General features: G+C 44.7%; 1 protein-coding gene across 6 annotated transcripts; it reads left to right on the forward strand.

The window, feature by feature from the left end:
• The first annotated feature begins 24,654 nt into the window (after positions 1-24,654).
• Positions 24,655-52,410, forward strand: METTL22 (methyltransferase 22, Kin17 lysine). Of its 6 annotated transcripts, none has more exons than XM_044980540.1 (12): positions 32,192-32,258; positions 34,442-34,469; positions 35,479-35,627; positions 36,154-36,525; positions 38,542-38,582; positions 38,668-38,812; positions 39,906-39,977; positions 40,686-40,739; positions 44,880-44,960; positions 46,551-46,653; positions 47,407-47,575; positions 49,177-52,410. In XM_044980540.1, exons 1-12 carry the CDS (start codon positions 32,198-32,200, stop codon positions 49,210-49,212), a joined length of 1,311 nt encoding a protein of 436 aa, XP_044836475.1. In that variant the 5' UTR covers positions 32,192-32,197; the 3' UTR covers positions 49,213-52,410. The 6 variants fall into 6 exon arrangements, with proteins under 6 accessions (XP_044836476.1, XP_044836479.1, XP_044836477.1 ...); XM_044980538.1 differs by lacking the exon at positions 32,192-32,258 and adding an exon at positions 32,323-32,748; XM_044980541.1 differs by lacking the exons at positions 32,192-32,258; positions 34,442-34,469 and adding an exon at positions 24,655-24,825.
• The last annotated feature ends 9,170 nt before the right edge of the window (positions 52,411-61,580 follow it).

Here is a 61,580-nt window from a genome sequence, read left to right on the forward strand (position 1 = left end):
TAGCTTGCTTCTTGCTTGCATATACAAACCTGCCCCTGGAAATTTCCACCACTTGCATCCGAAGAAGTGGGTATTCACCCACAAAAGCTCATGCTGCAAAACATCTGTTAGTCTATAAGGTGCCACAGGATTCTGTGCTGCTTTTACAGATCCAGACTAACACGGCTACCCCTCTGATACTTAAATTGTATTGATGAAATAGACATCTCAAAACAGAGTCTAGTTTGAGGCAATGTCAAAAAAGAAAATCCCTGTTCAATCATTCCAAAGCTTCCTTTGTTGAAGCTAAAGCAATATGACCATCATAGCCCATGTGTTCCCATTGGCTCTGAACACTGAAAAAGGATAGTAATGTGCTACAAACAGTGCCTCAGAATCCAGGCATGAGCCAAAAAAATCTATTTGCCATCATATCTTACATCACAAAAATGGTTTCATGTGGAAAATTCTCTAATGATGCGCATAAGGCACAAATATGGGGTGTGGATGAAGTCTCGAACAGCCCCACTAGTTGTTATGATAGCCTAGAAATATTATGTAAGTCATTACACAAGACAGGGTTGCTATGGGCAGTGATCACTTACGACTGACAGATGTTTGCAGCAGGAGATTAAATGACAAGAAATGCTTCAGTGGACTCTTGAGTGTATATAGGAGGTCACCTGCAAATGCTGAGACTGTTTGGGCTTTATCAGTCTGCAAAAAGCTCTGATCATTTTGCCTCTTAGTTACAACCCCCTGCCCACCTCTTCTATAAACATTGCAGCATGTGCTGCTCTCTGCCCTGCATCTTCCCTTACAAAGTGTCCTTACGCAATTGGTTGCATTATCCTCATAGATAATAATATTTGGCACTCGTGTAGCACCTTCCACTAGGGGATCTCAAAGTACTTTAAGTTAGTAATAAATTGGACCTCTCAATGCTCCAGTATTATCCCTGTTATACAGGAAACTGTGACCCAGAATAGTAAAGTAACTTGCTCAGCATTTGCTGGGAAATATGTGGCAGAGTTGGGAATTTAACCTAGAACTCATGATGCTTAATTTTGTGCTTTAGCCACAAGAAAATCATGGCTGAGGTTCCCAGCCAATGGGAGCTGCAGAGCTAGTGGTCTGGGCGGAAGCAGCATGCAGAGCTGTCTGACCGCACCTCCGTCTATGAGCTGAGTGAGGGGGATATCGCCGCTTCTGGGGAGGCATTTAATTCACTTTAAAAATACAATAGCTATAATAAAAAAGGGCCACTGGTGGCCATTTTATTTTTATTTGTTTATTTTTGCACCAGTTACCCAGGAAAGTGGCTTATTTAATCTGAAATTTCTGACCTGCAAAGTTTGGAATGTCCCTTTCCCATTAGCCTCCCCAACCACTAGGTACAGCGTGTTAGGAAGTATTCATCAAAGTGCAAAGAAAGGAAGAGAGACTTACCTAAATTAAATATGTTTAGTGATTTAAGGCCCCAGTTCAACAAACTTAAGCCGATGCTTAACTCTAGGCATGAGAGTGATCCCCATCCCTGTCCAACGCTGGTCAATGCACTCTAAGCGTGTGCTTATTGCTTTGCTGAATTGTGGTCTAACTGCTCTAGCTTTAGTCCTGTGAGCTGCATATAAACATGCCAGGAAATCAATTGGTACAGATTGTTCAGAATTTTTCAACAAAACATGTTTTTGTTAAATGCAGATTCATCAAAACTGAAAGTTTTCGTGGGAATGGCTCAATTTTGCTGAATTTCTTGACTTGAAGTATTTTTGGAAAAAGTAGTTTTGAGATTTTTTTGAAACCTCGTGTTTTGACATTTTCGAAACAAAAAAAATTCTGTCTTTCTGGTTTGAAATGATTTTTCATTTTGAAATGTAAGCTAATCACTACTTATAAAAAATGAAATGTTTTAATCGACTGGAACAGAAACATTTTTGGCTTTTTAGTTTGTGAAACATTTTGAGATTTCGACTTTTTGTCCTGGTTTGGGATGGGAAACACTAGAAATCTCAAAATCTTTGCAGGGTGGGAAAAATGTTTCCCATCCAGGTTAGCTCCAAAACAGGCTAAAGAAAACTTTCTTGCACTATTCCTTGCTACTTTATTCAGTTAAGTGCACTTATTACTTGTACCTGTATTTCGGAGAGAACCAGGACTGGGCCTAGATACCATTTAACTCCTGCTTTTATCCTATTTGACAAGGAACATGTGAGACATAAGCAAATGTGGGAAAACTTTACCTTAGTTTTCTGTGGCTTGCAGGTGGTTAGCACTTTTCACATACAATAGTTTGTATTAGGAGAGAAACTGACTAAAGCAGCTGGTTTAGATACTTTCTATTTTTAAGATTCTCAAAATTCTTTTGTAGGAGAGGGAAAGTTCATTGAAGTAATTATACTATATATTCTTGTGAGTGCTTGACTAGAGCCAAAAAATCCTATATTTTTACCTACCTCTCTTTGAAAGGAGGGGTGTAGCTGATAAACAATATAACACATAGCTGGTAAACAATATAACACATAGCTGGTAAAATCTGTCTCATCTGTACAATAGGGATGATCCTTACTTATCTCCTAGGGGTGTTGTGAGGGCTAGTAAATGTCTGCACAGTGCTTTGAATATGTAAAGTGCCACCATAGCATAAGCATCATTAATGTGAAATATAAGATCCCCCTTCCCCACCCCACCCAACTGCTTTCAGCTCCGATAGCTTTATGCTACTCCTCTCCACTCTGATACTTCCCATTGCCATCTAATCATGATCATAGAGAGAGATGTATATAACAGATCTTTATCTCATGATTAAGGCTATGTTTTATTTTTAATAAAAGTCATGGACGGGTCACGGGCAGTAAACAAAAATTCATGGCCTGTGACCTGTCCAGGACTTGTACTATATACCCCTGATTAAATCTTGGGTGGGGGGGCAGCCAGGGAGGTGCCACAGGTGCTGGGGGGAGCAGGGGGCACCATGGGTGCTGGGAGGGTGGGCAGCAGCCCAGGAGGTGGCATGCAGCCAGGGGGTGCCGTGGGTGTTGGGGGGGGGGGTTGGCAGGGCCAGCAGGCTCCATGCCTCCCCAGAAGCGGCGATATCCCCCTCACTCAGCTCATAGACGGAGATGCGGTCAGACAGCTCTGCATGCTACTTCCGCCCAGAGCACTAGCTCCGCAGCTCCCATTAGCTGGGAACCTCAGGCAATGGGAGCTGTAGGGGTGGTGCCTGCAGGCAGACGCAGCACGTAGAGCTCCCTGGCGGCACCTCTGCCTAGGAGCCGAGGGATGTTGCCACTTCCAGGGAGCACCCCCCAAGGTAAGTGCTGCACAGAGCCCTCACCCCCTCTTGCGCACCAACCCCTTGCTGTGAGCCCTCCACCCAAACTCCTGCTGCTGCTGGGGGAGGGGGACATGAGACTGCCTCAGCAGCGGCCAGGGAAGCTGGCCTAGGGGCTGCCTGAGTAACTCGAACAGCCTTGGGCCAGCCGCACCAGCTGCTGCAGAAGTTACCGAGGTCCTGGAAAGTCACAGAATCCGTGTCTTCCGTTACCTCTGTGACAAACTCACAGCCTTACTCATGATCTCACTAAAAGAAAATTAGATAGTAATTATTATATAAAAATAAGCAGGGCCGGCTCTACAGTTTTCGCCGCCACAAGCAGCGCGCGGAATTGCCGCCGCAGACGGCGGGGGCCGTCTGTGTGCCCTTAGGGCGGCAGGAGCGTTTCCACGGCGGCGGCAATTTGGTGGCAGCTTCTATGTTTAGCTGAAGCCGCCGCGGACAGCTAAACATAGAAGCTGCCGCCGAATTGCCGCTGCCGCGGAAACGCGCCTGCCACGCTAAGGGCACACGGACTGCTCTCGCCACCTGCGGCGGCAATTCCGCGCACTGCTTGGGGGCAAAACAACAGGGACTGCCGCCCCTTGCAGAATGCCGCCCCAAGCACCAGCTTGGAATGCTGGTGCCTGGAGCCGGCCCTGAAAATAAGCTCTCCTAATATCATTGTTCCCTTTCCTCTGGTTTGAGCCTCACTTTTCCCTTCCCACAAGCACATTCTGATGTATGTCCTTGTGTGTTAACTTTCTAATTTAGGACTCAATCATGCAAGTCTCCCATAAGTAAGAAGGTGTCTTGTCTTTCATACCTTTGTCAAGTGCCATGCACATCTCAAGTGCTATATTAATAATCACAATAAAACAAGGAAAACTAACCTCCACTTCAAACCCCTCAGAAACACTGGAAAAATCCCAGAGAGTAAGAGAAATGAGTGTTGAAGGTAAAAAGCAATCACCTTCCCTGCCTAGTTCCTTCTCTGGCAGGTTGTGTGCTCTTGAAATCAATTTGCAGACAGAGCTAAATTCTGTCCTCAGATGCATACATGGGATTCCAGCTAACAAGCTCTGAGGGGCAGAATTTGGTCCATTGATAGCAATCAGAGGAAGCACAGAGTAGTACAATCTAGACTCAAGTGAGTTTTTTAACAGAACCCTTTAAGAGAGAGATTCACAGCCAAGAAGAGTAAACAGACCAGGTGGAACAGATGCTGATAACCTACAGCACTAAAAGGTGACAGCTCTGACAATGGAGGTGGAAGCAATTCAGGAGGGAAAAAAATAAAGCCCAGTGAATCCAAGGTGTAAAAGCCCTGCAGATAAAATGGGAAGGAATCGATGCTGCTGTCAACATGACCAAACAATTTTTCACCTGCAGATAGATATGGAGCAAAAGACCCTGGAGTCATGTCCCTTAGAAAATGCACTTGACCTTGCGGTGTTTCATTATCCTTCTGTGGCAGTGGATGAATTCATCAGCACAACCTCCAGGATCACGATGTTTTACTTTTGGTTGGGTCTGCTGAAGAGGTTGTGTCCTTTGGTCAGCAAACAATGGTGTGTGCTCCATCAGGCCTGGCTGCCAGCCAGATTCACACAGGAGAAAGAAAGCATGCACCTTGCAATGCTAAATTGCTAACATTCATTTTAAAAATGCTTCTTAGAGACGATGAGAACCTAAAGAACTTGGTGCATGGGTTAAGCATAATACCAATTGTAGGAGTAGGGACCATGCAGGACCTGGATTACATATCCAGCTGCATACACTGAGCCACTCTTGTATTCACAATCCTAATGTAAAATAGAGAGATCCTGGGAGGAAATAAAAGGAATGTGCCAAGGAATCTCCTAAAAGGGCCAAGTTTAGCAGTGAGGTGTAAGGTGGTGGTTAGTTCAACAAAGGGGCCTGATTCTCTGTTGCTCTGCACCTTGTGCAGTCATTTACACCAGGGTGGGTATAAAATGCTATCAAATCAGAATGGTAGCACTGAACAGCCACTCAACATGGATGTGAATGACTATAACCTTGGCTCTGTGGCCTTCATTTGCACCCTTGCAACCTAGCTGAAAGAATAAGGGTTGCACAGATGTAGACAAGGGCAGAATTTAGTTCAGACTCCACTAGCCCCATTTGCAAATCGGTTAGGAAGCCTAAAGTGGTGTATGCTTACATGTCAAGCAACCAGAAAAAATTGTATGTTCTTCTTCAAGTGCTTGCTCATATTGATTCCAATTAGGTGTGCGCATGCCGTGTGTACGGCCGTCAGAACGTTTTACCCTAGCAACACCCGGTGGGTCAGCTGTGGAGCCCCCTGGAGTGGCGCCCTCATGGCACTGGATATATACCCCAGCCGACCCAGTGCCTTCTCAGTTCCTTCTAATTGCCTGTGACGGTTGCTGGAACTGTGGAGTCCTACTTCACTTGTTCTCCACTCTCCCTAGGGTATATCTAATAGTTAATAGTTATTTGTCAGTCAGTTATAGTTGGTTTTACTTAGTGTTAGTGGGGTTGGGGGGGTTTCCTCTCCTCCCCGATTTTTTTTTCTCTTGGGCTTATGCCCAAAGCTCCGGGATTCAAGCCCTACGGTTCCTGTTCTAAGCCCATGCCAATGGGCAACCCCCTTGCCTAAAGTGTCTGAGGGCAGTGCCGTAACAAGAGCGAGGGGTGCAACTCTATCATGATTGGCGGCGCTTCGGCGGCAGCTCTACTGCCACCACTTCTTCGATGGCAATTTGGCAGCAGGTCCCTGAGTCCCTCTTGGAGGGAAGGACCTGCTGCCAAATTGTTGCCGCAGCTTCATTCATTCTTCAGCAGCCTGCTGCTGAATTGCTACCAAAGAGCCTGGAGCCGGCCCTTGCCTCGGGCGCAAAAATTCCTTGTTACGGCTCTGGGTGGCACAGAGCAGCAGGCCCTGGCACTGTAGGGGGCCCTGGATGACTCTCTCCCTCCCGTGGCCTACTCCTCACCTGACGAGGCATTGGCAGGCATTGTGGTCGTGGGTCCACCTTCAATAGATCTCCGTACACACCAGGACCTCCTGTGCAGGGTAGCACAGAATATGAAGCTGCAGGCGGAGGAGGTAGTCGAAGTGGAGGATGCCGTGGTAGACATTCTGACCACGGAAGCCCCATGAAGGGTGGCCCTGCCCCTTATTCAGACCATCCAAACTAACGCCAGGACAATCTGGCAAACCCCCACATCTATCCCCCCAATGGCCAAGGGGGTGGAGCGGAAGTACTTTGTTCCCTCGAAGGGGTATGATTATTTGTTCACCCACCCACAGCCCTGTTCACTTGTGGTTGCGTCCATGAATGAAAAGGAGCAGCATGGCCAGCTGGCCCCAGCGCCCAAATCAAAGGACTCTAAGTGCCTTGATTTGTTTGGACACAAAGTTTACTCTACGTGGGGATTTCAGCTCAGGATCGCTAATCAGCAGGTGCTCCTGAGTCGTTACAATTATAACTCCTGGAACTCCATGCTGAAGTTTGAGCTGAGTCCAGGGAGGAGTTTGGTTGATGAGGGCAAAACAGTAGCACAGACCTCTTTGCAGACCTCACTGGATGCTGCAGACTCGGCCGTGATCACTTTGTCCACAGGGATTGCGATGAGGCATATTTCCTGGCTGCAGGCCTCCAGCCAGCCTGCCCCCGGAGCTTCAGCAGACACTTCAGGACCTTCCCTTTGATGGAGAGGGCCTGTTTTTGGATAAGACCGACTCAAGGCTTCATAGCCTTAAGGATTCAAGGGCGACTATGAAGTCCCTGGGTGTGCGCACACCAGCTACCCACTGGAAACCCTTCAAGCCTCAGCTGCCACAACAGCGCTCGTATCCTCCTCAGCTGAGGCAGGATTTCTGTAGGTGGCGGGGGCGTAATGGCAGAAGGAAGTCCTCCAATCCCCCGTCAGGACAAGGCCAGGGCCCGACAAAGTCTTAGTCAGGCTCAAAACAGGCCTTTTGAAGGGACGCCCGAGGACGGCACACCGGACCTCATTCAGGATCCTAGCCCACTGTTCTTGAATCGTTTATCCCATTTCCACCGTGCTTGGTCACAGATAACCGTGGACCGCTGGGTCCTCCGCACGGTGGAAGCGGGATACTCTGCTTTGTGGTCAACCATGAACATTATCAGTTCACGGCCCTTCCCTTTGGACTCTCCGTGGCCCCCCGAGTCACCAAATATATGTCGGTCATGGCGGCCTTCCCTCGTCGATGGTGGTTGCAGGTATACCCTTACCTCGACGACTGGCTAATCCAGAGAACAGGTGCAATCCCATTTCCGCTTGGTCACAGACACGTTTCTTCTGCTAGGCCTCCTCCTCAACATGGCAAAGCTGACCTTAGAACCCAGAGAATAGAATTCATCAGGGCAGTTCTGGACTCTGTGCAGGCGCGAGCCCTCCTGCCGGATGCTCATTTCCAGGCTATAGTGGGCTTTGTCTGGAGCCTTCAGAGTTTCCCAACCTCATTGGCGAGAAGTTGCTCGAGTCTTATGTACGTACATAACCAGGCATGCCAGACTTTGACTCCACCCGTTGCGAGCCTGGCTCACATCAGTCTATCACCCAGGTCGGTACAGCGTGAACTTGGTGATCACCGTCCCAGAGCAGGTCCTGGCCTCCCTCCACTGGTGGCTAGATCCCTGGCTGTTATGCGAAGGAGTCCCCTTTCATAGTCCACTACCCTCCTTGTCCCTGGTCACAGATGCATCAGCGCTAGGATGAGGCGCCCACCTTGGAGACCTTCAAACACAGGGCCTCTCCCTTCATATCAACGTCCATGATCTCCCTTCATATCAATGTCCAGGAGCTGATGGCGGTGCACCTTGCCTCTCAAGTTTTCCAGGAGCGGCTGCAAGGTCGTTGTGTGGTGGTCCTCACAGAAAACACCATGGCCATTTACATCAACAAGCAGGGGGGGCTCGCTCCTCTCCCCTCTGTCAGGAGGCTGTTCGACTGTGGGAATTCTGCTTAGCTCACTCCATTCACCTAATGGCATCCTTTCTGCCCGGGGTCCAGAACACTTTGGCGGACCACCTCAGCAGGTCCTTCCACTCCCACGAGTGGTCGCTTCGACCAGATGTCATCCACCCCATCTGCCAAAGGTGGGGGTTTCCCCAGGTCGACCTGTTTGCCTCCCACAGCAATTGGAAGTGCCCAGCATTCTGCTCCTTCCATTGTCGCTCCCCGGACTCTCTCACAGATGCCTTCTTGCTCTCATGGACGGGTTGACTATTTTACTCTTTTACCCTGTTCCCCCTTGTGCACAAGGTCCTACTCAAGGTATGCAGGGACAGGGTGGGAGTGATTCTGGTGGCTCCTGTATGGCCCAGGCAGCATTGGTACACCACGCTGTTGGAACTGTCCATGGACAACCCAGTCCCATTGCCTCTTCTTCCTGACCTGCTCACTCAGGATCACAGTCACCTCTGCCATCCCGACCTGCAGTCTCTCCACCTCATGCCATGGATGCTGCATGGCTGAACCCTTCAGAGCTTCTGTGTTCGGAATTCATACAACAAGTACTGATGGGTAGCAGGAAGCCCTCCACTCGAGCCACATATATGGCTAAGTGGAAGTGGTTTTCATGCTGGTATGCCCAGCGCAGCATGCCCCCTCTCCAAGCACCCATGCTTCTCATTTCAGAGTACCTCTTGGACCTGAAGCAGCAAGGCCTGGCAGTGTCCTCTGTCAGGGTTCACCTTGGGCCATTTCAGTTTTTCACCTGGGCGTGTCTGGCCGCTCTGTCTTCACCAGTCCCATGGTTGGTAGGTTTCTCAAGGGTTTGGACCGCCTCTACCCTCAGGTCCGGCAGCCGGTCCCCATGTGGGACCTTAACCTGGTCCTTTCCAAACTCATGGGGCCCCCGTTCAAGCCGCTAGCCACCTGCTCCCTCCTCTACCTCTCCTTGAAGACGGCTTTCCTTGTCATTATGATGTCGGCGTGGCGTGTCGCCGAGCTGAGAGCCCTTACCTCGGAACCGCCTTACACGGTCTTCCATAAAGATAAGGTGCAGCTTCGACCTCACCCAGCCTTTCTTCCCATGGTGGTGCTGGCCTTCCATACTAGCCAGGACATTTTCCTCCGTTTTTTTTTACCCGAAGCCGCATGCCGATCTCCGGGAACAGCGGCTGCATTCCCTCGATGTCCCTAGGGCCCTTGCCTTCTACGTTGAGCGCACAAAGCCATTCAGGAAAACGACCCAGCTCTTCATTGCAGTGGCAGACCAGGCGAAAGGCCTCCCGGTCGCCTCTCAATTCATCTCTTCATGGATCACATCCTGCATCCGTGCTTGCTATGAACCTGCTGGTGTAGCGACCCTGGCCCTCACCACTCACTCCACAAGGGCCCAGGCCTCATCTGCGGCTTTTCTGGCCCAGATGCCAATCCAGGAGATCTGCAGGGCAGTGACTTGGTCCTCGGTGCACACTTTTGCCTTGCACTAAGCCATGGTCTGGCACACCAGAGATGACACGGCATTTGGTAGAGTGGTACTGCAGTCCACGTTGCTTCACTCTGACTCCACCGCCTAGGTAAGGCTTGGGAGTCACCTAATTGGAATCAATATAAGCAAACACTCGAAAAAGAAAAAACGGTTACTCAGCTTTGTAACTGTTCTTAGAGATGTGTTGCTCATGTCCATTCCAAACCCGCTCCCTTTCTCCTCTGTCGGAGTAACCAGCAAGAAGGAACTGAGGAGGCACTGGGTCAGCTGGGGTATATCTCCAGTGCCATGAGGGCGCCACTCCAGGGGACTTCACAGCCAACCCACTGGGTGTTGCTTGGGTAAAGCTTTCTAATGGCTGTGCATGCAGTGCACGCGCACCTAATTGGAATGGATATGAGCAACACATCTCGAAGAACAACAGTTACAAAGGTGAGTAACCATTTTTTAAAGTAGGGAATGGTCTACTTTAATTATATACATTCTTACACCCCTTTGTTAGTTGCTTTTCTTGCTGCACTCTTCTCCTGGGGCCCCTGGGTGTGTGAATTACAACAGTTTACACGCAGTGGGCCAAATTAGAGGCGATGCATGGGAGAGGTGTGAGTTACCCGCTAATAAGTTGGTTCAAGACTTCAGAGACTAAAATGGTGTAAAATACATGGGTGGAGAAGGCTGGAAGAAGGCGAAGTTATGCCAACTTAGGCTAGAGTCTGCTCTGAATTTGGCCCAATCTTTAAACAAAGAGTAGAAAAATAAATATCAAATGAAAGGGGAATTGCTGATGGTCATATCTAGGTATTCTCCACCACAAAAATGCCATTTACTAAAGGTAGTGGCAAGATACCCGAGGACCCAGTCTTACAAAGTCCTGAGAACCTGTGACTCCCATTGAAGGCACTCAGCCCTTCAGTGGATCAGTCTATGACACATGAATAGTAGCATCTGATAGGTGGCACGTTTTTCAGCTATCTCAGCAAATGTGTGCACGGTGATTAGTTGTAAATAACGAGCTATGACCACACAGAAATCAATCCAGACACCTCTGCTCTCAGGTACTATGTGTGACATCACATCCACGCTATCAACGTGGCAGGGTTCCAGATGGAGCGAAGCAGTTCTGTGTTACACATGCTGATTTGCTGAAGGGAGAACATTCATTAAATGAGAGTGAGAGAGACTCAAGATAAGGAGTAAAAATGTTCTGGAGAAACTAGAAGTATACTGCACTGGAGACAAGAGAAGACTCCCATGGAAATTATTAAATGCACAAAGAGACTCCAGATATGAATTGAAGAAATGAGGCTAATAGCAACCCCAGCCTGTATATTTAAAATATGACCCTCATCTTCCTCAGATCAACAGCTTAAATATATTGTAATAGGGGAAAAAACAGCATATTTGCCCTGGAATAAGCTGAACTATGTAGACCTTTCTCAGGAATGACTTTAACAGGAGGCTTTTTCCTGAACTAGAACTGAGAGTCAACAATTCCCCTCCAGTTTTCTGTGGATCAAGTTCACTCCTGTGCAGAGGGCCAATGTACCACTTCAGCTCTGTTTTGGCTGGTTTTGCACATGGCTTTGTTCTTGGTTTCTGCACTGAGAGATCCCTGGCTGTGCCCGAAGATCTTGGCTGAAGCAGGAAAGAAGTGCCATCTCTGTGGCACATTTTCACTCCTACCTCTCTTCTCTCAGTCAACCTCATGGTCTGCCCTATGGGGCAGCCAGAGTCACAAATACAACATTCCAGCAAGATGTGTACATCCCAGCTCAGAAGTGATGTTCAATGGGAAGCTCAGAAGGCCAGTTATGACTGGAGGCTGGAACCTTCCCACCAACACCAGCATATTGCAGATCTTGTCCACATATCCAAGCATGGTGGAAATTTGAGAACTGATCAAGTTACTTACAGAATGTTAGCTGGCCCAGATACTGTTCTTTGGATGTCCAATAGAAAATTATTCTAAAGGGCAGCTAGATGCTTAGCTGCCAACCCTTAGGAAAGGAAAGCTACTCTAAGCAGTTGAGCACTGGATAGTAAGTTTCAGGAATCCTCCATAGTAGAAAATCTTCTGCATCTGATTAAAATCTGGCAACAGAGAGCTACTGTTTAGAAAGGAGCCTCTCCAGTAAGCTCATTGCCAAGAGTGTGTGCCAATGTAAACAAGAACACCAACCTGTGCAAATCTTTTGAGTATTTTGTTCTGCCTAATCTGAGAATGCAAATTTTCAAACGAACGTGGAAGGAAGGGGAGAAAAAGTCAAGGACTTTTCCAAGACTGTGGAAATCAGGGCCTGATCTTTCTATGTGAAATGGAAAATTAAAGTCTGATTAGACAAGGTTGAAGTCAGACTAAATGATCTAATGGTCCCTTCTGATCTTAAAATCTGCAAACAACTGTAATTTCTATCAGTGGCACTGATGTGTATTGCCTGTACTAAATGGCTCTATTGCACCAAATGCATCCCTGGTATAACTTCATTTACTTCCCTGAGGTTATGTTAGGGGTGAATTTGACCTATTCTAGCTGTAGGATTGGACAATCCTTTAACCTCTATAACACACCATTATGTTTGCTGGAAGATATGTTTAGATTGTACCTTCTTTTTAAATGAAACTTTACACAATATTTTTGAAATATGTTGCACAACTTTTTCCTGCTGAGAACTGCATTGATTGGCTAACCTTTCAGTCTGAAGTGTTTCAAAATAAATTGGATCGCAGAGCTGAGCAGAATGATGGAGTCGTCTCTTACATTTTTAGAGCATGACTCTATATTAGAGAGAGTCTGCTAAAATCCTGAGACTTCTCTCGTTTGCAGAGCAGGTACACTCCAGATTAGTCCAAAGAAACATGTCTCTGCACTCCCTCATCATCATCTAGCCTAGAGGGATCAGTTTATTTAGGGTCAAGAACCAATTAATTCTCTCTGGTTGCAGAAGGATATGAAACCTCTATTAGCAAGTATTAGGCTATGATAAATTGCTTAGTGTTTTACTGACATAGTGTAGTGGAAATGAAAGAAGCTGAAGACAAGATTTTACTCTTTGACGTGACTTTTTTCTTACTGCAGAAATATTCATTTGTTGTTTCCTATCCCAAATCCTGGGACTCCTGTTGTTCTAAATATCACTTAAGATATTTCAAATCAGCTTGGACAAGAGCACTGGAAAATAACCTGTGAGAACCCACATAGACTGGGCCCTGAGAGTATGGATAAGATGACCTAAGATGTCTTCTCCATCTTTTGTCTTGAACGATTCAATGGTAGGAAGATGCTGTAAAGCAAGTAGAGTAAATCCATGTGTTAAATAGCCATATCATATTTAATGAAGAAAAGAAATGCATTGTGGGTTATTTGCTCTGAGATACAGGATATTTTGTTGCCTGTATACATGGACTGTAAGTCACCTTTTAAGACACTAACACGGGGCAGAATTGCAGCTCAGGCTGGGAAGGAGAAGGAGAAAAGAAACCACTGTGTACCGTTTTCCTGGAGGCTTGGAAAATTAGATGTCTGCTGCAGAGAGACCCTGTTTGTCTACTGGATTTTAGATTCCCCCCTCACCCCACCCTATGCTGTGCACCCACCTGTTTTGCAAGTATTTTATTTTAGAGGCAAATTCTCATCAGCTACCTAGGAACTCCACCTGGGAGAATCTGAACATCTGAGATCAATACCGTTCTGGCACTGTTTACTGTGGGGAGGGGGGAGCGCTGGCCGAAAAGCCAGTTGCTAGCTATGCTGCCTGCTGCTCCTCCATACCATTTTGACAAGAACATGATGCAAGGAGTTTAATTTTATGGATTCCGCACACCAGCTGGTGTATCAAGGCTCTTGTGGCTCTCGCTCACGCAATGAAATACAGAGTTTATGCCACACAGAGCCACACATTTCATCTGATGTTTTACCCTAAATTACTGGCGTGTACTCTCGGCTTTAGTTCCACTTTAATGTAATTCTTGTCTGGAAATAGTAAAATAATCTGGACACTCAGAGGGTGCTTTGAGCTTGAATCTGAACTACACTATCTTGCACATACACCCAAACCCCCAGTGCTGCCTCAAGTGAAAATCAAAATCTGAATTTACACACTCAAGGAGGCCAATAAGATAAAGGGAGAGAAATTGTTACTTTTTCCCTCATGTGAAAACACAGTTGTTAAGTGATCCCATCAAGCTAATTCTAATATCTCCTCTTGATTGTGTTAGGTGCTACTTTGTATGAAGTAAAAACAAATATGATATTTATAAAAATAAAAATCTGGCTTTGTGTCAAAATTGTAATGACACTGAACCAGAAAAAGGCTTCTTTAAACTGTCATTTCCACACATGCTAACAAATTGGTGTTTATATTTTGGAGGTTGGGGGTAGCAGGCCACGGTTAAGAACTGTATGATGTGGCAGTACTAAATATCCTGCCCCTGGATGAAATTGACATTAATGGGAGTTTTGTCATTGATTCCAATAATGTTATTGCAATAATCATAATGGGACAAATCCTGCAGTCTTTGCAAGTTTCCACAGTTATTAATTTAAAACAGGAAGATCAGAAGGTCAGTGTCCATGCTGGATTAAATACAATTTGAAATGAGAGCTCTGAACTTACTTTCAGCTATTTGTTTCTTAAACTTTAAAATATTTTCAGTGTTTGGGCTCATGACAATGGCATATCTATGGAAAAATGCAATTCACTTTGTCAGTATGCCTTGGGAAATTAGAGATGCACTCAATCCTGAACAAAAATATTAGGTATATTAATATCAATTTATTTGGGATTTTTCTCCTTTTATTTTTTTGGTGTCAGCTTCATCCTACCACTCAGATTGCTTGATCAAAGCAGATCTTTAGAGGAGCAAGTGTCAGGCAGTGTGTCATACTTCCCCCTCAGATGCTGGCAGGTAGGAAGTTGAATTCAGACACCAGAGTATTGTTATCTGGCAGTGGAGAGGTGTGACTAGAAAAATAATACACTTATGAAAGAGAGAGATTGTACCTGTTATGGCAACAGCTTCCCTGGCATCCTCTATCTGCATTATCTATAGCATCTGCTTACATAATTGGGAGCAGAGATTGCAATGTTGTTGCATTGCAGCACAAACATGGGTGAAGGCTACTCCATGGAAGTAAGGATAAGAGCTAGTGGGACCAGAACTTCACCACGGGTTCTTATTTTGATCACACTAAACAGAGTATGTCTCAGGCTACCTACATGCCCACTTCCTTACTCTCGAGAGTACAGAGGGTTTTGTTGAGGGGAGGGAAAGCAAGGAGCAAAGGATGGCAGCAGAGAATGAGTGTTTCTGAGGAATCATGGGCTTAAGCCATCATTCTTGATGGGGGTCTTAGCCAAACATTCCCTTCTTTGGTTTTACTCCTGCAGTGGGCAGTGTGATGCTTTCACTCAAGCAGAATCGAGTTCCTGTGTGCTCCCTACCCTGCTCATCATGGTTTTTACCTTGCACTAAAATGTAATTCTTTAAGCCTACACTGTGCACAGGATCAAGTCCCATATGCACTCCGAGGTTAGAGGCCTTCTATGTAACCCACTGACTTGTCTGACATAAAATAGAATGAGCTCTGCAGTAGGCGAGCTTTGGCTATGTATACACTGTAACATTCCACTCTATAAGAGTCTGAGAAATTGTGGGCCTGTTTCTCAGAATACTGATTTTTTTACAGTCTGCTTGTGTTCCTCAATGTGAGCTGAAAGATGGCATCCCCTCTCCCACATTCAGTAGCTCTTTGGGATGACACACTGTACCAGAGCAAACTGAGCTCTGCCTTGTATTAAAGGCCCCATCTGTATAGCTTAACAGAGAGGAAAGTTGAGTTGAATTGGTCTCATCTATCAAATATTTGTTCCCCATGTAGATACTTATAATGGGCTCTTCAGTCTAGCAGATACAGGTATAACAAGAGCCAAAGGCTGGAACTTGAAGTTAGACAAATTCAGACTAGAAATAATGTGTAAATTTTTAACAGAGAGGGCAACTAACCATTGGAACAATTTTCCAAGGGTCGTAGTGGATTCTCCATCACTGGCAATTTTTAAATGAAGATTGGATGGGGCCTTTTTAAAGGTAGGGTCTAGTTCAAGAAGGAATTGTTTTGGGGGAACTCTATAGCCTGTATTACACAGGAAGTCAGACTACATGATCATAATGGTCCCTTCTGGCCTTGGTATCTAGGAACACCTGACAATGAGAGCCTAGTTCAAGGGTTCTCCAACTTCATTGCACTGCAACCCCCTTCTGACAAAAAAAATTGCTACATGACCCCAGGACGGGGGGACTGAAGCCTGAGCCCGCCCGAGCCCTGCCACCCCCAGCAGGGGGGCAAAGCCAGAGCCTCACTGCTCTTGGCAGTGGGGGAGCCAGACACACACTCAGGGCTCAAGCCCTTGGGCTTCGGCCCCAGGCAGTGGGGCTCAGGCTTCAGTCCTGGGCCCCAGCAAGGCAAATGCCAGGTCCTGGCGACCCCATTAAAATGGGGTCGCGACTCACTTTACTTATTCTCCAGCCACCTGGCAAGCTGTCCTGTAGGATCCCTGAATCTAAGGAGCCACTGCAGGGAAGTATGGTGGTAGATCTTGACCATAAACTTCCCCCATACAGATACTGTAGTGATGAAAAAGTTCTATAGATTTAACAACTGCAAGGAAATTCTTTCAGGTGGTGCAATAATTTCTCGCAGGAGAACTTAGACTTTTGATATAATAAACTACCCCACAAGTCCTTTGCACTTGCATAAGCACTAGCATCTCTGTAAGGAGTTTTGAAACATGGGTAGGCCAAGATAGGAGCAATCATTAGAGTCTCTTTCAACTCTGAAAATGCTACATCACGCTCTGCTGACCACTGGAATGGTTTCCCTTTCTCACCCAACCTATGCAGTGGTGTTGCAATATAGGCAGACCCACAAATGAACCTTCTGTAATAGGATCAGACCCCTATAAAACTCTGCACATCTGTGAGTGTCTGGGGAGTTGGCCAGTTCTATACATCCTCAATTTTCCTTTTGTCAGTGGAGATTCCCTCCTCACTAATTGTATGCTGAAGGTAGATTACCTCCTTTTGGAACAACTCACATTTCTTTGGGTTCAGTTTCATATTGGCCATCTTCAGATTATCACAGACCATTTGTAAATGTTTTAGTTCTTGCTCAAAGACTGTAGCATGTAAAAGGATAGCATCTATGGACAATAGACAGGCTGAGAGGGGCATGTCATGTAATTCCCTCCCCGTTAGCCTCTCAAATGTGGCTGGTGCATTGCACAAGCCAAAAGCCATCACTTTAAATTGCCACAGGCTTTGTCCTGCTGTGAAAGCAGTTTTTTTCCTTGTCTTTTGGATCAACTTCCACTTGCCAATACCCACTGGTTCCTATTTTACAACTGCATTTTCCATTTTTTTACTATTTTCCGCTTGTCAGAAATATTCAGTAAACGAATAGGGATCAGTTCAGATCCACAAGAACTTTAGCAGCTAAGATTCCACTGAGACCCTAAGTCTCAAAACAGCTTTCAACTACTTACCATCTGTCCCCTGGAGGAAAGCTACCACAGAATATAGTTGTTATAATGGCTACTGTCCCTAAGGGCAGGGCAATTTATTCACTGCAAACTAAGTGTCTACAAAACATTTGTCTGCCTGGGCCATATCTTTCAAAGGGATTTCCACTGAGTGAATTTTCAAGACACCTCTGCTGATTATACAGCTATTAGAGCACAATAAAATCCAAGCCAATTATTAGCTCATCCACTATTTCAGCTACCCAGACTTCTTGCTCAAATTGTAGAGGTCCAGTCTTCAAACCCAATTTTCCAGTCTTTGGACTGGTGCCTTTGCTCCAGTCACTGTCTCCATTGGAGACCAATTAGGTGGTTCAGTTTTGGATCCCCTATTCCTGTGCCTTTTTAGTGTTTCTGGTCTAATAACTGTTATGTTTGAGCCTGTGTCAATTAGCCCTATACACATCACAGACTCTATTATACACTCAGTAGCCAAACTTCTGTTATTGTTGTTTAACTGCCAAGATCTAAACTAAAACTGTGGAGCTGATCCTTCGATCTCCAAGCTTTGCCCCTTCAGCTTGGTGTCCCCCAGTTTCCCAAACTGGGAGAGAGGCACCTAGACACCTGCGGCAGTCTGTCTTGGCCCACTTTAAATTTTGTGGCCAATTTTGTCACACTACCTGCATTTTTATTTGAACTGTTTCCTATGATTTTTACATTGTTGCCCAATTTCCCTTTTTATTTTCAAACCACATTTATTGTCTGTTCTAACCATTGAATATGGTCCTGAACCAGATTAGAAGCCCCTCTTTCATCATACATATTAGACAAAGACCTGTACTTAGAGGGCTCATGGCAATCAGTTCCCATATTCCTGACTCGCAGCTGCTTCTCCTTCTGGGGAACTGCTTCAAGAAAAGATTCAAGTTCTATCTGTGGCATATTCCTCAGCCTGCTGGAGTGTCTTTGGCTTCCTTTCTCTGATCTGGATCTGCAAGTCCAGCTGAGCATCTATACATCTGTGGCATCCGGATATGCCAGGAGCACAAGCCATCACAGGTCCTCTGCCACTTCAGGTGGGGTTTCTTCTTTCCCTCTTCAAGCCCTTAGCTGTGCCCAAGCCAACTCAGATTAATGGATAGGCCCAAGGCTTGTACCAGGTCTGGTTAGTTCAGTCTCTTTTATGTGGGTAAGTTCGGCAGCACAATCAGAGCTGGGCCACACAAGCTGGCTGCTAAAAACCCACCATTCTGTCCCCTTTCACAGCCATTCATTTGAGCTATAATGTTTAATTGAGCCAAATAAGCCCATCCAGAGAGTTTTCCCCTCAAAAATCGTGGGCTTTTACACTGAGCTGCTATAGCCTGCCCTCTTCCTTCTGGGTCTCTGTGGGTTACAAGCAGGGTAGAAAACTGTTGTAAATGTCTGGTTTTACCCTAGTCCTCTGGCTGACTCAATTCTTCATCCTGATGGCTGTATTCCACTGTGGTCTATGACCCTTGGATTTCCTCCTCTCACTGAATTTTTAGCTCCAAAATCCTTGCTGCAGCTCATCTCTATAGGCAAATTCCAGATTGACTAAAACTTGCTTGGTCTCCACTGTTTCATGGAAGAACTTCTTGTCTATGGCAGCTAGGGTGACCAGATCACCCAGGTCAAATATCGGGACGCGGGGGGGAGGGGCGGGGGCAGAGGGGGAAAAAATAGCGGCAGAGCAAAAAAAAAAAAAAATCCCCCACCCCCGATTCCTCCTCCCTCCGCAAGCGCTGGAGGGAGGCCCGGGAGACTCAGGGGAGCACGGGGCCGGGGTGAGTGTGAGTCCAGCCTGGCCCCGAGCAGGCAGGACTCAGGCGCGGTATCTGGAGGGAGAGTACGGGGTGGCCTGCGGGGCCAGGCAGCAGCTGTTCTCCCCACCTGGGCAGCAGGACTCGGGAGCAGCCGCTGCTGCAGCTCCCACTGCCGCGGGGGGAGGAAGCGGCCACTGGCCAAGCTTGGCAGCTGCGGCTCTGGCGCCCACGAAGCCCCCGAGCCCGGGCCTGCTGCGGGGACCCAGCGCGCACGCTGCGCATACCCAGCCCCTGGCCACTCGCGTCTGGGCTGGCTGCCCAGCTGGTGCAATCCTGCGGGCGGCCTCGGAGTGGGGGCAGCAGGCCCCAGCCCCCCGCATCCCGCTCGGGTCCTGCAGGGGAACGAACGGGACTGGGCTGCCGATGCCTCCGCCACAGGATTGCACCAGCTGGGCAGCCAGCCCAGACGCGACTGGCCAGGGGCTGAGCGCAGTGTGCGCGCTGCCCCGCAGCAGGCCCGGGCTCGGGGGGTTCGGGCCCGGGCACCAAAGCCGCAGCCACCGAGCGCCATGTGCTTGGCCACTTCCTCCCACCGCGGCAGTGGGAGCTGCAGCAGCAGCTGCTCCCGAGTCCCCTGCCCAGGTGGGGAGAACAGCCGCCACCTAGCCCCACGGGCCGCCCCCCTACTCTCCCTCCAGGTACCGCGCCCGAGTCCTGCCTGCTCGGGGCCAGGCCAGACTCACACTCACCCCGGTCCCACACTCCCCTGAGTCTCCTGGGCATGGCATGCTTGGAAAGAGGCAGGGATTTGGGGAGGGAGACAATGGGGCAGTGAGGGGGCAGGGATGGGGGCGAGGATTTGGGGAAGGATCCAATGGGGGAAGGAGGGGGTGGAGTCGGGGCAGGGGAGGGCGTGAGCCCTTCGGGCTCCGGAGCCTTTGCTTGTTTGTCCAGTGTCCTGACCTAACATTGGTCGGGACGCGGGACAAACAAGCAAATATCGGGACAGTCCCGATAAAATCGGGACGTCTGGTCACCCTAATGGCAGCCAGATTATTGGTCACCTCATCATTCCATTTTACCATTCTAGACTAGGAGTTTGGGAAGCTGAAGATCTGCCCCGATGTTTTGTAGTTGTTGCTCCAACAGAGATTTCACATCTGGCTGCAAGTCCTGTGTGACCCCTTTCTGGCAAACCTCCAGATACTCCTTGAATTCCATTCATGAAGCCTCCAGCTCCTGTTTTAGGTCTTATCCTGCTGGCCATTTTTTATTTCTGCAGGTACCTCCATCATTTGTTCCATCTTGGTTCCCCAGGAATATCGAGTAGCTTTAATCTAATCTGATTTACATACTAATAACAGTGAAGCCATAGCAGCATAAACTTCAGCACAGACTAGCTATCTAAGGAATTGCCAGGGTCTCAGGTGAGCTTGTACACCCATGTTGCCGTGGCTTCACTTCTATCAGTAGGCAAGCGAGCACCATTAAAGCTAGCTCAGGTATGTCCATGTGTCCTGCAATCACATGCTTTGACTGCAGCGCAGACATATTGTTAATTGCTCTAAAGGGCTAGGATTGGTCCCAAACTACATGGTTGTCCTAGGGTCATCTGCATGGATATTCTCTTCTCTATACCTACTGCACCAACTCCTGTGCCCTGACAGCACAGTTCCCTTGGAGCCACCGTGCAAGGACGTTTCCTGTCAACAGCCCTGGTAGTAATGTCCCTTTTTAAGGGCAGTTTCCTAGCATGGAAGAAATGGGCAAAAGTTAATGCAGCTTCAGGTAGAAGTTATTACTGCTGCTATTCCAGTGTTGCCAAATCTCATGATTTTATTGCAATTCTTATGAGATTTGTTTTTTTCTCTTAAAGCCCTAGCTTCAGGAATCATGTGATTACAGGAAACCCTCTGCTTTTATTTTTTCAAACAAAGCAAGTTTCTAGCCCTTATGGCTGTGGAGAAAAGCTTGGAAACATGGTCATAGTGCACCCTAAGGCTCAGAAACCAGAAGGCAAATTTAAAAAATCCTAAAATATACTTATGTATTTTTAAAAATCTCGTAGGGTTTTTTTTAAGCCAGTGTCATGATTTTTTGTCTATGTGTCTGTCTCATGAGTTTTTAACAGATGAGGCTGGCAGTGCTGACATTCTGAATCGCAATGTGGATAGTTGGCATAGAAAGCAATAAAAGTTTTGTAAGGCTCAGACAAGAGGCGGCGATTTATTGATACATGGGACTGTGTAAGAAATAAGCACTGACATTTAATAGGGTTTTAGTTCTATGCTTTTGTATTGAATAAGGAAAGCTAGCATCAAATCTATTGCTGACAAGAGATTGCTCTGCCTTGTAATGTTTCAAGATCTAAAGCGAGCTTTGTTATTAGATGCTATCATCAAAATGCTGAGGGGAAAAATACACAGTTGTTAAGAACTGCTCAGAAAAAGATAATGCTTTTCATTTCAAGATAAAAAAGAGAAAATTGTTTAATCTATAGGGAAACATAAGGGAAAATGTGTGTAGCTTGTATTATGCTTGTAGCAAAGGGCCTAAAGAGAATAGTGACCATAATAGTCTATTAGTAGGAAGAGAAGCAGACCAGAGTGAAGCAATTTAATAAAATATAAAATATGGACAAGCAAGAATGTCAGCTTGAAAACCCTAATGTGATTACTGTGCTCAAATGTCTCATCAGACTCAACACTGCTATAACAGAGGGGAAGGTTGGCCACTGACTGAAGTGCAAGAGCAGGAAGTAGAGGGGTTTTTGCAGCAATTGTCTAAGGAAAATTCTCCATCTAAGCATCAGACACAAAAGAGTGCAGTAAGAATATAAAGGTTTATAAACATACTTTGTTTTATTTGTAGCGCTATCTCTAAAAGCATCTGAAGCTCTTTACAACATGCAAACACATTAAAGACTAGAAGCAGAAAGCAGTGAAATAAGCATATCATATGATCATATGATGACCATTCTGTTTCCATTTCAATAGGCGCTTGGGAGGACGTTAACCAGCAGCTACTAATTTAAAAAATGAACACTAGAATATTTAATGGATTAACAGTTGGCTAACTGACAGGTCTCAAACTGTGATCGTGAATGGGGAATCATCATCAAGCAGGTATGATGCTTGATATCATGCATCCGATGAAGTGGGTATTCACCCACGAAAGCTCTTGCTACAATAGGTCTGTTAGTCTATAAGGTGCCACAGGACTCTTTGCTGCTTTTACAGATCCAGACTAACACGGCCACCCCTCTGATACTTGACAAGCAGGTATGTTTCCAGTGGAGTCCTATATAGGATCAGTTCTCAGCCTTACGTAATTTAACACTGTTTTATCAATGACCTGGAAGAAAACATAAAGTCATCACTGATAAAGTTTGCAGATGGCAGAAAAATTGAGGGAATAGTAAATAATGAACAGGACAGGAAACTGATACAGAGCAATCTTGATAGCTTGGTAAGAGGGGTGCAAGCAAACAATATGGGTTTTAATATAGCTAAAGGTATATACATCTAGGCGCAAAGTATGTTGGCCATACTTACAGGATGGGGGACACTATCGTGGGAAGCAGTAACTCTGAAAATGATTTGGGAGTCACGGTGGATAATCAGCTGACCATGAGCTCCTAGTATGACACTGTGTGGCCAAAACAACTACGGCAATCCATGGCTGCATAATGTGTAGCAGATAAAGGTATAACTCGATCCACTTGCTGGAAGATGAAGCTAGAAAAATTCAGACTGGAAATAAGGCATAACATTTTAGTAGTGAGAGTAATTAACCATAAGAAAAATGTACTACTCCTGAGGGAATTCTGCACTAAAAAATTAAAAATTCTGCACACAATATTTTAAAATTCTGAAAAAATCTGCATATTTCATTTCTCAAAATAACACAATATAATCACACCAGTTTCAATTATTTTAGTAATTTATTTCAAAATACCTGTCAGCAATTATGTCTGTAACAACACAGACAACAAAAAAGATTCCCCCAGGAGTAGAAAGTTAAAGAAATCCCTACGACAACCCAGTTCCTGTTTCTCTGTTGGGCACTTCAGCAGACATGCCAAACCTGGTAAAAAAAAACCAGTTGTTTTTGGCTTAATTGGCTTGTGAGTTGTTGGGGTTCTTAGGGATTGGCTTATTTTGAAATAGAATTAGCTTGATTGTTGGCTTATTGTGAAAGTCGGTGTGCTTATTTACCATGTGAAAGTTGGCAACTGTGCACCTCAGTCTGGGTGTGTCAGCTGGGCACATCTGGGGAAAAATTCTCTGCCCCTGTGGTCTCAGACACCCATACCTCTTCCCCCCCAGATCCCACCGTAGGGCGCCCCCGGCTCAGACAACTGTTCCCTCCCCTCCCACCCCCAAGCCCAGCTGTGGAATATACCCCAGCACAGACACCCATAACCCTTACCCCCAGAACCCAGCTGCAGGACCACCCCCAGCCCAAACACCCACACCCCTTAACACCCAGAGCCTAGCTGAAGGGTTACCCCCAGCCCAGACACCCCCCAACCCCTACCCCATAGAGCCTAGCAGTGGGGTGCCCCACAGCCCCATGTTTTATAAACAGAGGACTTTGGTCTTCAGCAGGCCTGTCTGTTAGGCACCTCACACCACTTCTACAATTTAATTTTTAAAAGTGAATGTAGAATTTATTCAGTAATTAAGTTATGGAACATTAATTCCACAGGAACTATAATACTGTTATTTAGCAGCATGTGATTGATACACAGCGGAGGGGGGGAAACAAGGTGAGGGGAGAGGAAGAAATGAGATGTAAGAAAAGAAATCATCAGTTTGTGGACGAAAGATTTTATCAATTAAAACTAAAAACTGTTTGAATTCTCATCATGCTTCTGCTTGCATCCCTTGCAGTAATGTACAGTACCTGCAGAGAGAGAGAGCTCAGGAGAGAAAAACTGAAATGAGTTACACAATGAAAATGTCAGCTAGATATAGCACACGCTATCTGTTAGAGAATGAGCAGGTTGATCCAGAGGCGGATTTGAGTAGATGGTCTTCTTTACTGTGATACTTGTTCCCCTCGACTCAATTGTCGAGTAAGCACTGAATTAGTTACAACACACTCTTTTAATCTAAGTTAGTATGTAAATATTTACAATTACTACAACACCCCCAAAACCCTTATTAAGTAATATGAATGCCCATACAATGAATATTAATAATTATATACTGAATATAATTATCCCCGCCCCTGATTACTGTTTACAGCATTAACATAGTCTACAGATAACTTTTACTTTGAAGATACATTTCTTTACAATAATTGCAGCCACAAATTCTCTGGATCAGCAGTTTGCAAGGAAGGGAGGAAGTGGCCATGACCCTGAGCTCATTTGTGTAGCTGGGAAAGGAAGGGAGGGAGAGATAACACTGCTTTACCTAAAGGGTATTCTTTAGATCCCTACATTCCTTATGCAGATGTTAGCTTATCAATCCCCTAACAAGGAGAAGTGAAGGGAGAGAGGTAGCACTTTATCTATCAAGCTGAGACAGGTGCCTGCACTTTATCTATCAAGCTTAGAAGCAGTGCCTGCTCATGACTCCATTCCCTAATGCCATGTCTGCACACCAGCGGTCTCCCAGTTTTCTGCTTTACCCTTACATATCCCAACACTATCATTTTTCATTTGAGCTATGACTGCTGCTGGGAATTCTATGAGAGGCTGCAGCAGTTTAGTTAGGAATCGGTCTCTCGGAAACTCTGGACGAAAGGCTCTGAAATGTAAGTATTAAGTATGGCTTCTATTTTCCTAGCTCCAGATTTGGCAGACGCACAGTCTGGTCTTTTCCTGTCCAGTAAATAGGATTAATTTCTATAAAAGTTCTGCCTAATTTTAAAATCACTGGCAGTGCCACTCTGCAATAGCTGTCCCCTGAAACGTCATTAGCATCCTCTACTCTCCCTCTGCTGGGGACTTAGGCCAACATCAAGCACCTGGGCCCAGTGCCCTACCTCTTCCCATCCATGGCCTACCTTGTCCCTAAAGCATTCTTGGGCAGAGACACAGAGAGCTACTGTGTAATCCTGTACCACAAAAGGAGCCCCCATATGCAGAGCCTCTCCACAGCTGGACCTCTGCACAATGCAACTCCGGTTCCTTGGAGACCCCTCTGCCACCCACAAGATTTTGCTTATAGTGCTCACTGGGTAAATAACATATAAAGGCCTGATAATTTCATTCTTCTTCAGACTCCCTGGGGCAGAAGTTCCAAAACTAATTAATTGTTATATAATTTGCACTTTGGTCTAAAACCGTCTTTGTATTGAACTTTTTAGAGTCACTGTTAGTGACATTTACTGATGTCGTTTTTGTGTTGTTTTTCTCTGTTGCAAATTGATAAGATTTCATAATGAACATGACCTGCTTTGCTTCTATGAATGGTTTTAGCACTTTGCAGCAGCAGGGACTATGCTCACATAGAGAGGCTCCTGTAATAACTTAAGTGGCTGCATAGCACCCCACGAGTCAAAATAATATTCTGGTCTTTTCACGAGAGGCAGATGAAAGGAAGAAAAAATCTTCAAAGCACTTTTCTCTGATGCTGATCCAAAATAATTTAGAACAGTAATTACAATAATGGATGTGAAAGGCTGGATATTTCTCTCCCCTTACAACTTGTACATTGTGGACCGTAAGAGTTCCACAGCCTAAAGTTCCTAATATTCCATAGTATTCATAGTCGCCGACTCCATGGGTGCTCTAGGGCTGGAGCACCTACAGGAAAAAAATGGTGGGAGCTGAGCCCCCCCAGCAGCCAACCCCCTTTCCCGTCCAGCGCCTCCTGCTCCCCGGCAGCCCCACCGATCAGTACCTTCCCCTACCTCCCAGCACCTCCCACCTGCTGCAATCAGCTGTTCCATGGCATGCAGGAGACGCTGTGGAGGAGCAAGGGCTGGCCATACTCGGGGTAAGGAGGAGAACAGGTGGGAAGAGGCGGGGTGGGGTGGAGTGACGGCAGGGTGGGGGTGAAACAGAGATTGGAAGAGGCAGGATGGGAGCTGCAGGGAAGGGGCAAGTGGGGACGGGGCGAGTGGGGCAAAGCCGGGGACGGGGACTGGGGCACAGCACATTAGAAAGTCAGCACTGCTGATAGTATTTATAGGAGGGCTCAGCTACTATGGTGATGAGAGTCAGAAAAAGTCTATAAATGAATGCTTTGCAATTTCAGAGTGCTTTACCAACATTAACTCATTAACCCTCACAACCTTTCCCCTCCCTGCCTAGCCCAAGACAACCCTTATAAGAGACATATAAGGGTATGAGGCAGCTAAGGTGTTAGGGTTGCCAACTTTCTAATCGCACAAAACTGAACACCCTTGCCCCACTCCCTACCCCATCCCTTCTCCAAGGCCTCACCATGCCCCGCCCCATCTCTGAGGCCCTGCCACCCGCTCACTCCATCCCTCCTCCCTCTGTCCACTCGCTCTCCCCCACTCTCACTCACTTTCACTGGGCTGGGGCAGGAGTTTGGGGTGCAGAAGGGGGTGAGGGCTTTGGGGTGGGGCCAGAAATGAGGGGTGCTGGGTGTGGGAGGGGGTGAGGGCTCAGGGTGTGATCTGTGGGGTGGGGCCTGGGATGAGGGATTGGGGTGTAGGAGGGGGCTCTGGGCTGGGGCCGAGGGGTTCAGAGTGTGGGAGGGGGTGAAGGCTCCGGCTGGGGATGAGGGGTTTGGGGTGTAGGAGGGGGCTCAAGGGTGGGGCAGGGGGTTGGGGTACAGGCTCAGGGAGAGAGTTAGGATGCAGGAGGACTTTTAATGGCTCGGTCAGCAGGAGTTCCGGTCGAAAACCAGATGCCTGGCAACCCTATAAGGTGTAAGAGATTCTCAAGGACCAGTTACAGGCACAGCTGTCAAAATCAGGTCACGGTTAAGTCTGCTGTAGCTGACAGCTCTTTGACCTGATTTTCCTGCAACCAGATGCATGTAATTCCAAGGACCTTCATGGGGCCTTGTGATGGGTGATGGGGTACAAAACCCTCACACTGTCTGAACAGGTTAAAAGACAATACTTGGCCTATGTTGCCCCAGCCTCTGGGCCTGCAGAACATGCTGTGACTGGAGGAGCTGATTAAAAGGGAATTCAGAAGCCAAGGTGAAGAGTGGTAGACAACCTGCAAGAGAGAGGAGCCATTCTTCTGACTGGTTTCCTGCAGGTTGAGCCTGAGAGGGGAGAGCAGGTAAGGCCCCCAGGCTTTCTTTGAGAACCAGCAGATCATGCAGGGCCTTGAACCTTTGGACTTTTTGGGTGGGGGTGGGAGGGAGACTGTTTGGACTGTAAGGGTCACACTCCAAACTGAAGGGATATTGTGGTAGGAAGTAGCCCAGGAAGATTAATTTGGACTTCCTATAGGGACAACCGTGCCTGTGTTGCTTCCCACGGGGCCCTGCGGTGGGACACAGTGGAGAGGGAGGACCCAGGTCCCCCTACCACACCCTAAAAGGGTAAAGGCCCAGAAGTGGATGGAAAGCTGCAGATTCCTGGCTTAAGGTCAGGCACAAATATTGCTACTGTCCTGACAAAGGGGCAAAGAGCTGCAAGTTGGATGCATTAATTACTAGGCTACCTCATCTAATAAGGGTTTGTCTACATAGCAGGGCAACGTGCACTACAGGGTGTGACTTTGAAAGCACACTAACCTGTTGTGCATTAATTGGTCCATGTGGATGTTGCTGGTGTGCACTGAAGGTTCTTTAGTGCACTTTAATGTACTGCCATTTCAAACTTTACATTACAGTGCACTGGGGAACCTTTAGTGTGCACCAGCAGGTATTCAATAGGCAAACCGTGGGCTAAATCTGGAGTGCCAGACACTTTTGTACAGACCCTAATATTTATACTGTTTTTTATTATTATTTTCTCTGGAGTCTGAACCTTGATTATACCTTGACCAAGAAATTTGGACCTTGCCAAAAAATAATTGACTACTGCTGGGCTACACAGACCAACTAATTTGTAATAGGTTACAGGGGCGGCGAGTTATATGGGCCCATGGGGCCCAGGCCCCACCAATAATCCAGGAGCTGGGCTCAGCCCCACCAATGTTTGGGCCCCAGGCCCTGTGCTGGGGGTCCCCGCTTTGCAACACCCGGCGCTCTCACTCACCGCAGCGGCAGCGGCAGCTCCCGGGAGGGGCCTCAGGAGCGACTGGACTCCCAGCCCATTGGCCGGGAACCCCAGCCAATGGGAGCTGCCGGGGGCGGTGCCGGAGCTGCCTGGCCACGCCTCCACAGCAGGGAGGGGGAGCGAGCCACAGGCAGCAGCTGAGCCCTGGGCATTGTGAGCAGCAGACAGACACAGACGGTGAGCTGTGGGCAGCCAGAACACACAGCCGGGGAGGGGGGGTTGGTGGGGACAAACACACACAGCCAGGGGGTTGTGGGACAGACACACACGGGGGGGATGGACAGACAGACAGACAGACACAGCCTGTGAGCTGTGGGGGCAGCCAGACACACACACACAACTGGGGAGGGGGGTTGGTGGGGACAAACACACACAGCTTGGGGGTTGTGGGACAGACACACACAGCGGGGAGCAAACAGACAGACACAGCCCGGGGGGGTGGGTTTGGTGGGGACAAACAGACACAGCCAGGGGGTTGGGGGTTGTGGGACAGACACACACAGTGGGGGGCAGACAGACAGACACAGCCGGGGGTTGTGGGACAGACAGACACAAGGACACAGCCAGGGGGTTGTGGGACAGACACACACAGCGGGGGGGAAGGGGGACAGACACACACAGCCGGGGGTGGTGGGGGCAGCCAGACACACACAGCCGGGGGTTGTGGGACAGACCGACACAAGGACACAGCCAGGGGGTTGTGGGACAGACAGACGGACACAGCCGGGGGAGATGTGGGGACAGACAGATGGAGTCGTGGGTGGGGAAAGGAGCAGCAATGGGCACCCCGGGGCTGGTATAAAATACACAGGATGGGGGGGGGCTTCCTGAGGGGACTATAGCAACACCCCCCGCAGAGCAGACCCAGGTTGCAGCTGGCTCCGTCCATCACAGCCCCCTGCCCCACAGAGACCCACACAACCCTCTGCTCCCTCGAGAGACTCCCAATGACCCCTGTGCCCCTGTCACTCCTCTCCAAAGAGCCCTCCCCTTTGTGCCAGCCCACTCCCCTCCCCTCCTCCAAAGCTCCCTACAATCTCCCCCTTTGCCTTCCGCCCCCCAGCCCAGCCCATTCCATTGGCCGGGAGGCTCCCAGTCTAGTAGCTAGCAGGGCCCATGGGAGCTGCACCTGAGGCAGGGTGCCTGCCTGCAGATGCAGACCTGCCTGGCTGTGCCTCCACAGCACAGGGAGGGGGAGCCACAGGTGAGCAAGCCCTGGTCATCATCATCATCACAGGCCCAGTAATTCTCTGGATATTTAATTTCACTGAGGCAAAATGTGTGCAATTTTATGGGTTGAATGATTGAATGACATAATACCCACCTGCCTGCATTGTCCGTCACTAAAGTCCAGTAATTTTGTCAAGTGTTTGTTGCACAACATGGTGGTGCCTACCCCTACCTTGTGCTTCAGGGGTGATGGGGTCAGGGCAGCCAACATATCCAATTACTAATCAGGTAGTTCTATATGTTGGCTGGCATCTTTTTTTACGTGTTTGCTCCCCCTGATGTTAGAACCTGGCTACACCACTGGGGAGGGGAGCTTTCTAGACCTGTGCAGCTGGGGCTTAGGTGAATTTTGTGATACTGTGCCCCTTCCCAGCTACCACCCTGCAGTCCCCACTCCTGCACAATGCTGGGCAAGGGGCAGCCCCATCCCCAGTGAGGCTATCGTGAGGGGTGGCAGCAGGGGAGGCCATACGTGATGGCAACCTCCCCCCTCGGTACCCACCATAGGGGAGCCGAGTGGGCCTTCTGGACCTGAGAGGGACCCTAGGAACATGTGCAGTGAACTGCGGGGGAGAGGAGGGGTCCCTCCCCTGGAGCTTGCTGCTGCCAGGGAGGGTGGAGGGGAGTCCTCTTTGGCCCTAGCCCTGGGGCAGCCTGTCTGCACCCCAAGTTCCTTATCCCCAGCCCTGCCCCAGAGTCCTCACCTGACCGGAAAAACACGCAACTTACATTTGGTGGTCAGTTTAGAGTATCATAGAATATCAGGGTTGGAAGGGGCCTCAGGAGGTCATAAGGTCCAACCTCATGCTCAAAGCAGGACCAATTCCCAACTAAATCATCCCAGCCAGGGCTTTGTCAAGCCGGGACTTAAAAACCTCTAAGGAAGGAGATTCCACCACCTCCCTAGGTAACCCATTCCAGTGTTTCACCACCCTCCTAGTGAAAAAGTTTCTCTTAATATCCAACCTAAACCTCCCCCACTGCAACTTGAGATCATTACTCCTTGTTCTGTCCTCTGCTACCACTGAGAACAGTCTAGATCCATCCTCTTTGTAACCCCCTATCAGGTAGTTGAAAGCAGCTATCAAATCCTCCCTTATTCTTCTCTTCTGCAGACTAAACCATCCCAGTTCCCTCAGCCTCTCCTCAGAAGTCATGTGCTCCAGCCCCCTAATCATTTTTGTTGCCCTCCACTGGATTTTCCAATTTTTCCACATCCTTCTTGCAATGTGGGGCCCAAAACTGCACGTAGTACTCTAGATGAGGCCTCAGCAATGTTGAATAGAGGAGAATGATCACGTCCCTCGATCTGCTGGCAATGCCCCTACTTATACAGCCCAAAATGATGTTAGCCTTCTTGACAAAGGCCAGAGGAGGGAGTGTTAGTGCCTGTGTGGACTTCTGAGAAGTGCATGGGGTGGAAGGAGATGCTGGGATGCTCTGGAACCACTCCTTCAAAGCCAGTAAGGACTCTGGGGGAGCCTCCTCTCTGAGCAGACTGTCTCCAGGGCAAGAAGCTTACACCTTCCTGGGTCTGACCTCAGAGCATTCAGCATGCCCTTCCACACCATGCACTTTCCGCAGTGAGTCCGCCCAGGCAGGGTCCTGGGGCAGCCAGAGGTCCCTGCACCCCAACTCGGCAGTCAGATGTGACTCTCAGCCAGACTGTAAAACAGAAGGTTTATTAGATGATGGGAACACAGTTTAAACAGAGCTTGTTGGTACAGAAAACAGAACCTCTCGGTCAGGTCCATCTTGCGGGGTGGGGAGCCCAGAACCAAGTTCTGAGTCTCTCCCCATTTCCCCAGCCAGCTCCAAACTGACACTCCCTCCTCTGGCCTCTGTATCTCTTCCGGACAAGGAGGCCACCTGATCTCTTTGTCCCCAACACCTTCAGTTGGCATCTTGCAGGGGAAACTGAGGCACCCACACAGTATTCAGAGAAAATATTAAGAACATTCCCACTTCATCACAACAGGTACAACAAAATATAATACTGTATATTGAAGTAGGCAAGTGCTGCTTCTGACTTTCCACTTTTAATTGACCCTTGTAATTTTGTGGCGCTGACGCGTTGTAGCTTCATTTTATATCGGCTTACAGGGCGGGAGCGGGGGGGCACCACCATTTTGGGCCCCACCAAAAATTATACAAACCTGCCGCCTATGATAGGTTAGTGTGCCTTAGCAATCACACCGCTGTAGCCTGCATTGCCACACTATGGAGACAATCCCCCAGTGTGTCTCCAAAGAGTTTTAGGGAACATCCTGCATCAGCACCGATTCATCAGCTACGCAGTCCCATCAGTGACTGTGCAAACCCCCCAGCGGTCATAGCAGCCAGCCCCTTAGAGACGTGTGGTGCTGGAGCTGAAGCCCCTCAATACCCACACACAGGTGGGAGGTGCAGGCGGATGTGAAAATACAGGAAGCTGCAGGAGCCATTGGGGCAGCCCTGGGGGGCGTGAGGGACCCAAAGAGCAGGGCGTTGCCTAAAGCCAGGGGGGGGCAGGTTAAAAGCCAGGCCTCGGGCCACTGAGCCAGGCTACTTAAAGGCGCGACTCCAGCCTGGCCCCACCCCTGAGCGAGGGGGCTCTCGGGTAAGTGGGGGAGCAGCAGCAGCAGCAGCATCCGGGTCCCTGCTGCCCGCTTTGTTCCCCCTCCGGCTCTCAACAGGCCACGTCCCTGCTAAGGCCCCGCCCCCACCTCAACGCCTGGGCGGGACGCAGGGTGATGGCGTCATGCGAGAGCGGCGGCTGCTGCCCAATGGCGGCGGAGGCCGCCTCAGCGCTGCCGGGGGAGGTGAGCGGCGGGGCAGCGCGGGAGGTATCGCAGCGCCGGGCCGGGCTCCCTCCCCGCCAGCTCCGGTCCCGTAACGCCGGGGCTGGGCCGCACGGGCTCCCGCGCAGCCTGCCGGGCCTCCCCCCGCCAGCGCCCAGGCCTGAAACTCCGGCACCCCGAGCTCCGGCGGGGCCCGCACCAGGGCTGGGAACGCCGGGCCTGGGGAGCTGGTGGCACCGCGGCGCTGCCCCAGCCATGGCAGGCGGTGCGGGGGTGTCTGTCCTACTGCGGGAGCCGCGGCTGCGGTGGGACGCGCTGTCAGCGAGAGCCCGGCGCGGCTTTGTTTCTGGCAGGCACAGCTCGCCCCGCGCTGCGGGGAAGGGAAGCGGCGTCCCTGAACCAAGGGGTGCTTCGCCCTTGTGGCAGCCCGGCGTGTTTGCTTTGGTTAACTACGAGTGTTTTGCAGAAAGAAGTCAGTTAGCAACCCCCTCCCCACCCCCACTCAGAGTTGGTAAGAGACACAAAAGACACAGCGCAGAATTCGTGTTTCTCCTCTGTACGGCTGTGGGGAAGACAAAATGTCCCAGGCCGGCTTGAATTGTCATCAAGAAGCAGCGGGGTAGGGGGAGAGGAGGCAATTTCTTCTTTGCAGCTTGTCTTTACGACTTGTCACCTACTTCTTTGAAATAGCATCTTGCTTCCTTGCCTGAAACATTGAGAAGCCAGCCGGTGGGGAATGCCCATAATACAGCAATTTGCATCCAAGTTGTGAAGTGTAGCTTGTAGCTGCCCTTATAGGTCTTGCCTTTGCTAGGGAATTTTACACCCCCCCCCTCCAGAATAAAAATAAAGAAATCATTCTACTTTCATTTTACTACTGTATTTTGAAATTAAGGAGTTTTTCTGCTAATGTGAAACAAAGTATTTAGTTACCAATGCTGGTCATTTTTATTTGTCTAGTAAGTTTACCTGTGGTAGTAGCTATTCAGACTGAAATAGCCTTTCATGTTCATTAATTAAACAGTAGTTCTTGGTGGGCCCCTGAGCTCCTGGCCTGGGAGACTAGCCGCTGGTCCCTCCCCTGCTGGTCCCCCCTTCCCTGCTGTCCTCCCTCTCCGGCAGCCTCACCTCACTGCGCCACTAGCACTATGCTCTGGGCGGCAGCGCAGCTGCAGAGCCGTGGCCTGATCTGGTGCTCTGTGCTGCACGGTGGCATGGCTGGCTCCAGCTGGGCTGCACGGCTGCCTTTCCTGGTGCTCTGGGCGGTGTGGCTGTAACGCCGCCAGCCACCAGTGCTCCAGGCAGCGCGGTCGGGGGCAGGGAGCAGGAGGGGTTGGATAGAGGAGTTCGGGGTGGTGGTTGGGGGGGCGTGGATAGGGGTTAGGGCAGTCAGAGGGTGCAGAACAGGGGCTGAATGGGGGCAGGGGTTCTGGGGGGCAGTCAGAGAGGAGGGGGGGTTGGATGGAGTGCCGAGGGGCAGTCGGGACAGGGAGAAGGGGCGGTTGGATGGGGTAGGGGACCTGGGGGGACAGTCGAGAAGGAGAGGATGGGGCAGGAATCCCAGGGGGGTTGTCGGGGGTGGGGTTGGATGGGGCAGGAGTCCTGGGGGGGCCATTGGGGTGAGAAGCAGAGGGGGTCAGATGGGAGCGGGGGTTGGGCCATTCCTGGCTATTTGGGGAGGCACAGCCTCCCCTAACTATTCCTCCATACAATTTCAGAAACCCGATGTGGCCCTCAGGCCAAACAGTTTGCCCATCCCTGCACTAGAATGTGTAACTCTTACCTGCAAAGAGAGAGGGAGATTCTTTGAGTCATGGATGGGGGGAGTTTACTTGCTTGGGAAGACACATAGGAGCCCAAATTTTAGTTGAAATAGCTTATACTCCTTGCTTTATTGGTTACAAAGATCAAGGGCCAAATACAAGATACCGGTACTTTTGATCCCTTCTATATTCACCCCAGAGTTTACCACATTCTTCTAGTTTCTTCTTTTCTACTAGGGTCTACACATCAGCTTCCCTAACACCTCTGATAAAAGACCACATTTAGGAACTTTTTTTTTAATGCATTTTTTCTACTGATTCAGTTATAGTTCTAGGTTAGAACAGACTATTCACAAAATGTATTCTAAGAAAGGGGCCAAAAGTTTCCATTTTTCGAAAAGAGAAACCAAACAGCTGATGTTTGTGTTTGTCTATCCACAGGATCACAGATAAGGTTCAAAATTATCATGTAAGTTATAGAGATTTTCAAATGTTGAAAAGCATTTCCAAAGTGAGGGGTTATTTTCTATTAATTTATGTGTTTTGTCTCTGTAGAGGGAGCATGGTTTTGCCCTTGACATTAGTGCACCTAAGCATGCATGGATGAATTACTAGAAAGAATGTAACTAATATTTTTTAAAGCTCTTTGCCCTCTAATTCTGAAGCTGCAGGACAGAAAATCAGATTTGTGAATGCCCATGATCACTGCAGTATGTTGAAATATTGATGTTGCCAAGAGTTGGGGTTTACTTTGCCCTTGTAATGAAACACGTAGACACTCTGGCCACAGCTTGCAACAATGACTGGTGATTTTGGTTGCCCAAAATGAAATGCATTGAAGTTGCCAGACTTTTTGAAAGCGCTGAGCGCTCACGTCTTAAAAATCAGACCTTTTAAAGCTGTCTCAACCTGGCCACCAAAAGCCATTAGTCACTTTGAAAACTTTGAGCTGTGTATGTATGTACCAAAGTAAAGACCTGTTTGATGTGGTTTCAGAATGTGGTACAATATATTTTTTTTTACACAACAACAAACAAAACTTCCCTTTACAAACAGTTTGGTGCACCATTTGTGCCAGTCAGCCTGTAAAATCTTGGGTTTTAACAGGTATTGACAGCACATTGAAGCCTTGCTTTTGTGGAGGACAGAATGAGATGTCAGCAACTTTACTGAATGCATCAATGATATCATCTATAGTTTTTTCTTATAAGGAATGATATGGCAATTTTTAAAACTACCAGGCTATAACTCAAAGCTATATTTATATTGATTTGTTTTTACAGTGAACATCCTGCTTTTTTTAAAATATCTTATTGGCGAGTGATGTACTAAGTTTGCATGATTCTGACTTGCCTGGGATCTTCACCAGAACTGTCTTGTGAGGTTATTCCAATGAGCAAACATTTTAAATAAAGTGTATTGAGAAGAGAAGCATCTCCTGTTGTGACAGCATTTCACAAAGTGCTGTCTTGTTTTAGATGTCCCCAGCATACCATGGTAGATGTGGCAAAGGAAGAGACTATGGATGACATCACATTTAGAAGCGACACTGTACTTTCTGATGTTCATCTACACACCCCAAGCAAAAGACATCTCATGGAGCGATTGAATACTGTTGGACAGCCAGGTAATTTACAGTCAGAGGGTGCTTAGAGTTTCACCACTGGTAAAATGGGGATAATGATATCCACCTCCTTTGTAAAGTGCTTTGTGATCTACAGATGAAAAATAAATACCTAGCTCTTTTATATTGCACTTATTTATCTTATCTTAAATTTACCTACTTATTTGTAACAATGAAACCTGGTTTCAAGGATTAAATTAAATTCTTAATTGGTCCATTAAAAATTTGCCTCCAAACAGAAATGTCAGCATTAATTGTATTTAGTTATAAAATATTTTAGTTGTTAATGTTTACAGAGTAACATATTTCACTGTAATCATAGTGCCAAGTTTTCCAGCTACAGAGAGCTGTCTCATAATCTCCTGGTTTAGCTCTCATGTAAACTAAGTGATTTATCAAAAAAAATCCTGTTATGTTTATTTTTGTATGTTATACTGAAATACATTTTGAAAATGCAAGTTTCATATTGATTCTGTCTTTAATCTTTTATTGTTTGTCTTTGACATCCTTTTTTCTGTTTTTGTTTTAGTATTTCTGTCACAATTCCAGCTTCTTTTGAACAAAAATAATTGGGAGTCTGAGAGAGAAAATGAAAAAGAACTTACAACAGAAAATACGGGACACCAAACCAGAGGTGGGAAGGAATTGTGTGACAAAGGTAGTAATGATCTAGATTTTCTCAACAAAAATGGAAGAGAAGCAAACAATTTTAAAGGGATAGAAGCTCTGCTGGATGATGATGGGGATTTGGAAGTGGTCAGAAGACCTCGATATGTGTCTGATCCAGAAGTGGAGGATCTTTCGAGAGACAAAGTATATCCCATAATTCTGATGAAAGGAGGAGAAGGTATTTTTGAAGATGCAAAGCAAGAAAGTACCTACAATAATATTATTAAAATAGGTAAGCAAAGCCGTAGGCTGATACACAGACATTAATCACATACTTTTGTTCATACAAAAGAAAACATGGGCTATGTAATACACCAGTAGCAAGAGTGCTACTGTAGCACAATGGTTTTCGTGCTAATCTGTAGATCAAGAAGAGACTCTCATGCTTAACATATCCCCTTTCACCAAATATTGTGAAACTACATGTACTTTGAATACTTAGGCACATTTCATAAATTTGTTCAGTACTAATTGATTCAGCAGTTTGGTGATTCAGAATGTGCCAAGAAAAGTGCTTATTCCTATCATCTCCTTTCCTTATGCAGACCATCTGTGTAACAAGGGGGACATTTAAAAATACATTTATTTTTTTTTTACTAAAAAGAAAAATCAAACAAAACAACCAAAAAAACCTGCTCCAACATATTATTGTTTATGCTTTAAAACTCACGCTATAGGTTTGCAAAATCACCCCTTCTCTCTTAGTGCTGGGATGCTGGTGAGCCCTGCATTAAGGCATTCTATTTAGGTTTGGTGTCTGTGGCTGTTAACTGGAGGCCTTGACACTGAGCATTTAGTTTTTTCAAATCGATTGAGTTATTTTATGCCAAATGAACAAGTGCTCCCAACTTGATTTGCTCTTGCTTTGATATTTAGTTGAGTAGTAACACTTTGTTACCTAAATATGAAATTTTCTTTTTGACACCTGGTTGATGGGGAATTTAATTTTCATGTAACTCAGGAAGTTCCTGACATTCTGCACCAATCAAGGCTCTGAAATATAGCTATTACTGGCCTTTAGTGGCTGCAAAGCATAAACTCAAGCTTGTAGTTGTCATTCTTTAGGTTTGGAATCCTTTCATTTGCTTGAAAAACAAACACTTCTCTTTTTAAGGCTGGTTTAAGATGTGTAGTTTTTATGGCTAATATGGTTCAAATAGGTTCTCTTCTTTTTAAATTTATAATAAATCCTAAAGTACAGGGGGACATATTGTAAACATGTTGCTGTATATGGCAGTTTGTATTGTCAATTCACAATTGCTGGTATTTATCAGTAGTGCAAGAATAATGTGATCTATTTATATTTGCCTCTTTCATGTTTTAGCTACTAAAGCAAAATGTTCAGGTGTGTAATTCTTTACATAGTATGATTATTCGTTCAGGACGAAGAGCTCTGTGTAAGTTGGAAAGCTTGTCTCTCTCACCAACTGAAGTTGGTCCAATAAAAGATGTTACCTCACCTTCCTTGTCTCTCTAATATCCTGGGATCGATATGGCTACAATAACAGTGCTTCTGTTACTCTATTTAAAACTCCTTAGTTAGGAAGGGGATTGATTATACAGGGAATCAGAATTGGTCCGATGGTTTCCAGGGATCCAAAATTCAAGAAACCTTTTTCAGCTGAACTATACCAGATTAAGATGTTACTGAACAAAAGCTGTTAACATTTGGCTCTTGAGTGGCATATATGTGATGTTAGTCCAGTTGTTGGAGGGTAGTTGTCCACCTCTCAAACGACCATTATAGCTGGCACTACCTTAGCATACTTTTTGATAGTCTCAGAGTTCACAACAAAATATCTCTCATCCCTAGAGTTTTGTCTTTTTCAAGTCAGGATTGAGGCAGGTTGATAAATTACAAAAGAAGCTTATGCTACCGCTGCCTGTAGTCCACCTGTTATATGATTAAATGGAAGATCTGTGATAAATGTTCCAACATAGAAACAGCCACTTATAAATACCTATTCATTGTTATGTTACTGCAAACAGTTCCTTGCTTATGTTCAGAGACTGCATGTATAGTGTTACACACACTACTTTTTACTGTGTTTTATGTGCAAGTCTAAACATACAATTTTTAAAAATTTCCTTATTCATGTAACTTAAAGAATATGATCCCAGATGGTAAAGATAGTGTCCTTTGACATTAAGTTTAACCACATTTTTTTAAACAGGTAACATAAATAAGAGTCATAGCTAAAGGTTTTTTTTAAGTACTTTCTTCATTTTTTTGCTTTCATTTTACCAGAGCATACAATGGCAACACCGTTGGAAGATGTTGGTAAACAAGTACGTATCTTCTTCATAGTATCCTGCACTTCGTGAACTGTGCATCAGAGCCTTAACTTTCTGTGCCTTCTGCTCTCTCCTAAAGGTCTGGCGAGGAGCCTTTCTTCTTGCAGATTATATTTTGTTCAAACGGGATATGTTCAGATGTTGCACAGTACTAGAGCTTGGAGGAGGCACTGGAATTACAAGCATTGTCATGGCAATGGTTGCTAAGACTGTGTACTGCACAGGTACTTTGATGCAATTATTTTTAATTAAACACTAGCATGAAAAAAAGTCTAATTGTGTAAAAGCACAGGAAATTGGAATGAAGCATCTCTTATTTCTGCTGGTTTTTTTCTGTTTTAGTCCTTTTTCTTTTTTTATGATTATACACATTGATACCAAGTAACAGGTTCTCAATTTATTGATAATACCGTGTACGAAATTTCTCAGTAGATGACACAAAAAAGAAGTGGTGCCTTCTTATAAGTGTGAAATGGAATCAGGATCCTCATTTTAGGGAATGTTACATTTTTACATTGAATTTAAATAAAACATGCCTGGGTAGCAGCTACATTTCTCATAAGGAAGCTGTACAACAAAAAGCTTGTCTCTAATGTACAGCATTTTGGAAAGTTAGCTTCTGTATATTTTGTTAAGAAACTTAGAAATTTTAACTTTATTTGAGCAGCTTGCATGGTGTCTCAAACTTGATTGATACCAGCAAATGAAAAACCAGTTCTATGGCTATTTTTGTATTCATTTGCGGATCTTATTTTATTGATATACCATTGAAATTTCAGCTGCACATTGGAGATAACCTTGTCACTCAATTATGTATTAGCTTAGCTTTTGCTAAAACTGCAGTTTTAAAACAGACAAAAAGTCTGAAAAATATAATACTAAGAACAACTAACATTGTGAATCCTGCCTAAATTTGTTTTCCAGAATAAATGAATCTGCCTTTGGTTGTAACTCTCTAGAAAACTGTTGTTTTTACAAAAATGATTGCTCTTATGGATAGAGAGAGCCTTTCAACTCTAGGTCTCCTGTTCAAATACATCCTAGGTATTTAACTGCTAGTTGTCTGTGTGAAAATGTTTGGCAGTCTAAGTTCAGCTCTTCATGAAGAAGTGTCCAGATCATACAATATGCTCATCACTGCTGGCCTTAATATTGGGCGTTGTTATTGGCAGTGTCAGCATAGAGCACAAGAATTATGTATAGGCCCTGGAGATTGAGCTATCCTCTGACTCCTTCTTGGGATGAATCACGTAGGTTAGGGTTTCAGCACATTCTGAATATAATATTGTTTTCAGTACAATTATCCATTATTTCCAGATGTTGGTGAAGATCTTCTGGCTATGTGTGAGCAAAATGTAACATTAAACAAACATCTTACTGAGCCAGCAGGTAAGAACCATTTGTTGTTTCTCAATTGCAAGTTTGTGCCTTTGTCGGTAGAACTGTTCATAGAATATACAGTAGTGGCCACATAGGTTGATGTCACTATATAAATGTTTACAAATAATGAAACTTTTATCTTAATTGAAAATATAGCTCATAGAAACAAAGATATGAAAACTCTATATAGGGTCCACATTGGGGCTGCTGCTCTTCTGAGCACAGCTCAGGACTCTCAGAGCACTGCTCTCTTCCAATCAGATACAGGTAACCATGGTTACTTCACAAAGCTATTGTGTAATACGGAATCCTTCAAGAGTCACCTAGAATAATTGGGAGTCATGGAAGTCTTTGGGCCAAAGTCAGCAGTGGTGTAAATTGAGTGTCAATGGTGAAGTGGTGTAATTGTTTCACATTGGAATGTATAAAACAGGTGTCAAAGGGATGGGAGCTATCTTGCAGGTAAAACAGCTAACAGGAGAGCATAAGGTAAAACAGGCTCCCTCTTCTGCACGTCTCCCATCATTTTCTCCTGCATGTGCAGCTATCTGATTTGGCTGAATGCCAAATCAGTTCATGTCAATTTTTCTTACAATTTTTCCACTTACCGCACCACTTCACTGCTGATTTTTGGCCTTTGATTTCCACTAAGTTGCCATCTGAAGGGTGGATGCAATTAATTTGCTCATCAGTTGTGGGTTTTTTCTGTGTGTACAGGAGGTGAAGTTAAGGTAAAAGAGCTGGACTGGCTGAAAGATGAGTTCTGTACAGGTAAGTAGTTGTGATGCGTTTTATTCAAACTGTTTTCCATGATAGTTTTGAAATAAGTAAACATACTAAACTGCAACTAACAACTCTTCAGTTACATCAGGTTCTAGTAAAAATCATTTTTTAATAAGTTAGAATGGCCCCTTCTGAAATTAGTGATCGTTTCCAAGAGCAGGAGTATTGAGTTACTAACGTCTGCATTAAACCAGTAAGTGTTACAGTGGCTAATTGCACCTCTTCTCCCTCCGTGGTCTCCTCAAGGGTGCCCCTTTAGGTCTCAGGCCTCCAGCCATCAATTCTCTATGAGCAGGGACTCGTATCCGTCTCCCTCCAGACTGGGGACTCACGCTTGCGGTCTTATTGCAATGTACTGTGTTTATCCCAGCAATTCTGACCTTAGTCTTATTCCTGCCTTTCGGCTATCTCCCAAGGGCTTATGAGAGTGACCACCCAGCTTTAAGAGTACAGTAAATTTGTTTAGGACAAAATCATTACATGAAAAGACATACAAACCAGTATATTCTACACCCTTGCTAAGCTTACCATGTGGAGACACTGGTAGGTTTCCAGTCCTTCAAACTCTTCCAACAGTGTTTTGACCTCCTGGTTACAGTCTCATACCAGTTCAAGGATCAAATGAGGGGCACTGAGTCAGTTCAGGCTGCCCCTTGTTACCAAAAGCCCATTCTTTGCCTACTGTGCTGCTTGAACCTGGTCAGAACCAGTATGTGCAATACCTTGTGGGAGGTGGTACTTCTCTGGAGTTGCTTATCTCTCCCAGAATCAGCAGAACATATCCCTCATAGATTGTAGTTCCTTGGGGAAGCTCTGTATCTCTTCTGCATGGAGCCAGAATGCAATCCCTAGCTCCCAAAGATCTATGCCGTACTTAAGAGAGACACCTCTACCTCAATATAATGCGACCCGATATAACACGAATTTGGATATAACGTGGTAAAGCAGTGCTCCGGGGGTGGGGATGGGGGGGGGGCTGTGCACTCCGGTGGATCAAAGCAAGTTCAAAATAGCACGGTTTCACCTATAACATGGTAAGACTTTTTGGCTCCCAAGGACAGCATTATATCAAGGTAGAGGTGTACCAAAGTCTATGAATATTCCAGGGGACTATAGTGTCTGGCATTCCTCACTATAGTAGTCTTTTGAAGTTTTCATGCTTCCAAGATCTTGACCTGTTACATTTTGATCTTATCTTAATGTTGTGGTGAAGTGTGTGTATAAGCATACATTATGCACATCATACACATACACTAATGTCCAATCTGTTGACCTGTCTGGCTGCAAAACCCATCTATTCTTCCAAACCTTTGGGAAGGAGGGTGGGGTGGGGTGGTTAGAACAATTAAAAGTAGCTCTGTGATAGGATGCATGCAGTTTTGTGAGAGGTTTATTTGTGGGGGGGGGGGAGAGGGGGGAAGGGTTGTTTTTTTGAGGTGAACTTGCTATACTTTAAATATTTGGTGAGGGCACACTCAACTGGGGATCAGGACCTTTTTGTTCTGAATAAATGAAAATCAATACAGCTAAATTGGGGGCAATGAATACCAGTATCAATAAAAGGGACCTCTATTTTTCTTGGGTTAAAATTGTAGGTTCTTTACAGTGAAGTTGTCACTAAATTGTACAAGCAGCTGTATGCAACGGACTATTACACTTTCTTTGGACCCTGTCTCAATGTAATCATTCAAGAAGCAGGAATTGGATTTAATGCCTTCAGAAATGCTTCTCTTTTATGATTAAAAAACCCCATTTGTGCAGATGGAGTTTTGAGAGAAGAAAAAATTACTATTCTGTTTTTGGACTTTACAGGCTGACTCCTAACTTTATTGAATATGTAGTAGCAATGTTGCCTCTTGGGGCAGGTCTACACTAAGGGCGGGGGTCGAACTAGGGTACGCAAGTTCAGCTACGTGAATAGCATAGCTTGACTCGAAGTACCCTAGTTCGAACTACTTACCCATCCAGACGCCACGGGATCGAAGTCCGCGGCTCCAAGGTCGACTCCGCCACCGCCTTTTGCAGTGGTGGAGTACCGGAGTCGACCGCGGCGCTTCCGGAGTTCGAACTATCGCGTCTAGATCAGACGCGATAGTTCGAACTCAGAGAAGTCGAACTCACCGCGTCGACCCGGATGGTAAGTGTAGACTAGCCCTTGAATAGAGTGGATTTTTAAATGTCCAAAGACACTATCAGTATTCAAATTCCTAAAATGCATAGCTGAAATTACGTAGGAGTTTTGATCAAAATTCACATTTTTTTCTTAATGTTTTGTTTTCTTTGTTGTGATAGTTCTTTTTATCGCTTGAGATTCAAGTACTCAGATCTGGCTGTATGATGGTAGGGGATACAGCAGGACTTTATTACCATATAAGCAAAACTTTGCACCCCAGGCAACCGATTCTGAGGAGAATCAGTCCTAATAGAGAAAGGAAAGCAGAGCACTTCATTAGAGTGGGATTTGGAGCTCCTGAAACTCCTATCCCCTTCATGTAAACAAACTCATCAGTACCCAACCCCAAGGAGCCTTCTGTGAATTCTCATCCACTCCTTTCTCCCCATTGTGGCTGTGGCTTTTACTGCTGCCCTAGTAACACCACATCCCTCAAACTGTTGTGGGAGATAGATTATTGTGGGGCGGTGGAAGTGGAATCTTCATTCAATAGACAACATGCCTTTTGCATTGACCATACCAGAACTACTAACTGTAGTATGTAACCTACCACTTAAATCAGATTCTGTACCAGATGACTGGAGAATAGCTAATATGATGCCAATTATTTTAAAAGGCTCCAGAGATGATCCTGTCAATTGCAGGCCAGTAAGCCTAACTTCAGAACCAGGCAAATTGATTAAACCTATAGTAACAACCAGAATTATCAGACACATAAATAAACATGATTTGTTGGGGAAGAGTCAACATGGCTTTTTTTAAGAGAAATAGTGCCTCACCAATATATTAGAATTCTTAGAGGGGGGTCAACAAGCATGTGGACAAGGGGGATCCAATTGATATAGTGTACTTGGACTTTCAGAAAGCCTTTGACAGGGTGCCTTATCAAAGGCTCTTAAGCAAAGGGGGAAGGTATTCCCATGGGTTAGTATCTGGTTAAACAATTGGAAACAAAGGGTAGGAATAAATGGTCAGTTTTCGGAATGGAGATAGATAAATAATAGTGTCCCACAGAGGTCTGTACTGGGACTAGTGCTGTTCAATATATTCATAAATGATCTGGAAAAAAGGGGTGAACAGTGACGTGGCAAAGTTTGCAGATAATTCAAAACTACTCAAGATAGTTAAGTCCAAAGCAGACTTTGAAGAATTACAAAATCTCAAAAACCTGAGTGACTGTGCAGCAAAATGCAGATGGCATTCAGTGTTGATAAATAAAAAGTAATACATATTGGAAAACAATCCCAACTATACATACAAAATGATGGGTTCTAAATTAGTTATTACCACTCAAGAAAGAAATCTGAGTCAATGTGCAGCGGCAATCAAAAAAGCTAACAAGATTAGGAACTATTAGGAAAGGGATAGACAATAAGACAGTAAATATCATAATCCCTCTATCTAAATCCATGGTATGCCCACACCTTGAGTACTGTGTGCAGTGCTGGTTGCCCAATTCAAAAGAGAGATAATAAAAATGGAAAACGTACAGAGAAGGGCAACAAAAATGAGAAGCGATGAGGAGAGATTAAAAAGACTGAGACTTTTCATCTTGGAAAAGAGATGACTCGGGAGTGGGGGGGGATATGATAGAAGTCTATAAAATCATGAATTATGTGAAGAAAGTGAATAGGGAAGTGTTATTTACCCTTTCACATAACGCAAGAACCAGGGGTCATCTAATGAAATTATTAGGCAACAGGTTTAAAACAAACAAAAGGAAGTACTACTTCACACAATGCACAGTCAACTTGTGAAACTCATTGCCAGGGGATATTGTGAAGGCCAAAAGTATAACTGGGTTTAGAAAAGACTGGACAGTGGGCTGGATCACTCGATGATTGCCCTGTTCTGTTCATTCCATTAGAAGCATCTAGCATTGGTCACTGTTGGAAGATAGGCTACTGGGCTAGATGGACCATTGGTCAAAGCCATTTGTATGTTCTTTGTTATAGACCCTGAAGCTCCCTACAGTTGGTCTGAAGCAGAGATTGCTGATTTGCATGACCACACCACGGTGATACTGGCAGCTGATGGTAAGAGAATGTAACTGAAGCCAGGGAACTTGATGAAAGTGACAACTGAATGTGCAAGTGTCAGATATTTAACTTTGAATATAACAACTCAGGTTTTTGTTTAAAAAGTAGACCAGATCCTCAGCTGATCTAAATTATCACAGCTCTTTTGAAGTTAATTGACTTCAGATAGTGAAGACTATCATAACTCCTTGAAGTATCTTGCTATCTTTCTTCAAAAATTATAGGTTATAATTACAAATTAGAAATTGAAAAACTTTCTGAAACATAGCCTGTTCTTTCATTTGTGGTGATAAACAATGTTACAAAATCTGGATAAACTGTTTAATGGAAGCAGCAACTGGAAACCTAGTAAATTTTTTAAAACAGTTGCAACTAGTTTCTTGAACTACATCTGCCCAGAGTCTCCCTGCCAACTTGTGTGGTTTTATATTTTCCTATTTTCTTACATGTTTTTCTCTGTCCTGTTGCTGAGTGAAAGACACATACAAATAACAGAACAAGCTAACAGACTGACCTCACCATATAGGAGAAACAGCGAAATATTGGCAATGAAGTAAATTGACTGATGGAACATGTTTCTCTTATGTTTGAGTTTTAATTGTCATAGATGTTACTTCTAACAATACTGGGTAAAACAAAGTTTCAGGCAGTGTTGTGATTGTGTTGATATTCTTTTACCACATATGAAATTTTAACTTCTCTGAAGCAAACTTGTTGTAAACTGAGCACAGTTCATACAGTCAGTAGTGAAGTTACCACACCTTATCTCTCAGAAAATGAAAATTATCTAGATGGTATTTTTTGAACTCTGTACCGTTCACTGTAGACCTTGGAAAAACAAGAGACGTTTTTCCTCGAAAACTATGCTGTTTACTCTTTTTATGAATTCGATCACACTTTCAGCCTTTCATTTCTATCCTAAATTGGTGATGATTTTCTAATGTAGCTGTTCTGCAGTATGTTTCATAGTAAGTAGTGCCTGAATTTGTTGAACTCAGTTGTTTGTGTAAGTCCAGCCTAGTGTCTTTAGACAGTCAGATCAGGAGGCAAAGTTTCTTATACATCATATGATTTTGTTGCTGATGATGTAGCCAGTCCCTGGATGGCTTTTTTTTTTTTTTTTTTGGCATACTATATCTTTTGACTTTAAGGAACTTGATGGGCCTGATTCTCTTCTCAGACAAGTTTAACTTGGAGTTCAGTGGAACCACTACCATTTTGTCCTGATGTGAGACATAAGGCCTCATGATTTATGTCTCCTTCTTCCTTTAAAACTTCAGTAAGATATTTCTTGGTCAGGAGACAGCCTGTTTATGGATAATGCAAGTTGCCAGACTAATGATTTGCATTGACATTTGAGAAACCAGTGAAGGCTTGACAAAAAGCAGCTGTGATTAATATAGCAGCGTCAGTTGTTGCCATTAAAAGCTCTTCCTATTTTCTGCTACACCAATGTCTGGATTTGTCCCAGAGATTGTTCATTAGAAATAATCTGCATAAGTAAGGATGATTGTTTTATGTTAAGATCATGTATGACTAAAACAGTCAAATGTTCATCGCTGTGTTAATGTTTCTTTTGTATTTTAGTTTTTTATGATGATGACTTAACAGATGCTTTATTCAAAACACTGTACAAAATCACCCACAACTTGAAAAACTCTTGTACAATTTACTTATCAATAGAAAAGAGGTAAGTGCCATCTTGACCTTCCTTAAGATCTTTGTTTTTGCTTCAGAATTAAATCTTTTGACTCAGCGTTAACTGATCAGACATTTCAACGAATATTCAGTGCACCATATGCTCTTTAGCCTCCTAGCATTCTAAGGTTCTGAACCTATAAAATCAAGAGAGAGTTACGATTCTTTATCATTCTTCTTGCTATGTATCATGTCATGCCGTCCTTGGGTAGAGTTATGCAAATATATATAAATACGCGAATATAGACTATTTGTAGGTTTTAATTCACTGCCATAATAGTCTTTTCATATAATTCCTTGTACTAAATTGCCTTGTGTTCTTTTTTGAGTAAGAATGAATGTGACTGCATATTCCCATGTTAAAATGTGAGTAACGGGCCTTGTTTGAGTCTCTGTAGATCTGCAAGTAATGGGTTGCTATGTGGGCATTGGCATCATTTCTGTAGAAACACAAACCACAAGACTGAATTCACGTGGAGAAAAGGGCCTAAAATTGGTGGGAAAGGAGGGAGTTTCTTCTTTTGAGACAGAAATATTATCCAGAACTTATCAGTATTCTGATCCTAATTAAGATAACACATTTGCCATGAAAAGAACATGGTCATTATTGTTAGAAAACGCAATATAAATTCTTTTTATTGATGTCAATCTGCTGCTATATTTGGGGAAGTTAACTAGCTATTTAAGATACAAGGGACAGGAAAAATGTTTGAGATATCACTTTAAATGGATATTTTCCTGCCAGGCTGAACTTCACCTTAAGACATATGGACATTACATGTGAAGCTTACAATCATTTTCGAAATACTTTGAATGATCTGGAAAACTTACAAGATAGCAAAATGAAATATACTTCTGAGCCCATTAAGCTTGCTTTCTGCCAATTTCTCATTTATGAACGGATTGAGCAGTTGGTGAGTGGTATTTATCAAACTAAATGTAATGTGTTAAGAGAATCACTTCAAATTAGTTTTCAGTTATTTAGTCAGTATAGTGAGGAAAAACAGACACAATTCACCATTTTATTTATGTTCATAAAGAAGCTATTTGTTGCCCAAGAAATGACCTATCGTTTATATTTACATTTTTTATGCTGGGTTATGTCATAGCATAGGAAAGCTTATGTTGATAAGCATTTTTTTACCTTTGAGTAAATTAATATAATCTGCATCATGAACATGCTCACTAGAGCAACAGAAAACATGATTTTCAGAGTAACTACAAAACAGAACTAAAATATATTCATTTATTTGCAAGTAAATGTCTATAATAGTGCCAAGATATATTTCTCTATGTAAGGAAAGCTCCTTTCCAAGTTTTGAGTAAAAAAAAACATTGCTACTTAAAGTGTACTGAAAAGAGATATCAAATTATTCATAAATTTTAATAATCTTAAAAATTACCAAATGCAGTAATTTTAAAATGGTTTCCATATTTACTTACTTTACCAGAGGGCTCTGTTATCCCAGCTGTAATACCTGTATCTGTAATACCTAAAGTCACGTAAAGAATGTAACCGTTTCTACCATTTTAGACGTTAGTGATTATTATCTGCTGTTGCAGAAGAAATAAGTAACCTTGAACTAGGTTCTTGGAGGTTCATAAAGATTGAAACTCATTTGGTCAAATTCTGTGGGTTTTTTTCTTCTTTTAAAGTCTGTCTGTAATGATTCCTGATTTGGACGGAGCCCTAGTTTCATAGTTAGTTATTTTTTTATTCAGCTTTGATGTGTAAAATGACCAAAACCATAAGAAATAACATGCTATTTTTGTGTTAAGTATTTTCTAGGTTTCATATGCTCACTTCATAAATGTTTTTTTGCCAAAGATTATATTATGATCATGTAGGTCTTTGGTGATCTGTATGTAATAAAAACTTAATGTACTGTTTCCGTTCTACTTGAAACTATAGGTAAAATCTCCAATCACAAGTTAAAATATGTGGTGATGGAGGATTGCTTATAAATTACACTCGTGACCAAGACAGTCTTCTTTCTAATGTTCCATTTAGCAAACACAAATCTGCTACTGTTCATTATCCAGAAATAGAGAGACTTTTCAATGTCTCCTGTTCCTCACATTTTTGTAGTAAATTATATTGAGTGCACATATTCAGTTACACCCCTGAAGGCATTATGAGGAACCATTTGCAGAACCAAGCAAAGAATACAGAACAAGTTATCAGAGGAAACGTACCTTCTGCAGACCCCAGAATTTGTGAAATTACTGTAATGATATTTAATTTATGGCAATATTAATTATTTAGAATACAAAAATTCCCCTGCTAACTTCAGGAATAAGTAGATTCAACTTCTTTTGCTGCAGCTAAAAGTACAAAGCTCCAAGAATAATAGCTAAATTAAATTAGTCTTCAAAGATAATTCTTACCTTATGCATGCTGCAAGCCAATTTATATAGGGGGCAGGTGTTGAAACTAATTTAATAGTCCTTAATAATTATCAAGATATAGTGACCTGAATGCATTCTGAAAATATGCTTTTTTCCCTCTTCACAGGAGCTATGGAAGATCATTGCTGAACCACTTATGTGACCTCTTTCACATAAGACAGCTGAAAACCTTGATACAGAAAATTAATACTATTCTACAAATAAAACAATTGAGAGTTTTTTTTCCAGAAGATGTGTTCCCAATGGAACCATAAGCCAAGAAACTGAATTTGATGCAGATTTGCCTTAAACTAATTAAATATATCTTGTATCACTTAGAGGATGATTTCTTTATAGTTTAATTATGATGCTGTTTTTAAATTGCTCCTCATAGTACAGATCTGAAAACTACTCTTAACTACTTCTGTCAACTTTGTGATAGATCCACAGATACTGGCTGTCTAATAGTAATGATAAGGTGTCTCTACTCCTGGGACCAGTAATTTTTTTTCTATGACTTTGTCCCTGTACACTAATAACCACCTATCCAACCTCTTTCCATGTTACAGAAGTGTCAGTCTCATACACTTGCATTTATATCTAATAATCAGTAAACTCAGTCAGACCCAGATTCTACTTCCATACCATGTTGATATTATAGACTCTTGTGGAGTGATCTGCAATAGGCCCAGCTGCTTTTCACCAGGTGGTTGTTTCCTCAGTTCAGAGCAATCTATTTTTAAAACTTTGCAATGAACTATGAAAATGGAGGACTACCTTTACCTTTTCCCCTACGTGGACCTTTTTAGTGTAGAGGCCAGGATTTCAACTGACGCACAGAGTTCAGCCTTCAGGTTTTGTATGCCTCCCTCTGGAGCAATCCTGCTCACATCTTATGCCGTTCAATCCCTGCCAAGCTGAGGGTGGCATGAATTGTCCACCCTCTTTCAGTCCATGGAATTCTAGCCTCACAACATACCTGTGGGTGGGTGAGATTTTGGGAGAAGGAGGAAGTTAATGCCATGGAGCCTCTTTTGCCTTGCCCACTCACACATTCTTGGACCTCTTGGCTATTAAATAAAAGTACGGTTTGTTGATCACAGCTCTCCTGGTTAATAAAAACAAACTCCACAATATATATTTATATTTCTGCCATAACTTTTTTTTGGGTGGAGGTCCATCATGGTCACCCGCTTTCCCCACACCTGCAGTCATGGGAACTCTTCCTCCTGCTGAAGAGCTCTAGACTTCTTTTCTAGAGTCGTTTTTAGTGGGTTAAAGTGCTGCATGCTGCTCCCAGTGTCTGAACGTGCTGGTTCCATAGTTCTTCCAGCCCAGAGAGCTGTGATCTTTCATGTAGTAATGTGTTGCGCTTTATACTAGATTGCCAAACAAGGCCTCTAGTAGTAGTTTTAAAAGAGGGTTTATGCTTGATTTGGTTCATTCTTTTAGGGAAGTAATTACTGCTTTTCTCTTTACATGCATGAGGATATTATTTCTACGTGATGTTCTTAGTTGGGTTAAAAGAGTTTTGTGGGAGGGTTTTGTTGGTGGTTTTGTTTGTTTTTTTGGTTAGAAGCACTTTAGATAGCACAGTTGATCCATTAACCATAGGATTTAATATATCCTTGACTAGATTTGTGTAGCACATCAGTCTGTGAAAACCCTTATTTAACCATCTTAAAACACTTGGGTAATTATTTTGTAATGATGATCTTAGCCCAGGTGTAGTTCATTATACCAGATAGGTGCATTGATCAGAGAGGCTACATATTGTATCTTGGATAATATGTGGTAAGACTGACTTCAAGAGCCCAGAACCTTTCATTTGGGCATCTAAAGAAGTGGCCAGCTCTTTAAAACTGCATCATGCCCAGCAGTAGACAAGCTGCTGCTAGGTGCTGAGCAGTGTTAGAAGTCTGGCCACTTCATGTAGGTACCTAAGTTGGAGCTGAGCTGTTTGTGTTGATCACTTTTGGGGGAAAAACTTGTATTTAATTTTATGAAATACATTGACAATTTAATAGGTGTGTTGAAATGTGCCTTACAGCATTTATCTAATATATCAAAACTCTGCAGTTTTTGCATTTTTAAAAGTGATATTAACACAGCAAACGAGCAATTGTTTCATATTTCTTAGCTTGCTGCATAATGTCAATAAATTGCTGCCAAAGAAGTTTCAGCTAGAAGCAAACTTTTACAACCAAGTTATAAGGTTTAAAAAATATGGAGTTCTTGGGTCAGTGGTGACTGCTGAAAGGAAGCGCAGCCTTTGCAGTTGTGGAATGTGCTTTTTGCAAAACTGTTTTGCTGTGTAATTAATGTGGCGAAAGGCTTTTGTTGTTCTTGGGCGAATACTAAAGCCATGATTTTACTTTGAAAATAAATTTGTGTTTTGAAAGTGTGGTGTAACAAGATAAATGAAACAGTACCTTTATGTGGAAAAGTTGTGTGTGCTTAAGGGAGGGTTTTTACTCTTTCTGTGCAGATTTTTTACTTTCAGAGGAGCTTGAAAAGGCAACCCAACAACCAGCAGAAAGAAACTTTGGATCATACAGGTAGAGTGACATTATAGATTTATTCACTTTTTTTAACATAACTGGTTCTGATTAGATCTAAATGGAGTTTTGCATGCTGAGATCCATTGTATGAGGGAAAGTGAAAGCCAGTTATGTTTAAAATAAAATGGAGGGTGGTATTTATTCACTTAAAATAAATAATTTTCTAGGTAATCAAAGGTAATTATTTTATCTCTCTGGAATGTTTAAGTTTGGCTATACTTTAAAAGTGATGCTGTTTTTTTTAAAAAATATTGGTTACGTTTTTGGACTAATGACTTTCATTTAGAGTTGCTCCCATTATGATTAAAAATGGCTGTGGCTGCAGTTTCAATCTGAAGTCCTGCTGTGTTGCTCCTTATCACCAATAACAGATTCTGCAACCAAAAATGGGTAACAGCTCTGAGGGTGCAAAAGCCAGAAAGGGAACTTTCACTCTCATCAATGTACTTAGCTGTCCAGTACTAACATATAAGAAAAGGAAAAACCTATGCCAGAAAGTTAGGCAGGTATTACTCATCATACCTAGAGTAAAAGTTTTGAGTAAGAATGTGCAGTGCTTACATAGCCATGTTTCTGGCCATAACAGCACTTTTTAAGAAGTACTAATACCATGTGATCTTACTGAGGATTTACTATGCACATTTCAGCCTAAAGCAATTTAATTTGTTCTATTGAGAGCAACAAAACCAAAAGTTTGTACAAAACTGTGTACACAAGTGTTGCATCCATAAATTTAGTTTTCACCTTCTCTAATATGACTTCCATTGTATATTTGGCAAGATGATATTTTTCATAATAAAGCATGATTTAGAAAATGCTACTAAGCCTGTGTTGTAATTAACCTTTGAAAAACATCCACTTGTAGTGTCCCTAGATGGTGGCAGACATGAAAACTGTTTGGTGCTTGAATTGTGTTTTGGACACAACCTTAGATCTTAGAATGTTGGCCAGAATATTTAATGTAACAATATAGCTCATTAGGGTTCAGTAGCAGAAGCAACAGGCTTCAGGTCTCCCCTGGTAGTTTTTTCTCCCTTTTTACTGAGGGTATGGCTACAGTACCCACCGGATCGGCGGATAGTGTTCAACCTATCGGAGATAGATTTATTGTGTCTAGTGTAGACGCGATAAAATTGATTCCCCGATCACTCTGTCGTCAACTCCGGAACTCCACCACAGCAAGAGGTGGAAGCGGGGTCGACAGAGGAGCGGCAGCGGTCGACTCGCTGCCGTCCTCACAGCCAGGTAAATCGACCTAAGATACGCTGACTTCAGCTACACGAATAGCGTAGCTGAAGTTGCGTGTCTTAGGTTGACAACCCCTCTTCCCCCCCAGTGTAGCCTAAGTGGGTAATTTGAGCAAGTGCCTCTTCCAGTGAATTTGAACGTTTGTGGAAGGAGCTGAATACGTAGGCAAAGATGCTGCAATGGAAACAAACCCTCAACCTCAAACAGCTATAGCTCAGATTCCTGCTGATTTGTCTGAGCGTTCTTCAGCCTTCCTTCTTTTCACTACCTGTCCTTTTCTACTGAGACAACAATCAAGCATGCCAATTTTGTTGGTCGTTTTCATGATGCAGATAGCTGTCCACTAGAAATTGCCATGGGACCTCAGATTCCATTCACATAGCCTGCAAAACAAACTACAGGTGGTAGATGACAAAATCATTAAGCTGGAGTATCTTGGATGGGAATTAGAAGGGAGGAGGTTTCATGCTTCCTCCCCCCCTTTTTTTCCCAATCACCATAGACACAGTTCCCCTTCCTCATTTTTTCTAACTTCAGTTGTTTTGGTAGCTAGTAATAGAATTAAAGGCTTACGCTTGTATTTAGAAACTAGCAGGTGTAGAGTAAGCTAGTATCACCCACTCCTGTAGGTCCTGTAATTTTGTGAACATTATAAAGGAAAAGAGAATGTTCACCACAGTTACCCTCTTTTGTGGGTGATAATTGAAACAATTGCATTTGGACACCGTTGGAGGGGGGAGTGTTTCTTTTTCCAAGTAAGTGCTTATGACGAGTTGCTCACAGAGACCCCCTTGGGATTGTCACCTGATGTGCTGAGAGTACTTCTGAGCCCGTTTTCTCTGCCAGTTTGGGCCTCCACAACCCTGCCTTGTTGAGGCAGATGCATAAGCCTGCTGCAGCACAGACCCAGGGTCTGACCCATGCCCCCAAAGCTGCAGACTTAACTGAAAACAGCTTAAGAAGTGTTCCTGTCTCCAGCACTCAGACACCCAGCTCCCAATGGGATCCAAACCCCAAATAAATCCATTTTACTCTGTATAAATAACACACAGACACAGACAGACAGCTTTTGGTCCCCCAGTTATTAATCACTTACTCTCTTTTAATTAATAAACAAAAGTGATTTTTATTAAGTATAAAAAGGAGGATTTAAGTGGTCTCAAGTAATAACAGACAGAACAAAGTAAGTCACCAAGCAAAATAAAACATGCAAGTCTAAGCCTAATACATTAAGGATCTAGTTACAAATACTAACTTCTCACCCTAGATGTTATCTCAGGTACAATCCTTTTCAGACCAACGTTGTAGTTTATGGCCTGGGTCCAGCAATAACTCACACCCCCGTAGTTAGTCCTTTGTTCCAGTTTCTTTCAGGCATCTTTTTGGGGTGGAGAGGCCATCTCTTGAGCTACCTGAAGACCAAAATGGAGAGGCTTCCAGGGCCTTTTATATTCTCTCTCTTGTGGGCGGACACTCCTTTGTTCTTCTGTGCAAAATCACAGCAACAAGATGGAGTTTGTAGCCACCTGGGCAAGTCACATGTCCAGGAATTATTCAGCTTTTTGCAGGCCATCGCCATTGTTTACATGTTAGTTTGAATGGTCCCAGGAAAGCTCAGATGTGGATTGGTGGCTCCCAATGTCCATTGTTAGTTAAGTACTCCCCATTACTTGAATAGTTTCTTCACAATATGTTGGCCAAACCTCCCTTATGTGTTTCCTGCAGCAAACACTTCAAATACAAGCATAGAGCCAACACTCATAACTTTAGATATAAAAATGATACATGCATACAAATAGGATGAATATATTCAATAGATCATAACCTTTGCAAAGATATGTCACATGGCATATCTAGAATAAAGCATATTCCAGTTATGTTATATTTACACTTATAAGACTATTTCCATAAACATGTAGAGTGCAACATCACAGTGCTCATCCATTCAAGAACACATTTTAATCTCTGATCTACTAGTCCAATTAGTTACAAACATCCAGACAAATTTGATATGGGAGAAGCGGTGGATATGGTATACCTAGACTTTAGTAAGGCATTTGATACGGTCTTGCATGATATTCTTATCAATAAACTAGGCAAATACAATTTAGATGGGGCTACTATAAGGTGGGTGCATAACTGGCTGGATAACCGTACTCAGAGAGTAGTTATTAATGGTTCCCAATCCTGCTGGAAAGGTATAACAAGTGGGGTTCCGCAGGGGTCTGTTTTGGGACCGGCTCTGTTCAATATCTTCATCAACGACTTAGATGTTGGCATAGAAAGTACGCTTATGAAGTTTGCAGATGATACCAAACTGGGAGGGATTGCAACTGCTTTGGAGGACAGGGTCATAATTCAAAATGATCTGGACAAAGTGGAGAAATGGTCTGAGGTAAACCAGATGAAGTTTAATGAAGACAAATGCAAAGTGCTCCACTTAGGAAGGAACAATCAGTTTCACACGTACAGAATGGGAAGAGACTGTCTAGGAAGGAGTACGGCAGAAAGGGATCTAGGGGTTATAGTGGACCACAAGCTGAATATGAGTCAACAGTGTGAGGCTGTTGCAAAAAAAGCAAACGTGATTCTGGGATGCATTAACAGGTGTGTTGTGAGCAAGACATGAGAAGTCATTCTTCCGCTCTCCTCTGCACTGGTTAAGCCTCAACTGGAGTATTGTGTCCAGTTCTGGGCACCGCATTTCAAGAAAGATGTGGAGAAATTGGAGAGGGTCCAGAGAAGAGCAACAAGAATGATTAAAGGTCTTGAGAACATGACCTATGAAGGAAGGCTGAAAGAATTGGGTTTGTTTAGTCTGGAAAAGAGAAGACAGACAGGACATGATAGCAGTTTTCAGGTATCTAAAAGGGTGTCATAAGGAGGAGGGTGAAAACTTGTTCACCTTAGCCTCTAATGATAGAACAAGAAGCAATGGGCTTAAACTGCAGCAAGGGAGATTTAGGTTGGACATTAGGAAAAAGTTCCTAACTGTCAGGGTGGTTAAACACTGGAATAAATTGCTTAGGGAGGTTGTGGAATCTCCATCTCTGGAGATATTTAAGAGTAGGTTAGATAAATGTACATCAGGGATGGTCTAGACAGTATTTGGTCCTGCCATGAGGGCAGGGGACTGGACTCGATGACCTCTCGAGGTCCCTTCCAGTCCTAGAGTCTGTGAATCTATGAATAAATTGTTGCTGTGTGCGGAAGTCACTGAAGAAAATATGACCCCAGTATTTCTCTCTGCTAAAAGGAGGAGTATCAGTCACTTCCTGAGGTGGAAAGTTTGTTGAAGCTTGGAAATGCTAGCTTCTAACATCAGCTCTGTTTATAGCAAATCTACCTTAGTACCCTGCCAGTGCATCTAGATATAGTTTGAATTTCCATCTTGAGGCTTTTCTCCAAAGTGAGGCAAAGATGAGGGGATCAAGAGAGTTCAACAAAGATGTGGGGGGTATGTTAACCACTAGATGTCACTACAACCTCAGGAATGAAGGAAGTCATAGGCATCAGCAAGTGTTTAACAATGTCTTCTCACTTACTTTGTGGGGCCCCAGGCTGGAGATTTTTTCCTTGAGACCTCCCTTGTGGCCAAGAGGGGTTAGAGTGTGTATGGTCTGTGTGAGACAGGGAGTATGTAGCAGAAGGCCAAATAAATCAGGAAGTCCCAAAGAAAACAAGCTTCTCTGCCCCAAGGTGTCTCCTCAAGCCCTCTCACTTCTTCCAAGGCCCTTTGATAACAAGATTACCAACAGCTTCTACACCTTTCTAGACTATGGGGTTTCCTCGGACTGAGGAAGCCAGATGGCCTGTTATCTCTTCCTGCTTAAGTGTTTGCCCCGATTAGCCCAGAGGCAAACACTCTAACTGGCAAGATGCGCTCTCTGCCTGGGTCCCTTTGCCAGTAACTAACCCCTTCCCTGTCTGTGGTGTTAATAAGGTGTAACTTAATTCGACAAAGTTCATTCAGCATGTTACAGGAAATTGTCAGCCTGTCACATGCAGCACTTTCCAAAGTTAAGTGGTTGCAAACAGATTCAGGATTTTGTTTGGATCCAAGAGGTCTATAATGAAAAGTAGAAACACCCATGCACCATTTCACGTTTCCCACTCCATTTAACGTCCAGCTGAGCTCCAGTTACAGAGCTTGGCTAGCTGCTGCCAGCTAGCGGCCACTGAGCACTACTCAATGACAACCATGTTGGAGTCTTGAATGGAAAGTGTCAAAGCTTCCTGAAGGAAGCTGTTAACATGGTTGCCAGTTAAGCATTCCCCCAAGGGAGTGGATTACATAATGGCTTTCAAAGAACAAAATAAATTTAACCCTAACATCTCGAAGAACACCAGTTATGGAACAGAGATGTAATGCTTTTTTCCCCTGTAATCAAATGCAGGGTGTTTGTATTGGTATCAGAATTCAGCACATTATTGCTTCATATTAATGAGCTTCTGCATCTTTTAAAATGTATACAATGATAAATCTCTTGTGGAAAGCACATATCTTGCTTGCCATGCCTGAGAGAGCCCCAGATAAGTAAATATTTTGTGTCCTTGTTTCATACTATTGTTATTTCCCAGATAACCTGTTTCTTGTAGAACTAAGGCTCTAGGGAACAGCTGAAGAATGATACTGCCGCTCAGCTTCTCCTTAGCCGCAGAGTAGCAAGCTGGCAAGAGAAGGATGCAATGGCAAAAGGAAGATGGACCCGGCAACCACACCCAAGCTGCCTCTGTGCAGTGGGAGTTGGGCTGTTCATGTTATTTAGTATGGCTTAGCTGATCCATCGTAGTGGTGGGTTTTTATCGGTTTATTGCAAATGGACCCAGAAGTTGATCTATGGGAATGACTTTTAAATAGAAAGAAAAGAATCAATACAAAGAGTACACCGCATTGAGGTCCTGATCCTGTCATGGATCCCTGGGGGCAGGTTGTTGTAGGCACAGGGGCTTGCCTATATCGATCTGGCTGCAGGAATGGAGCCTTAGTATGTCCCACAAGGATGCATCTCTTTTATTACCTATAACTCTAATCCAGCAATCCACCCCATGCAAGTGGGCAGCTTTTCCCACGCAGAGTCCAATCTCTTCAGAGGAGTTACACCAGTTTATACCAGCTGAGGACTGGGCCCAGTGTTATTTCAGTGGAGGGAGGGGAGAAAAGGCAGTGGTTTCTTGGTGATGTTCAGTAATGCCTAGACTTTCTCAGACTGAGATTGCACCCAAGTGCATGTTGGTCTTCAGGAGGTGTTCTGCTGGACAGTTCCCCAATGGCATCCATCACTGCAACAGCAGAATTGGTTCTAGCAACATTATGACTCTCACACTTAACTTTGGTTGCCTTTCCAGAACCCAAAGGACTCATATAGCATCACTGTGCCAGTCTGCATGGGAGGTGATATGATAATGGTCTACACAAAATTACTCTAGCAATCAATGAAACATACAATGGAAAATCCATAAGTAGTGTGTTTTTCTTGCTCTGTATGAGCAAGCGTATGTCCAAGTAAAGAGCATTAAAGAGCCTAACTTGCTGTTTTGTTTTTGCCCTTTCTGAGTGGTGTCAGCTACAGTGCATGAAATAAAATAAATGTTCAAGGTAATTGAGGCACTTAGGGCCAGATCTTGAGCTGGTGTCAATTGCCAGAGTTCTTCTTCAAGTACTTGCTCATATCGATTCCAATTAGGTGTGCGCACACCGTGAACACAGTTTGTGGGAAAGTTTGTTTTTGTTTTTTGGTTTTTTTTCCCCTAGCAGCACCTGTTGGGTCAACTCTGGAGCCCCCTGGAGTCGTGCCTTCATGGTGCTGCATAGAGGGCCCTGCCGGCCCGCCGCCTCTCCAGTTCCTTATTACTGTCAGTGGTGGTCGTCGGAACATTTCGTTTCGTTTTCAATGAGCGATCCTCTAGCATATTTTCTGTAAATAGTTAAAGATAGTTTTAAAAATTATTGTAGTTAGACAACTGGACTTGGGTACCTGGGGAGCGTTTCCCTCCCCCACTTCCCTGTCCCTCTCCCAGGCCTGGGGCATGCCTCAGACACAGGGCTTGGCTTTTCTAAAGTGCTTGGGGGAGTCCCATCAAGCAGACAGGTGCAAGATCTGTAGGAGCTTTTACCTCTGCACGAAGAAGGAGAGGGATCGCAGACTAAAGTTGCTGCTAATGGAAGCAGCTCACCGCCCTCTGTCTGAGGTGAGCCCCATGGATGGGGCTCCTCACCATCGGTGCGAAGCATACCAGCTTCGGTCTCGGAGCTGCAGAGGAAGGACTCTTGGATAACAGGGAATGTGGGTGATCCAGGCAGCCACCAGGCCCTAGGCAGACATTTTGAGGATATGCTCGAGGGCATTATACCAACCTCTCAACTGGATCCTTCTTTCCCGTTTTCAGAACATGTATCTCATTTCTACCAAGTGTGGTCCCAAATCACCTCAGACTGTTGGGTCCTCCACACGGTGGAGATGGGATATTCTCTCCAATTTTCCTCTACCACCCTCCTTCCCCGTCCCTTTTCAGGGACCCCTTTCATGAGCAGCTTCTCGTTCAAACCCTCCTGTCAGTGGGGGCTGTGGAAGAGGTTCCACTGGAGCTCAGGGAAAAGGGGCTTTACTCCTGGTATTTCCTAATACCGAAAGTAAAAGGGGGCCTCAGACCCATCTTGGACTTGCACAACCTCAACAGGTTCATGAAGAAACTAAAGTTTCCAGTGGTCTCTTTGGCCACTATCATCCCGTCCCTGGATGCAGGAGATTGGTATCCCACCTTTGACTTGAAGGACACATACTTCCACATTTCCATAATCCCGCCCCACAGGCACTTCTTAAGGTTAACAGTCGGGAGTTCCCACTTAAAAAATTCACAATACTACCATTTGGCCTATCATCAACACCTCGGTTGTTTACCAAATATATGTCAGTTGTGGCTGCTTTTCTATGGAAAAAGCAGGTTCAGGTATTTCCTTACTGAGATTACTGGCTAGTCAAGAGCCGGTCCAGAACACAAGTGGATCACCATGTCTCCCTCATACGATCCACCTTCAATGCATTGGGCTTCCTCCTAAACACTCAAAAGCCAACATTCACCTTTACTCAGAGAATAGAGTTCATAGGGGAAGTGCTATACTCAGTACCTGCCAGAGCATTCCTGTCCCAACCCCACTTCCAGGCCATTCATGACATCATATAGGACTTCAAACAATTCCCTATAACCACAGTAAGATGTTGCTTAAAACTCCTAGGTCACATGGCATCTTCAACGTATGTAGTGCAATATGCGAGGCCGAGGAAGTGCCTGGTTGGGATGCACGCGCTCAGCTGCTGTCTTGTGGCATTGTTAGGATCTGCCTGAGCATGTGCGTTTTGCACGCCCTCCCCCCACTCCCACTCCCCCAATTCCTTCTCAACCATGCTCAGCTGAAGACGGGACTCGGGGCAGTGCTGAACCTCTTCCCTGGTCACTGAAGGAAATAAATACAAGGACATAGAAATAGTTAGATAGAAATATCCCAGTTATTTCCCTTCCCTTAGAATAGTTACCTATTTAAAACAAAAACTTTTTTCCTCTGGTTCATTTCCCATTGAGACACCCTCCCAAGGCATTCCTAGTTCAATAATGCCAGGATCCCCAGGATTTAAGAAATGTGCGGCTATCTCTAAGCAATGACTCTCCAAGTGGATCTCTGACTGCATCAGATCCTGTTACCAGATTCAGAATGCTCAACCACCCAAGGGCATCAGAACTCACTCTACTCGGGCAATTTCAACATCCATTGCCTTCCTCCATAATGTACTTATTACTGAGATCTGCAAGGCGGCCACGTGGACATCTGACCACACATTCACCAAACATCACACAGGATACCACGGAAGACACCATAGTAGGCCACACAGTACTCTACAGTGGCCACTGTTGCAACTCCAAACTCCCACCAACCATAGCAGGTACTGCTTCACATTCACTGGGAGTGGAGCACCCACAGGGACAGCATTCGAAGAAGAAGAGAAGCTTACTCACCTTGCAGTAACTGAGGTTTTTCGAGATGCATGTCCCTGTGGGTGCTCCACTACCAACCCTCCTCCCCTCTACTTTGGAGTACTACTCTGACATCTCTACAGTAGAGAAGGAACTGAGGGGGGTGCGGGATGCAAGTGCTCAGGCAGACCCTAACGATGCCACAAGACAGCAGCTGAGTGCGTGCGTCCCGACCAGGCACTGCTACCGAAGATCTCCGATCAATGGTGCTGGGACGCATTGTCACCTGCAGTGGAGCACCCACAGGGGGACACATCTTGAAGATCCTCAGTTATTGCAAGGTGAGTGAACTTCTCTTCTGCTCCTTCCTAAACCACAGCCCAGATTCATTGACAGACGCATTTCTCCTTCCATGGAAGGACTGCCTGTTCTATGCGTTCCTCCCATATCACCGATTCACAAGGTCCTCCTCAAAATCCGGAGCAATGGAACCTCAGTGATCTTGGTGGTACCAGCCTGGCCACATCAGCATTGGTACACCACCCTACTGTAGCTATCTGTGGACACTCCAATCACTCTATTGCTAGTTCCGGACCTATCACATAACATCACAGAAGGCTTTGACACCCCAATCTTGAGTCTCTCCACCTCATGGCTTGGACGCTGTGTGTTTGAACCCGCTAGAGCTTACATGCTCAGACCCTGTTAGAGAGGTTCTACTGGGTAGCAGAAAGCCTTCAACCAGAGCGAC

This window comes from Mauremys mutica, chromosome 11 (assembly GCF_020497125.1).
Source record: "Mauremys mutica isolate MM-2020 ecotype Southern chromosome 11, ASM2049712v1, whole genome shotgun sequence".
Lineage (NCBI taxonomy): Eukaryota > Metazoa > Chordata > Testudines > Geoemydidae > Mauremys > Mauremys mutica.

What these genes read in the sequence shown, in the direction of transcription:
- METTL22 (XM_044980538.1), top strand. Translation starts at nt 32,493, where the DNA reads ATGGCAGGCGGTGCGGGGGTGTCTGTCCTACTGCGGGAGCCGCGGCTG. An exon ending in ATAAGGTTCAAAATTATCAT is followed by an intron (nt 34,470 to 35,478) that starts GTAAGTTATAGA and finishes GTCTTGTTTTAG; the next exon opens with ATGTCCCCAGCATACCATGG. An exon ending in ACATCTTACTGAGCCAGCAG is followed by an intron (nt 39,978 to 40,685) that starts GTAAGAACCATT and finishes CTGTGTGTACAG; the next exon opens with GAGGTGAAGTTAAGGTAAAA.